General features: G+C 38.9%; 6 protein-coding genes across 7 annotated transcripts; 2 read left to right on the forward strand and 4 right to left on the reverse strand.

Moving 5' to 3' along the window:
- Positions 1 to 10,252: 10,252 nt before the first annotated feature.
- On the forward strand, positions 10,253 to 10,909 carry LOC122724603. Its single transcript, XM_043960128.1, has one exon. The coding sequence runs from the start codon at positions 10,253 to 10,255 to the stop codon at positions 10,907 to 10,909; it is 657 nt and encodes a 218-aa protein (XP_043816063.1).
- A 17,080-nt stretch (positions 10,910 to 27,989) lies between these two features.
- LOC122724704 (flocculation protein FLO11-like) lies at positions 27,990 to 32,037 on the reverse strand. The gene is made up of 2 exons (XM_043960476.1): positions 30,545 to 32,037; positions 27,990 to 30,456 (listed from the first exon to the last, which is right to left on the reverse strand). Exons 1-2 carry the CDS (start codon positions 30,579 to 30,581, stop codon positions 29,756 to 29,758), a joined length of 738 nt encoding a protein of 245 aa, XP_043816411.1. The 5' UTR covers positions 30,582 to 32,037; the 3' UTR covers positions 27,990 to 29,755.
- A 4,090-nt stretch (positions 32,038 to 36,127) lies between these two features.
- LOC110607728 (UDP-glycosyltransferase 73C1) lies at positions 36,128 to 38,746 on the reverse strand. The gene is made up of 2 exons (XM_021746882.2): positions 36,678 to 38,746; positions 36,128 to 36,587 (listed from the first exon to the last, which is right to left on the reverse strand). The coding sequence occupies exon 1, from the start codon at positions 38,298 to 38,300 to the stop codon at positions 36,831 to 36,833; it is 1,470 nt and encodes a 489-aa protein (XP_021602574.1). The 5' UTR covers positions 38,301 to 38,746; the 3' UTR covers positions 36,128 to 36,587; positions 36,678 to 36,830.
- Positions 38,747 to 41,829: 3,083 nt separating this feature from the next.
- On the reverse strand, positions 41,830 to 45,056 carry LOC110607722 (thaumatin-like protein 1). Its single transcript, XM_043960129.1, has 4 exons — positions 45,037 to 45,056; positions 43,814 to 44,934; positions 42,765 to 43,721; positions 41,830 to 42,663 (listed from the first exon to the last, which is right to left on the reverse strand). Exons 1-2 carry the CDS (start codon positions 45,054 to 45,056, stop codon positions 44,319 to 44,321), a joined length of 636 nt encoding a protein of 211 aa, XP_043816064.1. The 3' UTR covers positions 41,830 to 42,663; positions 42,765 to 43,721; positions 43,814 to 44,318.
- A 3,294-nt stretch (positions 45,057 to 48,350) lies between these two features.
- On the reverse strand, positions 48,351 to 51,316 carry LOC122724712 (beta-amylase 1, chloroplastic-like). Of its 2 annotated transcripts, XM_043960505.1 has the most exons (3): positions 50,558 to 51,316; positions 49,234 to 49,388; positions 48,351 to 48,669 (listed from the first exon to the last, which is right to left on the reverse strand). In XM_043960505.1, the coding sequence occupies exons 1-2, from the start codon at positions 50,875 to 50,877 to the stop codon at positions 49,235 to 49,237; spliced, it is 474 nt and encodes a 157-aa protein (XP_043816440.1). In that variant the 5' UTR covers positions 50,878 to 51,316; the 3' UTR covers positions 48,351 to 48,669; position 49,234. The 2 variants fall into 2 exon arrangements, with proteins under 2 accessions (XP_043816440.1, XP_043816441.1); XM_043960506.1 differs by lacking the exon at positions 49,234 to 49,388.
- Positions 51,317 to 63,285: 11,969 nt separating this feature from the next.
- Positions 63,286 to 64,277, forward strand: LOC122724489 (expansin-A16-like). The gene is made up of 3 exons (XM_043959477.1): positions 63,286 to 63,502; positions 63,578 to 63,890; positions 63,968 to 64,277. The coding sequence occupies exons 1-3, from the start codon at positions 63,286 to 63,288 to the stop codon at positions 64,275 to 64,277; spliced, it is 840 nt and encodes a 279-aa protein (XP_043815412.1).
- Positions 64,278 to 71,470: the final 7,193 nt, after the last annotated feature.

The following is a 71,470-nucleotide window of genomic DNA, read 5'->3' on the forward strand; positions in this document are numbered from 1 at the left end:
GCACGTTAGGCCGCCGAAGGAAGGGTCGGTTGGCCACTACAAAAGCCCCTTTTGCCCGAGACTTGAGTGTTAAACACTCTGTTTTTGGGTCAAAGGTAGGTTCAAGTTCCCCTTGGTGTGATTTCTCATGTTTTCCTCAAATCTTGCATGTTTTAACTTGATTTGAGCTTTGTTTTAAAGATTTGAGCAAAAGGAAGCAAAGTTGAGCACTTGGAGAGTTTGAGTGAGTTTTTCCCCATCTCCAAGCTTGGATCATCAATCCTCTAGTTCTGCAAGAGGTAAGCATGGATCCTCACCTCCCCTTATGTTTAAAGCAAGTTTTAGAAGTTTTGGAGAGGTTTATGGCATGTTTTGGGGTATAAGCATGAGTTTGAGCATATGTTAATCATATGAGTTAGTATGAGTTTTGTTGTTGTTTTGGGGTTTGAGCTAGTTTTTAGGCCCCTAGATGCATGAGATTTGTTGTGTGTTAGTTGAGAAGTGTTGGTATGCATGTTATGGGTGTTTGATAGGAGTTTGGAGGCTGAGAGCATGAGTTGTGCTCGGATTCTGCCTTTCTGGAGAATCCAGGTTCGGCCGCCGAAGCAAGGTTCGGCCGCCGAACCCCTTGTGGAGGCAGTTTCGGCTGCCAAACCTTGCCCCCGAAAGCTAGGCTTTTGGGTGAGAAAGAGACTTTCGGCCGCCGAAGGTGCCGCCGAACATGCATGAGTTTCGTCTCTGGAGGGAGGTTTCGGCCGCCGAACCAGCCGCCGAAAGTGCCCAGTCCAGCCTTCTTTTGCCCATTTTTCCATGCATGCTTATGATGTTTTAGAGGGATTTTGGGGAGATAGTAAGAGTTATGTTTAAGTGAGTTTGGTCCTCATTTGAGTCCACCTGTGTAGGTACGGACCCGAGAGACCGAGGAGGCCCACAGAGTTAGAGTTACAGAGACTGCTCAGCAGTTGACAGAGGTGAGTGGAACAGAACTTTATTTTAAAAGTTAAGAACTGTTTTAGCATGATTCATGCATCATTAATGACATGTTTATGTAGGATGCTTTGCATTAGTATTCACCAAGTTGATGCATTGCATTATTATTTGTATATGTGGATTGGACCGAGGCGATCTCAATAGCCCATAAGTCTGTCATTCTTGTATGACCTGTGTGAGCTCCTTTGGGGCCGGGCATTTTACTTGGATAAGTCCTGTGAGAGCCCTTATAGGGTCGGGCACCATGAGTAGTTAGTGAAAGACCTGTGTGAGCTCCTTTGGGGGCCGGGCACTGACAGAGGGAGTTTTGGGATCATGTCCAATCCGAGATGTGAAATGTTTGTGCAGTGATGCATCATATGATAGCATGTTTTAAATGTGATGTTTTTATAGATTCCGCTCACTGGGCTTTAGTAGCTCATCCCTCTCCCTAACCCCATTTTACAGGGCCTCAGAGAAGAGAAAGAGAAAGAGATAGCAAGGGTAAAAGGCATATGTAATAGTCTAGAATAGTGGACATGATAATGATGTACAGTACAGAGTTTATGTAATGTATAGAAATGATGTAATAGTAAGTTATGTACTGAGTTATAGAATGGTGCTTGGCCCTAGTGCTTGTTATTCCTTTATACATGATCCTTTTATGTTATATATGTTTGAGATAATGTTGTTATGAGAGCTAGGCTTGGTGCATGGTAGTATCTCTATCTCTGTAGTTACTGTATGGTACCATAGCAGGTATCACTCTTCGAGTGCATACAGACAGAGCATGCATAGTCCAGGCTTAGTGGAAGTTATACAGGAAGTTATACAGAAAGAAAAGATAGTCAAGCAAAGAAAAAAAAAGAGAGTAAGTAACAATTTTAAGTTTAAGTATGATCATGTATGGGATTTATCAGGTACTCAGAGTTGACAGTAGGCTTACTACGGGTCCCGGCGGCCTTAAGCCGATCTGGATCCTAGTGCCGGTGATGGTCCGGTAAGCGGGCTGTTACAGATTGGTATCAGAGCATAGGGCCTCTAGAGTACGGTGTGCTGAGTTAAGATGCTCAGGGATTAGAGATATCTCACATCGGAAAGAGGTTGTTTTAGAGGGCAAGCACAATAGGAAGATCATGTCCACTAGGATAGGATGTTGAGTCCTGTCTTAATGTGTTATGCCATGATTTTATGCATGTGCATTTAATGATATGTTATGTTATGAGTTGCGGGTTCATGTTGTTACATGGATCCTATGATGCTAAAGTTTATGTTATGTTTTCAGAAGTTAAGATGAGAGGAACCCGTCGATCCGCTAGATTGACTGGAGCTCCGCCCGAGAATGAGGGTATGGAAGGGCGTCCCCCTGCTTTGCCAAGAGCTATGTCCCAAAGGGCAGGCAGAGAAAGATCATCAAGGGACCCTAGAAGGTCGTTTGATGAAGGCAGGAGGGAAACAGAACAGAGACGAAGATCTAGTGATACAAGGGAAGAGATGGATGTGGATCCAAGAAGGGATGGAGGGTTAGGTGTTGGCACTACAGAGGAGGATGTGGGATCATCACAGGGAGGCGGTCAGGCCTCGGGGTATGGTTATCCACCCCACTATCAGCCCTACCCACAGGGCCCAGGATATTCGATGGGAGGTACATCGGATTATCCTAGTTTTCAATCATATCCCACATATATGCCTTATCCACCGTATTACCCCCCATATCCACCATATCCCATGTATCCACCCTCACCTTTTTACCCCAGTCCAGCATACTCTACACCAGAAAGTTCTGCACCTCCCCCACCACCACCAGTGGTACAACCAGAAGCCCCAGTTATCCAAACACCTCAACCTGGCCCATCTGTGAGGAGCAAGGTAAAGATGACTGATTACCTAAAGTTAGATGCTCCTAAGTATCAATCCGGAGATGATCCGTTTGAGTACATTAAAGCAGTCAAGATGGTAGCAGATGAGCTAGGGGCAGATGAGACCAGAGCCATTCAGATGGCAGGGTTCACTTTAAAATGTAAGAAGGCGAAGGAATGGTTTGGCGTCTATGTGGACCCTAGATTGGATGACATGTCTTGGGAGGAGTTTGCTAATGAGTTTGCCGGATGGGCATTCCCAGATAGTTCGAAAGAACTAAAGATGATAGAATTTGAGCAGCTCAAGCAGACAGAGGAGATGAGTATTGATGAGTTTACTGATAGGTTTATAGAGTTGCTGCGGTTTGCAGGACAGGCCTATGATACTGAACAGAAAAAGGCCAGGAGGTATGCTATGAAACTGCATTCCAGGTACTCCTCTTTGATCCATGCAGCCGAGAGGGAGAGTTTCCACACCGTGGTGGATTTAGCACGGAGGATGGAGGCTAGTGCCATTATACAGGGTACAGTGAAACAACAGCCGGCACAGTCTTCTGGTTCTAAGACCCCAGGTAGGGGTAAGTCAGATCCCTCTTTACAGGGTGCAGCAACTTCCAGTGGTAAGAAGTGGAGTGGTTCCACGCAGAAGTCGAAGAAGAATAAGTTCTGGAATAAGATTAAAGCAGGTCTGGGATTGGGCAGTGGCATGAGTTCAGGTTCAGAGGTTCCAGTGTGTAGTAGTTGCGGTAAAGCGCACAGAGGAGTTTGTCGCTTTGGGATTACAGGATGTTACAGGTGTGGCCAGGAGGGACACATGGCTCGTGAGTGCCCTCAGGCATCTTTCACGGCACCATCCCAGCAGACAGCTCCAGCTAGCATGCCACAGCCACCAGTTTCAGGTATGACGCAGGGCAGAGGCAGAGGGAGAGGGTTAGCCTCTTCATCTGCAGGTCCCAGAGGTGGAGGTCCGTCAGCTCCGGCGCGGATTTTCACGATGACACAGCAGGAGGCAAACACTTCTAACACCGTGGTGTCAGGTAATATCCTCATTGGGTGTTCTGAGGTGTATGTTTTGTTAGACCCTGGTGCTTCGCATTCCTTTGTTGCTCCCAGAGCCATAGAGAGAGTGGGTTTGATGACGTCTGGGTTAGAGTGTCCCCTATGGGTCAGTGGCCCTAAGTGTGATCCATCGTTGGCAGAGACAGTCTGTCGACATAGTCCAGTGTTTATAGATGGTAGATGCCTTCCAGCTGACCTTGTGGTTCTAGAGTTGACAGATTTTGACGTCATTCTAGGGATGGATTGGCTATCTGCATATGGTGCTACCTTGGACTGCAGAGACAAGGTAGTTAAGTTCAGAGATGAGGATGGATCTGAGTTTGTCTTCAGAGGAGACAGGAGGGGCACGCCTAGAGGTCTGATATCAGCCCTACAGGCTCGTAGGTTGCTCAGGAGGGGATGTCAGGGGTATCTAGCTCATGTGAGAGAGCTAGACAGTCAGGTTAGGGACCCTAGTTCAGTGCCCGTAGTCAGAGAGTTCCCAGATGTGTTTCCAGATGAGCTTCCAGGACTACCACCTGATAGGGAAATAGAGTTCGAGATCGAGTTAATGCCTGGTACCAGACCGATCTCTATTCTTCCCTACAGGATGGCACCAGCAGAGCTTAAGGAGTTGAAAGAGCAGCTACAGGAGTTGGTAGATAAGGGTTTCATCCGTCCAAGTACCTCACCCTGGGGTGCTCCTGTGTTGTTTGTTAAGAAAAAGGATGGATCCCTTAGACTTTGTATCGACTATAGGCAGTTGAACAAAGTCACTACCAAGAATAAGTATCCTCTACCCAGGATCGATGATCTATTCGACCAGCTAGCAGGAGCAGGTTGTTTTTCTAAGATAGATCTGAGATCGGGCTATCATCAGCTGAGAATCAGGGAAGAGGATGTACCTAAGACAGCTTTCAGGACCAGATATGGGCATTATGAGTTCTTAGTGATGCCGTTCGGGTTGACTAACGCCCCTGCAGCATTCATGGATCTCATGAACCGAGTTTTCAGAGAGTACCTGGATCACTTTGTTATTGTCTTCATAGATGATATATTGGTGTATTCCAGGAATACAGAGGAGCATGCCCATCATCTGAGGATAGTTCTGCAGACCTTGAGAGAGCATGGTTTATATGCCAAGTTCTCCAAGTGTGAGTTCTGGCTAAGGAGCATTTCATTCTTGGGGCATGTAGTGTCAGATCAAGGTATAGCAGTGGACCCCAAGAAGATAGAAGCTGTAGCCAATTGGCCTAGACCCACCACAGTGACAGAGGTCAAGAGTTTCTTGGGTTTGGCAGGCTACTACAGGAGGTTCGTTCAGGACTTCTCTAAGATAGCGGCTCCTATGACCAGATTAACCAGAAAGAACCAGAGATTCACATGGTCTGACCAATGTGAAGAGAGTTTTGAAGAGTTAAAGAGAAGATTAACTTCAGCACCGGTGTTAGCTCTGCCTATTAGTGATGAAGACTTCACAGTGTTCTGTGATGCGTCCCGAGTGGGATTGGGTTGTGTGTTAATGCAGAATGACAGAGTAATAGCTTATGCTTCTAGACAGCTGAAGAAGCACGAGCTGAACTATCCAACACACGATCTTGAGATGGCAGCTGTTATATTTGCACTCAAGATGTGGAGGCATTACCTCTATGGGGTGAAATGTGAGATCTTTACCGATCATAAGAGCCTACAGCACATCCTGAGTCAGAGAGAGTTAAACTTGAGGCAAAGACGGTGGGTAGAATTGCTTAGTGATTATGATTGCAGGATCCAGTATCATCCGGGAAAGGCAAATGTTGTAGCCGATGCCTTAAGCCGGAAATCACTAGGCAGTTTATCTCACATTACAGCAGAAAGGAGGCCGGTGGTGAAGGACTTCTACAGATTAGTTGAGGAAGGGCTACAGTTAGAGTTAACTGGGACAGGTGCTTTGATTGCACAGATGAAAGTTACACCCGTGTTTCTGGAGCAGGTGGCTCAGAAACAACATGAGGATCCAGTGTTGGTCAAGATTGCCAGGACTGTTCAGTCAGGCAAGAGCGAAGAGTTCAGATTCGACGACCAAGGGATTCTCCGATACGGGCATAGACTATGTGTACCAGATGACATCAGTTTGAAAGAAGACATTATGAGGGAAGCTCATAATGCGAGATATAGCATTCACCCTGGAGCCACCAAGATGTATCAAGATCTGAAGAAAGTTTATTGGTGGCCAGCAATGAAGAGAGAAGTGGCACAGTTTGTGTCAGCCTGCGAGATATGTCAAAGGGTGAAGCTAGAGCACCAGAAGCCGGCTGGAATGCTTAACCCACTGCCGATTCCCGAATGGAAATGGGAGAACATAGCGATAGATTTTGTAGTGGGGTTACCGGCGACGTCCAACAGACTAGACTCTATATGGGTGATTGTGGATAGACTGACTAAATCTGCTCACTTCATTCCTGTCAGGAGTGGCTACTCTGTGGACAAGCTAGCGCAGGTATATGTTGAGGAAGTTGTGAGGTTGCATGGGGCTCCTGTTTCTATAGTGTCTGACAGAGGACCCCAGTTTACCTCCAGGTTTTGGCGAAGTCTGCAAGAGGCTATGGGCACAAGATTAGACTTCAGCACTGCTTTCCATCCACAGACTGACGGACAGTCAGAGAGGACCATCCAGACCATAGAAGATATGCTTCGAATGTGTGTGCTAGATTTTGGCGGATCTTGGAGGCAGCATCTACCCTTAGTGGAGTTTGCCTACAACAATAGTCATCATGCTAGCATAGGGATGGCCCCATATGAAGCTCTGTATGGGAGGAAGTGCAGGTCACCAGTTTGTTGGGAAGAGGTTGGAGAAAGGTCCCTAGCAGGGCCTGAGTTAGTGGAGATCACAAACAGAGTGGTGCCCATCATCAGAGAGAGGCTCAAGACTGCTGTTAGTCGGCAGAAGAGCTATGCAGACGTTCGCAGGAAGCATATAGAGTTTGAGGAGGGGGATCTGGTCTTGTTGAAGGTGTCTCCAATGAAAGGGGTGGTTCGTTTTGGGAGGAAAGGTAAACTGGCTCCGCGGTACATTGGACCTTTTGAGATTTTGCAGAAGGTCGGGAATGTGTCGTATAAGCTTGATTTGCCTATGTCTATGGAAAGAATCCATCCAGTCTTCCATGTTTCGATGCTGAGGAAGTTTGTGTCAGATCCGAGTAAGGTTCTCAGCGAACCAGATGTGGAGATCCGAGGTGATCTCACGTATGTAGAGCAGCCAGTACGGATCATTGACACCCAGATCAGAAAGCTAAGGAACAAGGAGATCCCGATGGTAAAAGTCCTCTGGAACCACCATAACATCGAAGAGTGCACCTGGGAGACAAGGGAGTCTATGCTCCGACAGTACCCCCATCTCTTTTGAGGTTAGTTCGAGTTTCTTTTGTTCTTTATGTGCCTTATGTTATGTTTGGAGTATGTTTGAGTTAGAGAGGAACATTCGGGGACGAATGTTCTTAAGGGGGGGAGAATGTAATACCCGGCTAGACCCCGGTATCGGAATTCCTACGTTCCGGCGGATTTTCCGTTGGAAGTCGGGATTCGTGGATGTCGGAGCTTGCCCTAAGGGTATAAGAAAGGTTTTTAAGATGTTTTTAAGTGTTTTATCATGTTTGCATGTTTTGAGTTAAGAAAATTGAGTTTTGAAATGAAAAGGTCAAGGGGACAAAAGCCAGGTTCGGCCGCCGAAGGTGAAGTTCGGCCGCCGAAAGTTGCATGGTTTCGCATGCACGTTAGGCCGCCGAAGGAAGGGTCGGTTGGCCACTACAAAAGCCCCTTTTGCCCGAGACTTGAGTGTTAAACACTCTGTTTTTGGGTCAAAGGTAGGTTCAAGTTCCCCTTGGTGTGATTTCTCATGTTTTCCTCAAATCTTGCATGTTTTAACTTGATTTGAGCTTTGTTTTAAAGATTTGAGCAAAAGGAAGCAAAGTTGAGCACTTGGAGAGTTTGAGTGAGTTTTTCCCCATCTCCAAGCTTGGATCATCAATCCTCTAGTTCTGCAAGAGGTAAGCATGGATCCTCACCTCCCCTTATGTTTAAAGCAAGTTTTAGAAGTTTTGGAGAGGTTTATGGCATGTTTTGGGGTATAAGCATGAGTTTGAGCATATGTTAATCATATGAGTTAGTATGAGTTTTGTTGTTGTTTTGGGGTTTGAGCTAGTTTTTAGGCCCCTAGATGCATGAGATTTGTTGTGTGTTAGTTGAGAAGTGTTGGTATGCATGTTATGGGTGTTTGATAGGAGTTTGGAGGCTGAGAGCATGAGTTGTGCTCGGATTCTGCCTTTCTGGAGAATCCAGGTTCGGCCGCCGAAGCAAGGTTCGGCCGCCGAACCCCTTGTGGAGGCAGTTTCGGCTGCCAAACCTTGCCCCCGAAAGCTAGGCTTTTGGGTGAGAAAGAGACTTTCGGCCGCCGAAAGAGGAAGTTCGGCCGCCGAAAGTGCATGAGTTTCGTCTCTGGACGAAGCTTTCGGCCGCCGAAGGTGCCGCCGAACATGCATGAGTTTCGTCTCTGGAGGGAGGTTTCGGCCGCCGAACCAGCCGCCGAAAGTGCCCAGTCCAGCCTTCTTTTGCCCATTTTTCCATGCATGCTTATGATGTTTTAGAGGGATTTTGGGGAGATAGTAAGAGTTATGTTTAAGTGAGTTTGGTCCTCATTTGAGTCCACCTGTGTAGGTACGGACCCGAGAGACCGAGGAGGCCCACAGAGTTAGAGTTACAGAGACTGCTCAGCAGTTGACAGAGGTGAGTGGAACAGAACTTTATTTTAAAAGTTAAGAACTGTTTTAGCATGATTCATGCATCATTAATGACATGTTTATGTAGGATGCTTTGCATTAGTATTCACCAAGTTGATGCATTGCATTATTATTTGTATATGTGGATTGGACCGAGGCGATCTCAATAGCCCATAAGTCTGTCATTCTTGTATGACCTGTGTGAGCTCCTTTGGGGCCGGGCATTTTACTTGGATAAGTCCTGTGAGAGCCCTTATAGGGTCGGGCACCATGAGTAGTTAGTGAAAGACCTGTGTGAGCTCCTTTGGGGGCCGGGCACTGACAGAGGGAGTTTTGGGATCATGTCCAATCCGAGATGTGAAATGTTTGTGCAGTGATGCATCATATGATAGCATGTTTTAAATGTGATGTTTTTATAGATTCCGCTCACTGGGCTTTAGTAGCTCATCCCTCTCCCTAACCCCATTTTACAGGGCCTCAGAGAAGAGAAAGAGAAAGAGATAGCAAGGGTAAAAGGCATATGTAATAGTCTAGAATAGTGGACATGATAATGATGTACAGTACAGAGTTTATGTAATGTATAGAAATGATGTAATAGTAAGTTATGTACTGAGTTATAGAATGGTGCTTGGCCCTAGTGCTTGTTATTCCTTTATACATGATCCTTTTATGTTATATATGTTTGAGATAATGTTGTTATGAGAGCTAGGCTTGGTGCATGGTAGTATCTCTATCTCTGTAGTTACTGTATGGTACCATAGCAGGTATCACTCTTCGAGTGCATACAGACAGAGCATGCATAGTCCAGGCTTAGTGGAAGTTATACAGGAAGTTATACAGAAAGAAAAGATAGTCAAGCAAAGAAAAAAAAAGAGAGTAAGTAACAATTTTAAGTTTAAGTATGATCATGTATGGGATTTATCAGGTACTCAGAGTTGACAGTAGGCTTACTACGGGTCCCGGCGGCCTTAAGCCGATCTGGATCCTAGTGCCGGTGATGGTCCGGTAAGCGGGCTGTTACAGGCCTTATCCAACCAGGACCTCCAAGCTAGGGCCCTTCAACTACAAAACACCGCCCACTGGCTGGGGCAGATGATGCAACAGAGGGGCCTTAGCACACCAATGAATGTGACGCCCGTAGTAGAAGAACCCCGAACCAATGAACCCCAGCCTACATTCAACCACCCCCAAGCTATCAGCCGAGAAATCAGAGAAAAGGGACGAAGAGCAGGAGGAGAAGAAGAACAGGAGGCTAGAGTTCATGGAAGAAGGGTGAGGGAGCTGATAGAGAACGACGAGGCAGACAGTTATTCTGCTAGAACAACCAGAAGAACGGGAAGTGAAGCTGGGGAAGAAGAATACCGTTTGGAGAAGAGACCCAGACAGGAGGAAGAAAGTGTAGATCAAAAACTGCAGAAACTGAGAGAACAACTCTTAGCTGAACTGGGAGCGAAGGATCCCAACCAAGCCCTCTTGCCCACCTCTTCACCTTTCTCGAAGTGGGTGCAGCAAGAGACCGTCCCCAAGAAGTTTATGATGCCACCCATGGAGGCTTACGACGAAGCGGGAAACCCGAAGGAGCACGTCTTGAACTATAAGTCTTTCATGGAGTTGCAGACTTTATCAGATGCCTTGATGTGCAAGGTATTTCCAATGACGCTCTTAGGACCAGCACGAGTATGGTTTAACAGTCTAGAGGCGGGAAGTATCAGGAGCTTTGGAGATTTAGCCAACGCCTTCGTCAGCCGGTTCATAGCCGGAGTTCCGGCTGACAGGAAGACCAGTTATCTAGAGACGGTCAGGCAGAGAAGGGACGAATCGTTAAGGGAGTATGTGGCCCATTTTAATACGAAAGCTTTACAGATCCCCAAGCTGGATGAGGGGAGAGCGGTGAAGGCCATGCAGAAGGGGACGACCTCCCCCAAATTTTTCGGCTCGTTAAGCAGAAAGCCCCCCACCACGCTGGTAGAGCTGATGAAGAGGGCGGAGAAATACATAAGGCAAGATGACGCCTTGGTGACGAGTAGATTCGCCAAGGGGGTGGAAGACAGAGGAAAAGCCCCCGAGGAAAGGAGATCGAAAAGGCATGAGAAGAAGCAGGGTAAGAAATCTGAGCCCTACAGGCAGCCCTGGGACCGGAGAGACCAGAGACCTTTCCCTCCTCGGGTTCCAGAACAAAAGCCATTCCCTCCGCATATTCCGGAGAACCTGACCCCGCTCAACGCATCCAGAGCCGAGGTGCTCATGGCAGTTCAGGATAAGGAGTTCCTACAATGGCCCAGGCCTATGAGGGCAGAAGCAGACCAGTGAAATCCTAACAAGTATTATCAGTATCATCGCACCCACGGCCATGATACCAACAACTGCTACCAGCTGATTAGTGAGATCGAAAGGCTGATCAATAGGGGACACCTCATGAACTTTGTGAAGAAGCCGGAGGGGCAGAGGCCTCAGCCGAACCCAGCAGCACAAGCACCCAGGAGGACGGGAGCAGGGCCGGTGAATGATGGCTCCAGTGGAACCATCAACATGATCATTGGGGGAACCAGAGGTCGGATGAGCCGAAGGGGAAAGAAGAGAGGCCGAGATGGGGAAAGCAACAACGTAGAAGTCATGCAGGTAGTTAAGCACTCTCCAGTAACTATCACCTTCTCTCCGGAGGATGCCCAGGGGGTTCAGATGCCCCATGACGACGCCCTTGTTATTGAAGCCGTCATCCACAACTAACGGGTTAAGAAGATCTTGGTGGATGACGGGAGTAAGGTGAACTTGCTGCCGTACCGGGTCTTCTAGCAAATGGGAATCCTTGAGGAGCAATTGGTTCGGGACCAAGCCCCAGTCAAAGGGATCGAGAGAGTCCCAGTACCTGTGGAGGGGAAAGTAAAGTTGGCCCTCACTCTAGGAGAAGCGCCAAAGACTCGTACTCATTATGCGGTGTTCTTAGTAGTCAAACTCCCCCTGAGCTACAACGCAATACTGGGACGACCTGCGCTGTTCGACTTTAAGGCTGTAACCAGCATCAGATATCTAGCTATGAAATTCCCAACAAAAGCGAGAGTGGGTGTAGTCAGAGGAAGCCAGGAAGAGGTAAGAGCAGTGTATCTGGCCACGGTATCAGAGCCAAACTCGGCAGGAGAGAAACTTGACTCGGAAGTTCTGGAGGTCCAAGACGAGAAAAAAGAGGCCAGAACAGAGCTGGTTGGAGAGCTGGATACCTTTCCCTTATCAGAAGCAGAGACAGATAAGGTCTTCAGTCTCAACGCCGGCCTCACTGAAGAGCAGAAGATGGAAGTCATGGCCCTGATCCGAGGTCACGCGTCAAGCTTCGCCTGGAAGCCTTCTGACATGCCCGAGATTGACCCCAGAGTGATGACACACAAGCTGAATGTCCTCTCAGAGGTCAGGCCGATAAAGCAGAAGAAGAGGGTAGTAGGAAGGGAGAAGTAGCAAGCCACCAGGGAGGAGGTGCAGAAGTTAGAAGAGGCAGGGTTTATTAGAGAGGTCATGTATCCACAGTGGCTAGCAAATCCTATATTAGTCAAAAAAGCCAATGGCAAATATAGGATGTGTATAGATTTTACAGACCTCAATCAAGCGTGTCCCAAAGATTGTTACCCCCTCCCTGATATTAATAAAATGGTCGATTCTACGGCCAGATTTGATTACATGTCATCTTTGGATGCTATGTCTGGTTATCACCAAATTCCAATGGACAAGGCAGATGAAGAAAAAACCTCGTTCATAACGAAAGATGGGACCTACTGCTATAAAGCCATGCCTTTCGAGCTGAAGAATGCTGGGGCAACACACCAAAGATTGATGAATAAAATCTTCAAGGATCAGATCACAGGAATGTCGAAGTATATGTGGATGATATGGTGGTGAAAAGTCCGACTTTTCAGCAGCACTTAGTGGACCTGAGGGAGGTGTTCGAGGTGTTAGAACAGTACAGAATGAGGGTGAACCCAGCGAAGTGTGCCTTCTTTATCAGGGGAGGAAAATTCTTGGGATACATGGTGAGTGGAAAAGGCATCGAGCCCAATCCGGAGAAAGTGAAAGCTATCCTGAATATGCCTGAGCCGACCTGTGTGAGGGATGTCCAAAGACTTACTGGAAGAGTGGTGGCGCTCAATCGCTTCATGTCGAGTTCGGCAGAAAAATGCTTGCCGTTCTTTAAGAAGTTGAGGAAAGTGCCGAACTTTGAATGGATTGAGGATTGCCGAGAAGCTTTCAGAGAGCTCAAAAGCTATCTTAGCTCACCTCATGTACTTAGCAGTCCACTGGAAGGAGAAGAGCTCCTGATTTACTTGGTAGCCTCTGAGCAAGCAGTCAGCGCAGTGTTGGTAAGAGTAGAAGAGGGAGAACAGAAACCAGTGTTTTACGTCAGCAAAGTGCTTAAAGACACCGAGATCAGATACCTGAACATCTAGAAGATAGCATATGCTCTGTTGCTGGCAGTCAGGATATTCAGAGTCTATCTGGAAAGCCACCAAGGGGTAGTGATGACAGACCAACCACTGAAGAAGATTCTCCACAGGCCGGAAACATCAGGTCGGATGCTTGCCTGGTCCATCGAAATTAGCCCCTACTGTTTAGAGTACTGACCCCGGACCACCATAAAATCTCAAGCCCTTGTTGACTTTATAGCAGAGTGCTCGTTCAATGAAGAAAAGATGGGATGGGGTGAGTCGTCTTTGGAAGAGTTGGGGAATGAGAGAGAAGGGCAGTCCTCTCAAGAATTTAGCTGGAAGCTGTATGTGGACGGGGCCTCAGGCGCTGGGGGCAGTGGTGCTGGAATAATGTTGAAGGGACCTGAAGAATTTAAGGTTTGCTACGCCCTATGCCTAGAGTTCAAGGCCTCTAATAATGTGGCAGAATATGAAGCCCTGATAAATGGAATGCTGGTAGCAATAGAGGTAGGGGTAACCGACCTCGAGGTGAATAGTGACTCCCAGCTGGTGATCAATCAGATAACAGGGGCATATCAGGCCAGAGACCCTACCATGCAGAATTACCTAGCGAAGGTAAAAGCCATAGAAGCCGAACTTAAGAGTCGGGGAATCACAGTCAGATACCAAAGAATACCTCGGGAGGAGAATGAGGAAGCAGACTTGCTCAGTCGGTTGTCCAAGGAAGAGCTAGAACAGCTCCCTGACGAGGTATACATCCAACACATTAGCACACCTGCCTTTAACAAAACGGCCACTGTATTGCAGGTGGAGCAAAGCCAGAGCTGGATGACCCCATACCTGGAGAAGGGAAAGCTCCCTGAAGACAAGGACGAAGCAAAAAAGATAGCAGCTCATGCCGCTAATTACCAAGCAATAAGGGGGACTTTATACAGAAGGGGAAAATCCAGCCCGTGGCTCCGATGTGTGAGCCCGGAGGAGGCAATAAAGGTGATGGAAGAAATACACAGGGGAATGTGTGGAGCTCATGAAGGAGCAGGAACGCTGGCTAATAAAATATTCAGGCAAGGGTACTACTGGCCCACTGTAAAAAAAGAGGCAGAAGAGTTTGTCCGAAGATGTGATGTATGCCAGAGATTTGCTAATGCCGTCAATGTTCCAGCCACTCCTCAGTCCAGCATATCCAGCCCGTAGCTGTTCTCACAGTGGGGAATAGACATCCTGGGACCCTTTCCCAAGACCACGGGGCAGAAGAAATTTGTAGTGGTGGCTGTGGAGTACTTCTCAAAATGGCCAGAAGTGGAGGCAATCCCCACAATCACAGCCCGTAAGATGATAGACTTCGTATGGGGCAACATCATCTGTAGGTTTGGAATACTGAGGGTACTCATCTCAGACAACGACAGACAGTTTAACTACAGTGCCTTCAGAGCGTTCATAGCAAATATGGGCATATGGCACAAGTTCTCTTCGATGGCCTGATAAGCGGTTGTCGAAGCCGTCAAAAATAAACCTATTAAACGATCAACAAATAAATTTGCAGATAGTGGCAATAGGGTCGAACCACAGGGAATTGACACTAAAGACCTTCCTAATAATGACCAAGGTAAAGTAAATAACAAATAAATAAAAGAGGGGGGTTTTTTTGAGTTGATGGATTAACACTAAATAGTAAAAGAAAGCAGTAATTTAAAGATGAATAAATCAATAAGAGAAAGGCTTCTAGTTGAAGTATGAGTCTAATTCAGTTTGTTCAGAATTGGTCATTGATTATTTGAAGACTCCTTTTTGATTTCAATAAATTAGTTTTGGTTGTGGAAGACGCTTCTCACAATCCAAATTCCTCCTTAGTTCTAGTTTGATTAGGAAACGTTCGCTAATCAAACACTAATCAACAAGTTGCCAAGGAACGTCCTTGGGGCATTATAGCATCGAACAACTGTTGATTGCATTAAGACTTAGAGAAACCCAATTCTATCCTTGCCAACCGCGTGGTCAAGTTTAGATTATGCAACCTGATTGAATGTGTATTTGAACAATCCAAGCAATTACGGACCTAAACCATTCAAACAATATTACTCAAGCAATTTAAAAGCAATGGGCCCTTATTGATTCTAAAAGCAAAGTAATACTTGTAGAAAAGATCAGATTGCATAAATATTGAAACAAATAAGAGTTCAACAATGGAGTATTAAACCTCCCAATTCATAACAAATCTGAATATTCTCAACTTCAACTAGAAAATAATGAATTTAGCCACTCATGGTGACTAAAATACACAAAAGAGATGAAAAGAACGAAAAGAAAGAACAGCTGAAGAGTTTCTGGCGAGGGAGAAGGTGCTGAGTTCCTGATCAGAAGATAGTCTCCTTTGCTGGTTTTGAGACTCCCCTTTTATAGCTGAAGAATTGTCTAGGGTTTTAAAATCCCTTTTTGATTTGATGTTGGACTCCTCTTTTGATGTTGAATTTGATTGCAATTGGATTTCCTTGGATGAGAAGTTCTTTCGTGGCTCTTGGATTAGTGTTGGAAGTGATTGGATTGGATTTGGACTTCTGAAAATTCGGATTTCTGTTTGCTGTCCATTTTCCCGCTTTGCTGTAATTTTCTGCTGTCAAAGTGATTTGTCCGGCGATTTGATCAGTTTCTTCAAGTGATTGGGCAAATCGCTTCTCTGTGAGTCAGTCCTCTATGCCTTTGCGAGTGCTTTGGCCAGTGATCTTCGATTGTTTTGGTCAAATCACCTGCCCATATCACTGCTGTCTGTTGCTTCTGGGTATTTGCTTTAGCTTGATCTGGGCAGTGATTGGAGCAGATTTTTGGGCAAATCACTGGGCAAACCATCCTTTTGTAAATTTTCTGCACTTTTTCTTCCATTTTCCAAATTCTTCCTTTTCTGTAAAAACAAGATAAAAACCATAAATTAAACTGAAAAATGTGTAAATAAGCAATAAAGAGGATAATAAAAATGTGGCTAAATTATGCTTGATCAAATACCCCCACACCTAGCTTTTTGCTTGTCCTCAAGCAACAAATAACTTAGCTAATTAAGCCCCCTTTTTCCTTAGAGCCTAAGTACCACTTAATCAGCCCTCCCTAGACTCCTAATCTGAATTATCACAGTATAGAGTACATGCACTAAGGTCATCCTCTCCTTTCCTTGTTTCCTTTCACCTACCATGGTCAAGGGAAAGGTTTTTGATTCAATCATGCTTATTCTTTTATGTTAGGTTTAATGTAACCCCTAGGAGTGACTTGCCACCTTCTCTCTCTCCCCTTTTTATCTAATTTTTATTTTCAGCAGCACTTATTCTTATCCTTGCCTGAAAAAGTCACTAACCTTTTTACGCGATTGTATACATGGGTGATACACCCCCGGTTACTCAGTTAGTCACTTGTTCAAGTGGCTACTAGCTCTGTTCATAGTCTAGACCATCGAAACTTATTTGCTTGAAAAAGTTACTGACCTTTTTACGCGATTGTGTACATGGGTGATACACCCCCGGTTACTCAGTCAGTTACTTCTCCAAGTAGCTATTAGGCTCAGTTCATAGTCTTAGACCATTGGAACAAGTTTGTGATTTGTGCTTTGTGCTGGTTTGTCATGATAGTTTGGGCAAATCAGCTCATAGGGAGTTACACTAGCTTTTTATTTGCATGTATTTTTATTTTTATTTCCCTTGACCACAACAAGTTTAAGGGTTCAATTCAAGTAAAGAACTTCCTAAGTGAAGGTAACATGCTGTGAATGATTCTGTTTAGGCTTAAAGGGGTGGCAAATTAATGGGGTCATGAGATAAGGGCACTCTTTCAACCTTGTTAACTGTGTTGAGTAAAGCAATTAGCTACAAAATTCTGTGTGTGTGTGCTAGGAGTGTGAAAAAATTCTGGTGTGTGCAAAAAGGGGTAAAAATAATGCAAAAGGAAACAAAAAGAAACAAAAAGAAATCAAAAAGGTAAAAATGTGGTGTGATCAGTGAATAAATACTCTCCAGTACCCCCACACCTATCCCACATATTGTCCTCAATGTGTGAATAAACATATAGAAAAATGAAGGAGAAAAGGGAAAAATATTTCCTGGCCTGGGGGTGATTTGACCAGTGACTTGGGCAAGCACTGGGCAAATCACTGGGCAAATCGCTATCTGTCACGGTGCTGGGGCAGAAAATGGTCCACCAGCAGGTCCAACAAGTGCTCCATCCTTTGCATTCGATCTTCAATCCTTCTGAGACGAGCCTCTACTGTCTGGTTGGGGGCTTCGTCTTCAGGTGGCTGAGGAGCATCCTGCTGGTGGGCTGCTGGAGGTGGCTCATTTGCTGGTTCCTGCCCTATTGCTTGTGTTGCCTGATCTGCAGTATCTGCTATAATGGCTGGCTGCTGGGTGGTGGTGCTTATGGTGGCTTTCTTCCTTCTGAAAACACGCTCATGGCGTGGTGTTACTGGACCTGCAGGTGCAATGGAAAAAACATCCCCCACCTTGCAAAGCAACCCCATATCATCCAATGTGCGTAGGTCCAAGGGGGTTGTTTTGGGGGTGGGGGAGAGGTCAGTATGTGCGGGGTGCAATAGTTTGAGATTCACTGCAATGGCAGTGATCAAAGGACCAAAAATCAAGGGCCTATTATATTGTATGATGCTGGATAGTTGGGTGGCAACCCAATATCCAAGATGAATTTTTCTGCCCCTGTGCATGCACCAAAGAATATACAATTCAGTTCTGGTCAGGATGTTGGAAGCATCCTTCCTCCCAAAAAATGTGTAGGCCAGGAATCTGTGAAGGTATTTCAGACTTGGGTTACTGAGGTATAGGTCCTTGGACCTAGTAGGAGAGTAGGAGTCTGGTGGATTGTCACTTAATTCCAAGTACACAGAGCTTGGATCAAACTCAGCAGGGAAGTCCCAGGTGGACTGAGGGCATTCACAGCCCATGGCTATGCCGAATTCCTGCAGGGATAAGCGAAATCGCTTCCCTAATAACCTAAATCCAACTGTGCCAGGTGTGTGTAGGTTATGCATGGCATTTTTATCAAAATAGAATGTGGTGAAGAACTCCTGTGTGAGTTCAAGGAAGGAAGGCATGCGCAGGAGGAAAAAAATGTCCCAGCCAATAGCAGAGATCAGAGAACGTACCTGGGAATGGAGTCTCAGTGCTCCAAGGGTGGCATGGTGGATATACTTACCTGGGTGGTATGGCAGAGATGAAATTTTAAGCAACCTGGTGCGCTCAGAAATTTTGTTGAATGTCAGTGCTTTGACGATGTGATCTGGGTATGCTGGCCTGGGCAAATCGCTGGGCAAATTGCTGGGCATATCGCTTAGTGCGTCACTGGGCACATCGCCAGGCGTATCGCTTGGTAAGTCCGTGGGCGTATCACTGGGCACAACGCTGGTGAAATCAGTAGGCACATCGTTGGGCACAGCGTGTGGCACATTGCTGGGCACAGCACTTGGCAGATCCTTGGTCATATCAGTGGGCATATCAGCGCTTGGCATAGCGCTTGGCATAGTGCTTGGCATAGTGCTTTGCACATTGCTGGGCGCATCAGTAGTCGTGTCCGTGGGCACATCAGTGGTGGAATCGGTGGGCACATCACTTGGCAGATCCGTGGGCGCATCAGTTTCTTTGGCGATGGTAGGTTCCGACTCTGGCTCTGACCTCGGTGGCGACTGAGTTCTTGGCCGTTTCTGGCTGTGGCCGGTGGGAGTGGTGGCTTCGGGTAACTTTTTGCCCTCAGGGTCTGCCGTCGGGGCTATTGTGGATGGTGGCGTTCTTTGCCGTTTCTTTTGCCGGTGATATATCTGGACGGCCGGTGAGTCGGTGCGTCCTGTTGCTGTACTTGTGGCCGGTGGTGTCTCGGTGTTGGTGGTGGTTGTTGGTGGTGTGTCCCACGCTTCATCGTCACTGTCAGAGGGGCTGGGTGGTCTGGGTAACCCTAATTTCTTCCACATGAATGGTCCGCCGGTGGCCCTCATCTTGATTCTTACCATGGTGGTCCTGAGTTTGCCGGTGGGTGAGTGGTGGTCGGAGAGAAGAAAGCTTGAAGAAGAAGAAGAGATAAAAACAGTAGTTTAGCGTAAAAATTAAAAATAAAAGAAAAGACTACTTAAAGTGATTAGGGAATGTGATCTGCCCTGATCATTAAATGCTGGCCCTCTGGATTTATGACAGGGTGATTTGCCCAGTGATTTGGGTAAGCAGTGGGCAAATCACTTGGCCAGACTGCTTCTCCTTTGCAGTTGCTGGGCTGGTACTGTTCACGCCCTTTTCTGATGATGTGCTTGATTTTGCGATTGGACCGGTGATCTTGGTCAAATTATCTGGGCAATTGGGCAAATCACTGCCCCGATCGCTTGTGACTATGGTACATTCAGTCGATTTGCCCGGCGATTTGGGCAAGCAGTGGGCAAATCACTGGGCAAATCACTGCCTCTGGGCTGCCTCCCAGTAGCGCCCTGTTTTCTGTCTTGGGCTGGACTTCAGTGTCTTGCTCAGCAGTCTTGGGAAGGGGGATCCAAGAGAACCTCCTCCACAACATGGACAGTAAAACCTTCATAGAATCTCTTCAAACGATGCCCATTAACTTTGAAAACTTTGCTTGTTTGTGAGCTCCTAATGTCAACAGCTCCATGTGGATAAACATGCTCAACCAAAAATGGCCCAATCCACCTTGACCGAAACTTTCCAGGGAATAATTTGAACCTGGAATCAAAGAGCAAAACCTTATCACCAACCTGGAATTGTTTTCTGGAGATGTGCTTGTCATGGAAGGCTTTGGTCCTTGCTTTATAATCCCATGAAGCTTCATATGCATCACGCCTAATCTCCTCAAGCTCTTGAATCTGTAATTTTCTGTGAACTCCAGCCTCTTTTTCATCAAGATTACAGCTCTTCACAGCCCAATAGGCTTTATGTTCAAGTTCCACCGGTAGATGGCAGGCTTTCCCATAAATCAGCCTATATGGAGACATCCCAATTGGGGTTTTATATGCTGTCCTATATGCCCATAAGGCATCATTGAGGCATGTACTCCAGTCCTTGCGATTTGGGCAGACCGTTTTCTCCAAGATGGACTTGATCTCCCTATTTGACACTTCAGCCAGCCCATTTGTTTGAGGGTGATAGGCAGTAGAGGTTCTATGGATGACATGGTGCTTCTTGAGGAGAGTTTCTACTACCTTGTTGCAAAAATGGGTGCCTCGGTCACTGATTATGGCCTTGGGCAGTCCAAATCTTGAGAAAATGTGGGATTTTACAAAATCACCCACTGTTTTTGCATCATCAGCTCTTGTTGTTTTGGCCTCAATCCACTTGGACACATAATCCACAGCAAGTAGTATGTAGGTGTTGCCAAAGGAAGGTGGGAATGGTCCCATGAAGTCAATGCCCCATATGTCAAAGATTTCACACACCATAATGGGTGCTTGTGGCATTTCACTTCTTTTTCCAAGGTTTCTCGTTTGTTGGCATCTTGCACATGACCTACAAAATAAATAAGCATCTCTAAGCCAAAATAATCCACTTTCAAGGACTTTCAAGGCTGTCTTGCGTGGCCCAAAGTGACCTCCACAGCTGTAAGAGTGGCAGAAAGTTAGGACAGATGTGATCTCATGGTTTGGGATGCATCTCCTTATGACTTGGTCTGCACAATGCTTCCATAGGTAAGGCTCATCCCACACATAATACCTTGCCTCTTTCTTGATCTTGTCTCTTATGTGTTTGGGCAAATCAGTGGGCAAATCACCTATGGCAAGGAAGTTAACAATATCAGCATACCTTGGTTCCTCTTCTTGGACAGCAAAGAGGTGCTCATCAGGGAAGGTCTCATTGATGGGGCATGTCTCCATCTCGGTCAGAATTCTGCTAAGGTGATCAGCCACAAGGTTCTCCTTGCCTTTCTTGTCACGGATCTCCAAGTCAAACTCTTGTAACAGCAATATCCATCTCACCAGCCTAGGTTTGGACTCTTTTTTCTTGATTAAATACCTTAGTGCAGCATGATCTGAGTATATAATCACCTTTGTACCAAGTAGGTAGGGTCTAAACTTCTCCAATGCAAACACAACAGCCAGCAACTCTTTTTCCGTAGTGGAATAATTGCATTGTGCAGCATCTAGGGTGCGTGAGGCATAGTGAATGACATGAGGAGAGTTACCTATGCGCTGTCCCAATACTGCACCTATAGCAAAGTTGCTGGCATCACACATGATCTCAAATGGAAGGGTCCAATCAGGTGGCTGGATGACTGGGGCAGAAATTAGGAGTGATTTGATCAAATCAAAGGCTGATTTGCAGCTGTCATCAAAGTTGAATGGTACATCCTGCTGTAACAATCTGCAAAGAGGCTGAGTTATTTTAGAAAAATCCTTGATAAACCTCCTGTAAAAACCAGCATGTCCAAGGAATGATCGAATCTCCCTAATGCTGGTTGGGTAGGGCAGATTTTTGATGGTGTCGATTTTGGCTTTGTCCACCTCAATCCCTTTTGCTGAAACAATATGGCCTAAGATTAAGCCATGGCTGACCATGAAGTGGCACTTCTCATAGTTGAGAACCAAGTTTGTCTCCAAACACCTTTGAAGTATCTTCTCCAAGTTGGCTAGGCATTCATGGAATGAGTTGCCATACACCGTAAAGTCATCCATGAAGACTTCAATGATCCTCTCCACATAGTCAGAAAAAATGCTCATCATGCACCTTTGGAAAGTGGCTGGTGCATTGCAAAGACCGAAGGGCATCCTCCTAAATGCGAATGTGCCAAATGGGCATGTGAAAGTGGTCTTCTCTTGGTCTTCTGGTGCAACGGGGATTTGATAAAATCCAGAATATCCATCAAGGAGGCAGTAATGGCTTTTTCCAGCAAGTCTCTCAAGCATTTGGTCCATGAAGGGCAAGGGAAAGTGGTCCTTTCTTGTGGCTGTGTTGAGCTTCCTGTAGTCCATGCAAACTCTCCACCCATTTTGTACACGAGTGGGTACTAGCTCTCCTTCAGAATTAGGGACAATGGTAATCCCGGTCTTCTTTGGTACCACATGGATGGGACTCACCCATTTACTGTCAGAAATGGGGTAGATTACCCCAATGTCTAGGAGCTTCATAATCTCCTTCTTTACAACCTCCATCATAGGTGGATTCAGCCTTCTTTGTGCCTCACGAACAGGTTTGCACTCATCCTCCATAAGTATCCGATGCATGCATGTTGAGGGTGAGATACCCTTTATGTCCTCCAATGTCCACCCAATAGCCTTCTTGTGTCTCCTCAACACATCCAGGAGCTTTTCCTCTTCTTCTTGGCTGAGCTGGTTGGAGATGATTACTGGAAGTGTATTTCCAGCTCCCAAGTAGGCATATTTGAGGTGGTTAGGCAAGGGTTTCAGTTCTGGTGCCTTTTCTGTCTGCTGGTTTTCTGTCTGCCTGCTGTCCGATTTGAGCGGTGATTTGAGCAGATTTTCTGGTGTTCTGGGCAAATCACTGGGCAAATCACCCACATCCAGCAAGTTACAACAGTCTGCTGTTTTGTCTTCTTCAGAGATGTTGCTGTCCACTTTTCCTTTCCTGCAAAGACCTTCATAAAGTAAGTTTTCTTGATCAAAATCAAAAACTTCTTGACTTAAATTATCAATAACATCAAGTCCATAAACATGAGAAACATCATTGGGGAATTTCATGGCATCATAAACATTAAATTTGATAACTTCCCCTTCAAACTCCATAGTCAATGTGCCATCATGCACATCAATTTTTGTTCTTGCTGTGCTCAAGAATGGTCTCCCAAGTAGGATATCAGAGGTGGTGTTGCTCTTGTCTTCCTCCATGTCAATAACATAAAAATCTGCTGGAAAGACTAATTGGTCCACTTGCACCAACACATCTTCAAGCACTCCTTTAGGGTAGACAATGGATCGGTCAGCCAATTGGATCACAATACTGGTGCCCTTGAGTGTTCCTACATTCAACAAGTTAAAAATAGACAGAGGCATGACATTTATTGAAGCTCCAAGGTCACACATGGCCTTCTTTATTCCCACATTGCCTATTTTGCATGAAACCGCAAACATTCCTCTATCCTTGCATTTGACTGGTAGTTTTCTTTGGATGACAGCTGAAACACACTCCCCCACACTTACCTTTTCACGTTCAGCAAGTTTCCTTCGGTTTGTGCATAGCTCTTTGAGGAATTTGGCATACCTTGGAATTTGCTTCACAGCATCAAGTAGGGGAATGTTAATTTCCACTTTGCGAAGTGTCTCCAATATCTCTTTTTCCTCTTTCTCCTTTTGGGACTTTGCAAATCTCTTTGGGAAGGGAGGAGGTACCTTGAATTTCTCCATAGGTTGCTGTTTCTGCCTTTGACTTGATTCTGCCTGGTCTGTTGATTTGGGCAAATCACTTTCTGCCTTCTCTGGAGAATTGGGCAAATCACTGCTGGACAGCTTAGTTTGCCCAGCGATCGAGTCAGTTTCTACAAGCAAACTGGGCAAATCACTGCCCTGATCACTTTCTGGCAGAATTTCTTCCATGCCCTGTTTTTGCACTTTTTCAGCCCTATTGTCTTGCAACTCCTTTCCACTCCTCAATGTGATGGCACTAGCATTTTGCCTTGGATTTATCTCAGTTTGGGAAGGTAGCTTTCCTTGTGATTCAATTTTGTTTAAGGATGAAGCCATTTGCCCCATTTGTTTCTCAAGATTCTGCACAGTATTTGCCAAATTTTTCACAATCTCTTCAAGAGATGCATTAGAATTCTGAGGTGCAGCTTGTGCTTGGTTTCTTTGCTGGTGGCTTGGATATTGCTGTCCCCTTGCATAACTGAAATTTGGATGGTCCCTCCAACCTGGATTATAAGTATTTGCATAGGGATCATACCTTCTTTGCCCATTAAAGCCTCCAATAGCATTGACTTGTTGGTCCTCTTCTTGAAGGGAAGGGCATAGATCAGTAGGGTGGTTGTTGGAACATATTCCACATGGCTTGGGCTGCTGAATCTGCTGGACTTGTTGGGTTTGACTCACAACAAGGCTTCAGACAGCATTGGTGAGTTCAGAAAGTTGGGATGATAAAATGGAATTACTCACCTCATTTACATTCCTTGTTGGCAGCTCTTGGTCTCCAAATTGTTGAGAAGCTGCAGCCATGGTGGAAATTAAGTCTCTCATCTCTCGAGCTGATTTTTTCTCAATTGATCCTCCACAGGCTGCGTCAATAAATTTTCTTTCTGAGGGTAGCAAACCTCCATAGAAGTAATGAATGAGAGATTTGTCAGAAATATCATGTTGAGGGCAGCTTGTGCACAGCCTTTTGAACCTTTCCCAGTATTCATACAAGTCTTCAGAGTGCTTTTGCCTTATGCCACTTATTTCTCGACGGATGCCTATGGCTTTTGAGGTTGGGAAGAATTTTCTCAAGAATGCTCTCACCATATCAGTCCATGATGTGATGGATCCGGGTGGCAAGTAAAATAGCCACTCCTTGGCATAGTCGTCAAGGGAAAAAGGGAAGGCTCTAAGTTTGATATCCTCTTCTGGAATACCTTGGGGTCTCAAGGTGGAACACACCACATGGAATGCCTTCAAATGCTTGTGAGGATCTTCATTTTCTAAGCCTCTGAATTTGGGAAGGAGATGGATCAGACCTGTCTTAAGCTCAAAAGGTGCTGTCAATGGGGGATACTCAATGCACAAGGGTGCTTGGTCTCCTTCTGGTTCATCTAGCTCTCCGAGAGTTCTTTCCCGTGGCTGGGGTACTTGTACAAGCAAGTTTCTAGCTTGATTTTCAGCTTCTACAGGTGCAGCAGGTGGTGCTGCCATAGCTGGATTTTCTGCCATATCCAGAAATTCAGTTTCTGGTGCAAACTCAATGGTAGCTGGTGCGGTGATGGAAGTTTCTGCTGGTGCAGAAATTTCTTCAGCTGGGGCAGTAGGTGGTCTGTGAGAGGGTGTTGTTGATGAAGATGCTTTTGAGGCTTGGTTCCTCAAATTTGCTTGCTTCCTTAGGCTCTTGGCAGTTTTTTCAATCTCAGGGTCGTAAAGAAGAGTGTCTTTACGGCCAGACCTGGTCATAAAGGGAAAATACGTTAGTTTAAATCAAATCCCCGGCAACGGCGCCAATTTTTGATAAGCGGTTGTCGAAGCCGTCAAAAATAAACCTATTAAACGATCAACAAATAAATTTGCAGATAGTGGCAATAGGGTCGAACCACAGGGAATTGACACTAAAGACCTTCCTAATAATGACCAAGGTAAAGTAAATAACAAATAAATAAAAGAGGGGGGTTTTTTTGAGTTGATGGATTAACACTAAATAGTAAAAGAAAGCAGTAATTTAAAGATGAATAAATCAATAAGAGAAAGGCTTCTAGTTGAAGTATGAGTCTAATTCAGTTTGTTCAGAATTGGTCATTGATTATTTGAAGACTCCTTTTTGATTTCAATAAATTAGTTTTGGTTGTGGAAGACGCTTCTCACAATCCAAATTCCTCCTTAGTTCTAGTTTGATTAGGAAACGTTCGCTAATCAAACACTAATCAACAAGTTGCCAAGGAACGTCCTTGGGGCATTATAGCATCGAACAACTGTTGATTGCATTAAGACTTAGAGAAACCCAATTCTATCCTTGCCAACCGCGTGGTCAAGTTTAGATTATGCAACCTGATTGAATGTGTATTTGAACAATCCAAGCAATTACGGACCTAAACCACTCAAACAATATTACTCAAGCAATTTAAAAGCAATGGGCCCTTATTGATTCTAAAAGCAAAGTAATACTTGTAGAAAAGATCAGATTGCATAAATATTGAAACAAATAAGAGTTCAACAATGGAGTATTAAACCTCCCAATTCATAACAAATCTGAATATTCTCAACTTCAACTAGAAAATAATGAATTTAGCCACTCATGGTGACTAAAATACACAAAAGAGATGAAAAGAACGAAAAGAAAGAACAGCTGAAGAGTTTCTGGCGAGGGAGAAGGTGCTGAGTTCCTGATCAGAAGATAGTCTCCTTTGCTGGTTTTGAGACTCCCCTTTTATAGCTGAAGAATTGTCTAGGGTTTTAAAATCCCTTTTTGATTTGATGTTGGACTCCTCTTTTGATGTTGAATTTGATTGCAATTGGATTTCCTTGGATGAGAAGTTCTTTCGTGGCTCTTGGATTAGTGTTGGAAGTGATTGGATTGGATTTGGACTTCTGAAAATTCGGATTTCTGTTTGCTGTCCATTTTCCCGCTCTGCTGTAATTTTCTGCTGTCAAAGTGATTTGTCCGGCGATTTGACCAGTTTCTTCAAGTGATTGGGCAAATCACTGGGCAAATCGCTTCTCTGTGAGTCAGTCCTCTATGCCTTTGCGAGTGCTTTGGCCAGTGATCTTCGATTGTTTTGGTCAAATCACCTGCCCATATCACTGCTGTCTGTTGCTTCTGGGTATTTGCTTTAGCTTGATCTGGGCAGTGATTGGAGCAGATTTTTGGGCAAATCACTGGGCAAACCATCCTTTTGTAAATTTTCTGCACTTTTTCTTCCATTTTCCAAATTCTTCCTTTTCTGTAAAAACAAGATAAAAACCATAAATTAAACTGAAAAATGTGTAAATAAGCAATAAAGAGGATAATAAAAATGTGGCTAAATTATGCTTGATCATGGCCCATCCTCAGACCAACGATCAAACAGAGGTCACTAATAGAGCCATCCTTCAGGGATTGAAGAAGCGGCTGGATGGGGTAAAGGCGAATTGAGCAGAAGAGCTCAATAGCATCCTGTGGGCACTCCGAACTACCCCCAGGACGTCCACTAAAGAAACGCCTTTTGCACTCGCGTTTGGCACTGAAGCGGTAGTTCCAATAGAGCTGCAGGTCCCCACCCATCGAGTCCAATTCAATAGCGAGAGCACCAACGACGACAAATTAAGAAGTAACCTGGATGCTCTAGAAGAAGTTAGGGAGGAAGCTCAAGTCCGAACTTCCGCTTATCAGCAAAGAGCGGCCCGTTATTACAATCAAAAGGTCAGAGAAAGAAGCCTGAAAGTAGGAGATCTGGCCCTGAGAAACCTGAAAGCTACTGGAAAGAGAGCGGCAATAGGAAAGTTGGCACCGACCTGGGAGGGTCCCTTTAGAGTAGCAAAGGTGGTCAAACCGGGGGTATATCGAATTGAGGACATGCAAGGAAACCTTGAGTCTCATGCTTGGAATATCTAGCATTTGAAAAGGTACTTCCCCTGAGATGTTATCAAATGTAAAAAGATCGATTGTACTTTAAAGCATGTTAATAAAATGGACATTGTCATCATCCAAATTCTTTATTTGCCATAACTGACGTTGTTTTCATGAAAGAAACAAAAGAGAAAAATAAAACAGGCACCAAGGCCCAAGACCTCAGGGAGGTAGGTAACCGGGATCCCCAAGATCTCCCGGCGCCCTAAAGCCGAACTGAGATAACAAGACCTCAGGAAGGTACAAGACTGGGATCCCCAAGATCTCTCAGCGCTACAAGATCGGGATCCCCAAGATCTCCCGGCACTACAAGACCGGGATCCCCAAGATCTCCCGGCGCCGCATGACCAGGATCCCCAAGATCTCCCGGTGCCGCATGACCAGGATCCCCAAAATCTACTGGCATCATAAAACCGACCGAGACGATGAGTCCGGCAGATAGGCGACTGGGATCCCCAAGATCTCCCGGTACCAAAAAAACCGAGCTGAAAAGACAAAAGTAATGTGAAGACAAAAGTGCCGACCTGAGACACGCAAACATAAGCCCAGAAAGGCCGAACTCAGCAAGCTATAAGCCTCCTATGATCCAGAAGGAAGCCTAAAGCATGAGCAGACAAGGTTCCAGTCTCGATTCCTATCAGAATAGAACTAAGGACAAAAAGGCTAGCCCTGCTCACCACTTTAAAAGGTACATGATCCTTTTTATTTTGGTTATATGAAGGTTATACACCCGAGCTCATATTTATGAAGTAATGAAAGAAAAATGAGGATGTCCAGTCAATTGTTAAAAATCAAACTCATGAAGATTAATTAAACACGTAGCTTAAAGATTTTTATCCCTAAGGCAGATCTAGGTCGGAAAAGGCCTACAGATAAGAATGCCCTGGTGAAATTGGAAAAGTTCATAAATCAGAAGTCAAGTCTCTTGCTAATTTTCTAGCCTTGATTAACTTAAGTGCTTTATTCTTAAGTCTTTAATAAATTGAACCAGTTAGGTTTTTAACAGACTAAGTAGCTTGGTAAAGCAGAAAAAATAAACAAAGATAAAAATAGCTCAAGTATAAGCATGAAGCAGAGGATAAAAGTAAAATTTCACTAAAAGAAAAGTATATTACAAGCCTATTCTAAGCACCTACTCTACTGAAGGAAAAACCGTCCTTAGAGAACTTACATGCCTAGGTGTATCTACGTTGTCTACATCACTATTTCCTATACTAATATTTACAAACGATACAATTTCCCCCCCTTGGGCCCCTGCTTCCTCCTGCTCCTGAGGCCCAGCACCTTCATCTCCCTTCCCCAGCTCGGCGTCTGCCTCAGAAGGCCCAGCTGTAGTGCGAGAAGCTCCTTTAGGCAAGGGCCTGTCATCCTCCCCGTAAAGCACGTCCTCGCCATCGTAGTCTTCCTCAGCAGCTCGGAGTTCAACTAACGGGGTGGAGGGGGCATATCTGGCAGTCTTCAAGCCCCGATTGTATCCAGAGATGAACATGCGGAAGCCCTTATTCAATATGGTCGTCTTCATCTTGCCAGAGGCTTTAAATTCCGCAAGTCGCTCCTCGCAGGCCTCAGCTATCTTGGCTTTCAGCTCCGATGAGTCCTTATAGCTCTGAAGATGAGCCTCACAGGCCTGTTCAATCTCTTTTTTGAGCTCAGCCGACTCCTTGTACACCCTTAAGCGCTCCTCGCACTCCAGCTGGACTCTATCCTCAGCTAGCTTGGCATCTTCGAGCAAGGCTGAGCACCTCTTCTCCAAAGAGTTGACTTGTTGGCAGAGTTATTGATTCTGAAGTTTGGACTCCTCTGCCGCCAAGTTCAAGCCCTTAACACTGTCAGCTTGCTTGCTCAGCTCTTGCTCCAGGACTACAACCCAAGCTAGGGCTTCTTCTCTCTGCGCCAGCACGGCATCAAAATCTGCCTTCAAAAGCTCGTGCTGGTGCCGGGCCTCGTCCTTCTGGCTTAGGGCCTCATCCCTGTCTCGCCGGATCTCCTCCAAGGAGGATAGCTGCCTTAAAGCCTTGTCACGTTGATCTTCTGCCTCAGCTGCCCTCCCATCAGCCCTTTTAAGGGCCTCCAGCGCAGTATGTAGCTCTATCTAGAGGGACCTAGAGTGTTCCCGAGCGGCCGTGAGATTGCCCCGGGCATCGCTGGTTGCTGATAAGTTCTCCTCCAGGTGTGCCTCCTCAATCCGGCAATCTACAGACTCCCGGAGAGAGTGGTCATGAGCATCCACCTCCATAAAGAGGCCCATCACCTAGCACAAAGAAAAAACCATTAAAACAAAGAAACAAAGAAAGCCAAAACGAAAACAAAAGGGACAACTTACCATCAGGAGCATCTCCCTGATTCTATCTCCAAGCTCCCCTCGGGGTCGAGACCGAAAGGCTGCTTGCTCTCGAGTAAAACCAGCCAAAAGGCCAGTCAGAGCAAGCAAATGAGGGTCCGAAGCCTCCATGATCCCACCGAACATCCGCTCCTGCAAGATCTCTGCTACAACGCTCGCCGGAGTTTGATGAGTAATATCCTCCGCGTTCAGAATGTCGTTGTCAGGAGCAGACAATAGGGGCACCACGGGAGTCTCTTTCTTCTTCTCGAGAAGGAGGGAGAGTTGGAGCCGGTCTCCTAGAAGCCCAAGACTTCTTAGGGACGAGAATTGGGGCAGGCACTTCAGCTGAAGCGGGACGCTTGCCCCCGACCTTCTTTGCGACACCTCCACCATCAGTGGGTCCGGGCCCCATTCCCTCGGAAGTAGGGACAACCCCAAGAGGGGCCTCCTGGGCACCTTCGCCCGCCGGGATGACCTCCATTCCTTTTTCCGGAGCCCTCTCCTCAGCGGCGGAGGTCTCAAGCCTCACCTCAGAATCCTCCTCAGAAGGAAGGGCAGGATCCATCCCCGCCAGCTCGGTGCCTTCAACCGGCCTAGAAATGACCACTGGAGCCTCTTCCATCCCTTCATTAGAAGTCCGTCGAGACCGGGGGGCTTGGGAGGACTGAGGAGTCGAGCTCGATCTGCTACGGCTGGATGGCCGAGAAGACCTGCTACTTCGGGAGCTCGGCTTAGGAGCTCGAGAAGGGGCTGGGACAGGGGGCCGGCTCGCCGACCTAGAGGAGATGACTTCGACCACCCTTTGAATAGCCTCTCCCACGGATCGCCCAGCCAGGAGGGCATCCAGAGCCGCGTTCATACTCTCCCGGGAAAATGTAAAATTCTTGGGAGGCTTGATTTGGTCGATCTTCACTTCAGAAGCTGCAAAAATCCAAAACCCAGACAAATTAGAATGACCCTCAGTAAAAATCATAATGAAAAAACAAAACGATGGAACGAAATAAAGTACCTGCGTCCTGGATATCCTGGAGATTAGACGCGAACATAAACTTTTTGATATCATACTTCTTTTCAATAGAAGTCAGTCGAACGAACCCGACCTGTTCGGTGAGGCTCAGCTAGGGCAGGTCATTGCAACCCAGATAGACATCTTCCCAACCGAGGTCTATCCCCCACGACAGACCGGAATCCTTCTTCAACTCCACCACTACAAAACCCTCTACCCAGCCCTTTATGGAGTCCTTATAGCCCGTGAAAATGGACAATCCACCACGGGGGGCGAAATAGTAGAAACATTGAACAGCCCGGACGAGGCGGAAAAAGGTCACAAACAGACGCGCTGTGGGTGTGAACCCCCAGCTCCGGCAGACTGACTCGAAGGAACACATGAATAGAATGGAGTTAGGAGATAGCATCCGGGGGGTTATCCCGAAGTACTGGAAGACCTCGATGAAGAAGGGGGTAAAGGGGAAGGTTAGATCGTAATCTCGCTATTTGACAAAGAAAACTAGACTGAGATCTTTTTGGGGATCTACCAGGCTGGAAGGAGGAGGATCGGGAAGAACAATCCTCTCGTTCCGGTAAGAAGCCCTAATGTGGTAAAGAGGAGTGTCCAAATACCTCCGAGAAAAGAAGTTGGTTAGGGTAGATGGGGTAACGCAAGAATCAAGATTAAAAATCTCAGGGAGTTTTGGGCCTTCCATGGTGAAGGGAGGAGCGTACCTGAAAAACGATTAGCGCAGGTGAACAAATCGAGCAAGACGAACATAAAGCAGGGGAAAGCATAAGTTCAGAGAAGACAGAGAGAATCTGAAAATTTGAAACAGTAGAGAGATAAAAAGATTTTTTGGGGCAGTCTGTATTTAGGCGGCGCGGTCATAATGATTCTCATTATTTACCCCCTCATCATTCGGGCAATAACTGATGAGAAGGTAAAGAGGCAATTGATGACCGCTGGATTTCATTACCTCGGTCTAAGGCCAGGCCCATGATGACAGCCCATGATATGAAGGCTTCTAAGTCACCCGCATGAGTCAGATCCAACCCACTCAGCCATAGGACCAGGCTCCACTTAGATTTCCCAATCAGGTCGGCCCAGCCTTTTCGGCCCAATGATCAGACCTCCTCTAGGCTCAGCCTTAATCTCATCATCCAGCCCATCCGACTGGTGGGTCCATCCGCATGCGTGCCAGAGGAGAATTAAATGGCCGTTACGCATGGAACAGAGACCTGATACTCTCGTACGTCCGTATCAGTATGGCAGAGACAGGTGGCCCAATGGAAGTAAGGCCGAGACACGTCCCTGGCAGACAACGAAAAAGAATAAAAGGGGGAGAAACACTCTCCTTTAGGACCAAGTTTTTTCTAAGCTTACAGAACGCTTTGTAAACCCTATTTCCTAGATCTCAGATCATTAGTTCTGATTCGCGAAAGGACATATCCAATGTCACATGTAGTCTTTTTGTGTGTGGACCATAGCATCGGTGTCCCTTCTGGAAATCAGAGTAGTTGTAACGACCCGAAAACCAAACCGCTACTGGCGCTAAGATCTAGATCGGCATAAGGCCGCCGAGACCCGTAGCAAGCCTGGCATACATCCTGTAAACCTGTTTAATCCCATACATGATCAACATATACATAAAAATTTTAACTTTCTCATTCATTTACCAAACTCAACCTGTGCATGCATAGCTAATGATCATAATCATCAACCACACATTGGAGTCATCATCAATGCTCCAATGGGGTAACATAACATATTTTAAGTTTGGTTTGCATAACATCAAAAAATATTTCATTAAAAGATCATGTAACTAAAAAGGGATTAACAACATACTAGGGTCAAGCACAACTCTAATCCTCAATAACATCATTACATTACATAACTATTTAATACTATTCATTACATTACTGGACTATACATTACATTTCAATATTTATCATGTCCACCACTAGCTATTACATAAACAGGACTTTACTCTAGCTGAGCTCCTGGTCTAACCCATACCTGCATACCTGGGGGATTAGGGAAATGGGGTGAGCTACTAGAACCCAGTGAGCAGAATAATAAAACATTATAATTAAAGTTCATGCTCTCATGAAATGCATCACAACACAAACAAATCACATTAAGGATGAACTTGTCACCAATAGTCCTCTACATATCCAACAGTGCCAGGGACGTAGAATGGGTCTTCCTGGACTTCCTTTTACATATCATATCATAACATTCCAATGTGCCAGGGACGTAGAATGGGTCTTCCTGGACTTTCTCTTACATTGTGCCAGGGACGTAGAATGGGTCTTCCTGGACTTCCATACCATATCATCATCATCATCATACCATATCATACGAGGACTAATGGATCATTCAATATTCATCCACATCAACAATATAATATGCAATGCAACATATTCGTAAATTTCTAATGCAACAACCTAGAATATCACATGGCATTCGTGATGCATGAGTCATGCTAAAACTTTCATTAAGTTAAAATATAAAGGTTTATTCTACTCACCTCTAGCTGACTCTAAAGTGGCTAGCTCACTGCTGAGGTCCTCGGTTCCTCGGGTCCGAACCTACACAGGTGGACTCAAATGAGGGACCAAACACACAAGAACATGACTCTAAAATACTCCCCAAAAACCCCCTAAAACACCTTAAAACAATCATAGAAATCATGCAAAGGAAGGCTGAACAGGGCACTTTCGGCGGCAGGTTCGGCGGTCGAAAGTCCCTCCAGAGACGAAAGTCATGCACCTTCGGCGGCCGAAAGTCCCTTCCAGAGCCGAAAGTCCACTTTTGGGGGCAGGTTTCGGCAGCCAAAGGCTGGCCTCCACAGGCAGGTTCGGCGGCCGAAAGTCCCTTCGGCTGCCGAACCTGAGTTCTTCCAAAGGGCAGAACTCAGCCTCCTCAATGTACATATACCTCCCAAATCATTCAACTCAAACACAACACTTCTACAACATGCATACACACATACATAAGCTCCTAGGGGCTTCAAATTATCCTAAACCCCAACTACAACACATCAAACATACATATACAACTCACATTGCTAAAAAACACAACATAAATCAAAAACTCAACATAAACCTATACATGCATTTCTACCCCAAGAAACTTCATGAAACTCAACTAAAACATGAAAAGAAGTGTGGATCTACTCTTACCTCTTGAAGATCGAGAGGGAAGACGATCCAACTCGGAGATGGGGGAGATCTCGCTCCTTGGGTCTCTAAGTTCCAAACTTGCTCTTTTGCTCAAATATCTTCAAACCAAGATAAAATTTGTTAAAACATGAAAGATTGGAGGAAAAACATAAAAAACGACCATGGGAGAGCATGGACTCACCGCTGGCCGAAAATGGGGAGAAAACTCGCCCGTTTCGGCCATGGAGCCCTTATATAGGGCTGGCCAGACCACCCTTCGGCAGCCTAAAGTGCCTCCAAAACTCATGCAAGTTCGGCGGCCGAACATGGGGTTCGGCGGCCGAACATGGGGTTCAGCGGCCAAACCTGAGCCACTTTCGGAAGCCTAACTTGCCCTCCTAAACTATCCCACGTTCGGCGGCCGAACTTGAGGTTCGGCGGCCGAACCTGGAAATGCCTCCTTGGCCTTTTTCATTTAAAACTTAATTTTCTTCTTGCTTAAAATCATAAAATACATTAAAACATTTTATAAAAACATGATTTGTCCCTTCTAGGGGTCTCCGACATCCGAGATTCCACCGAACGGTAGGAATTCCGATACCGGAGTCTAGCCGGGTATTACAGTAGCCAACAAATACACATCATTTAGCACAAGGATCAAGTTTATTCCACAAATTTTTTGGAATATGGACATATACTGTGCACCCTTGGTTCAAGATTTGGGACATGTGAGAGTGAGAAGAAAGCTTGCATCTTTTGTTGAGGAGTTCAGAAATCAAGTACGCGAGAGGGGACCCGATTAATTAGATAAATAGTAGACTTCACTGCTTCTCCCCAGTAAAACCGAGGCATATTCATGCCAAAGAGAGAAGTACGAACAACTTCCATGATTTGCCTATTTTTCCTTTCTGTCAAGCCATTTTGTTGTGGAGTATAGGTGTTAGAAGTATGATGTCGAATCTCTCTTTCGCTTATGAACTTCCCACAGTTTGTATCCAAGAACTCTAGTGCGTTGTCAGTTTGCCAAACACGAATCTGCCTTTGATATTGAGTGCCCACCATATTGTAGAATTCCTGAAATGCTGTAACAACATCACTTTTTTGTGAAGTAGAGACACCTAAGTCATTCGTGTGCACTCATCAATGAATGTAACAAAATATCATGCTTTAGAAATAGAAAAAATCTTTGCAGGGCCCCAAACATCAGAATGTATAATCATAAATGATTCAGAACATTTATTTAGGCATGGTAAATAAGAAATACGGTGACTTTTAACCAGTTCACAAATATCACAATGAAAGTCTGAAATATTCAAATTTGAAAAAGATGTGGTTGCAATTTCTTAAGATATCCAAATGAAATATGTCCTAATCGCCGATGCCATAACCAAACAGCAGCTTGAGCTTTGTCTCTACTACTTGTTTGACATGCAAGGTTATTTTTATGTTTTCCATTCTCTGTCAGATCCAAGTAATAGAGTTTGCCTCTTTTAACACCATAACTAAAAATCTTCCGGGTCAGAATATCCTGAAAGACACAGAATGAGAGTCAAAAAGTTATAGTACATGCAAGAGAAGAGGTTATTTGGCTAACTGACAAAAGGTTATATTCAAGAGATGGAACAATCAAGACAGTATCTAGAGTAAGGGTACTAGACAAGATGACTGATCATTCTCCAATAATTGGAGAAGTGCCGCCATTAGCTGTAGATATAACAGATTGTGAAAAAGCACGAATGGATTGTAACTGCCCTGAATCTCTAGTCATATGATCAGATGCACCTGTATCAATAATCCAAGTACTATTCTTAGAAGTTGCAGAGAGTACCTTTGCCTTACCAACAATACCTGGGTGGGTAACATTAGCTGTAGGTTGTGATTTGTCCTCCATATTTTGTTGGACTTCTATTGTGGCTAAACAATAATAGTATTGGGGAATACAAAATACGATGTTGCAGATGGTAAGCTATGGTGGTGGTTTCAAGATATGAAATTCGGGAAGCAATTCTTCGAGGATCAGAATTGCTCTGATACCATATTGAACGATGGAATCTGTGAATAATTCAGTTGTTGTGTATTTTTCTCCGGAAAGGAGGTTATATGTAGATACATTTACAACACAAAATCAGGAGAGAAAAAGTAAGCAATTCTATTCTAAGGAAACAAAATAAGCCTGTACAAGAAACAATATATATCAGATCTGTTAATTGTGCAAATCACTATAATTACATAATTTACTTTTAATTAAGCAGTTTATTTCAACACGATAGAAAGAGGAGGTGGGTGTTGAGATATTGGTTCCATGCGCATCGTCCTTTTTTCTCTTACTTTTATCCAAATCTAGAGCTCGAAGACGACAGCTGGTCTCAATTGTGGAAAAATAATCTTTCCTTTTTCAGGCGACTGACTCTTCGACTCCATTGATCCGACTTGCATGTGTTATAAAGAGAAATTTTATTAAATATCCAGGAACAACAAAGGAGACACTCCATAAGTGAAACAACAAAAACAGCTACAAAACGTACAAAGCCAAAACTAAAAGAATCCAATAAAAGGTTAAACCAGCCTACAGGAAACCAGAAACAGCGGCTACAAGAGGGCCATACTAAAGCAACAGAAGCAGGCCAAGTTTTGCCAAACCAGGGGACATGTCAGCAAGAAAAATCAAACACATCCTTTCAAAGGACATAAATTATGTTGCTTAGTGAGATGTGACTAATTTTTTTTATGGATCGGACAAAGTATATATTTCATAAAGAATATACATTGTTGCAAGGCTACTACGGAGGAATTGGCACAAGTCAAAAAGGAGAACTTATAGGCGCTACAAGGCCAAGGTACAGCATTATCCTGAACCAGCGGACCTTGCTGGCTAATCTTAAAGGAAACACAACTTCCTGCAAAAGAAGGTGAAAACTGTAAAAATCAAAGTTGGGCAATATATTGGTTTACCATTTAGAAGGCACAAATACGCATTGGCAACTTACATCAAAGCAAAATTCAGGTTTTTGTTTCTTCTTGCCCTTTCTTCTTTTAAGGAAATTGCATAATGTTCTACTAGACATTGACGCAGTCTATTTATCTGTTCAGAAAAGAAAATAACATTTTGAATGTTATTCATTGAAATTCAAACCCTGCAATTACTCAACATTTGCTTTCTGTTGCATCATGATATCTTGTATTAGTAATTTCATGTTGAGATAAGAAGACCCATCTTCCTCCATTGCAGCCCTTGCCTTGATGCTAAACTCTTTTGCTCTTTTTCTTCTTTCCTCACCTTCCTCTCCTTCTTCCATCAACCTTTCTATCGCCCTTGTAACAGCTTCCCTTTTCACCAAAATCCCAACCTTCTTTTCCATTCCCCATGTCACAGTAGCCTCTGTCCCAACCTTTACACCAATCTTCAGCACATCAACAACTAGTCTCTCATTGAAGAACTGGTCTCCAAAAAGTGGCCATGTAACCATTGGTGCACCAGCACATATCCCTTCTAGCGTTGAGTTCCATCCACAGTGTGTTAAGAACCCACCAATTGCTGGGTGTTGGAGTATTGCTACTTGTGGCGCCCAGCCTCGAATTATGAGACCTCTCCCTTTGGTTCTTCCCTCGAAACCATCTTCTACGATCCAATCTTCTATTTCTTTTGATTTCCCCCCTCCTCTTAGCACCCAAATGAAATTTCTGTTTGATGCTTCTAAGCCTGACCCAAGTTCTATCAACTGAGAAGTTATTAAATTGCAAAGGCTACCAAAGCAGACATATATTACAGACGTTGGTTGCTGTGAATCAAGCCAGCTGAAGCATTCAGATTCTTCAATCGAGGACTTATTCCCTCTCTGAACCTTATCGGAGTTGTTCTTGTTGAATAATGAAACCGGACCAATGAACCAAACCTTATCCCTCTTTACCTTCTTGAATTCTTGAGCATATGCTGCCTCTAACTCTTCAAAGGAATTAATAATAACCCCGTAAGTCACCTCTTCAGCAACTGCTATTTGCTCATGAAACTTGTCAATATCATGAAGCATAGCTCCTGGGAGCTGGTCTTTGGTTAATTCAATAGCATCGGGCAATCCAGGCACAACAAAGTACTCGTTTTCAGATTTTTTGCTCTCAAGTATTCTTGAACTGCGTATACAGTGCATGCATAGCTGAGAAAAACAACACAAGCCATTGAAACCAAGTCTTGGAACACCAAGCTTCCTAGCAACCTGAGATGTGTAGGGTAAACACATATCAGAAATTATACAACTAGGCCGAGGGTTTAGCTCTTCAAGCAATCTTTGGACAGGCTCCAGAAGCCGGTACGTGGACAAGAAGAACTCATTGCCCGAACCCAGTGAAGGAAGCATGTCTATGTTCTCGCAATCTTTTGGTAGTCCTGCTTCTTCTCCTGGAAACTGGAGTTCAATGAACTGGATTACGAGTCCAGATTCCACATCACGAGAAATTATTGGTTTGAAACGCTGGGCGTTAAGCGGTGTAGTGATTACTGTAACAATCATTCCATGATGGGCTAATAATCTGGCTATGTCCATCATTGGAATCATGTGGCCTTGTGCCATGAAAGGAAACAAGATAAAGTGTAGTTGGTGGGAATCGGCAGCCATAGTAATGCCTAATGAAGAACGAGCTCTGTGTGTCTATAGTTTGTGGATATGATCATATGCATATGCTTCCTTCTTGTATCGGCATTTTAGAGGAAGATAGAGAAAGCTAGCTCCTCTAGCTGGTGACGCAAGTGCTGATCTTTGCTAAACTAGGAGCATCTGATGTGTGGACCATGTCTGCGAAGTGTATGGCTGTGGGGTTTGATGAAGGAATTTGTTTGTATATTCTTTTCGGTTGCTTGGATTCGACAGATGCCCAACTTATCCAAGGACAGAGAGCTGATTGATGTCTGCATAATTGCCTCTCTATGTCGGCTAAGGATAAATTTTACCGTTGGATATACAATAATTTTGTTAGAATTATTGATTCTACGTGCATATTTAGAATTTAGCTGATAGTTGATTGGCAATTAAATAACTAAATCCAAATGTTTGACAAACATTTACAAAAATTAAAAAGATTTCTCCTAAGCAGTTAATACAAGACATATTATTTATATTTTAAATTAACTCTGTAATTATAGCAGAACTGTTGGGTTTAAAATAAAATTACTTTAAAGGGTTGACAATAACTGGATTTAAAAAATTTGATTTAAATACATATTTTCTTAATATAATAAATTATACCGACATTAACAATTATATATAATTTAAAAACATCATCCATTATCAATTATCATGTAAATCTACCAAATATATATTACTAAATACTGACATTTAATAAAGCCCTGACGGCTGACTGCTCATGGATAAGACAGAATTATCCAAAAAAAAAAAAAACAATAGATGGAGAAGGTAAAGAGTTCGTTAGCATCTCACTCGCACCTTTACAAATGACTAAAGATTGACAGATTCAACCCAGTAAAATTTGATATAACCCATATGCCACACACTTTAGCCAAAGTAACCGAGATTGTGCTACCAAAAATATGCAATCAAGAGACCCATAACATCCTTTTTGTTTTTTTCTGATAAAGAGAAATTTTATTAAATATTCCAAAAAAAACTTACCATGCCCAAAAGAGACATTCCATCTAAGTGAAGAAACATGGAAACCTCCATACAAGAAAACAAACAGGAACAACAAAAACAACTATAAAACATACAAAGCCAAAACCAAAAGAATCCAAGAAAAGGACTAAACCAGCCCACAGGAAACCAGAAACTGCAGCTACAAGAGGGCTATACTAAAGCAAACAGAAGCAGGCCAACTTTTGCCACACCAGGGGACATATCAGCAAGAAAAATCAAACATCCTTTCAAAGGACAAAAATTATGTTGCTTAGTGACATGTGAATAATTTTTTTTATGAATATAGATTTCGCCAAGAATATACATTGTTGCACTCAAGAGAAAGAAAAATACAGGCTACTAGGAAGTAATTGTTGCACAAGTCAAAAAGGAGAACCTATAGGAGCTACAAGGCCAAGGTACCGCATTATCCGAACCGGCGGACCTTGCTGGCTGATCTTAAAGGAAACACAACTTCCTGCAAAAGAATGTGAAAACTGTAAAAATCAAAAAGTTGGGCAATATATTGGTTTACCATTAGAAGGCACAAATATGTAATGGCAACTTACATCAAAGCAAAATTCAGGTTTTTGTTTCTTCTTACCCTTTCTTCTTTTAAGGAATTGCGTCCTGTTATACTAGACATTGATGCAGTCCATTCATCTGTTCAGGAAAGAAAATAACTTTTTCAATGTTATAGTTTCCCCAAGAAAGTAGCTTTTTAATCTAGTTGAAGAGAAGAGGAGAAAGTTAAAGAGCAAATGAATAATATATACCAGATGATTGATCTTGCTGATAAGACTGTGATCAAGCATAATTTAGCCACATTTTTATTATATTTATTACTGTTTATTTACACATTTTTCTAGCTTAATTTGTGTTTTTGTCATGTTTTTGCAGAAAAGGAAGAAATTGGAAAGATTGAGAAAAAGTGAAGAAAAAGCTGGAAAAGTGATTGGGTCTGAGTGATTTGGCCAAATCACTCGCAGGAACTGGCCAAATCACTCGCAGAGACAGAGACAGAAACTGGACTGAACCCCAGGAAGCGATTGGGGCAAATTGAGCAAGTGATTTGCCCAAATCACTCGCAGAATTTGCCCAAATCACTTTGATAGCAGAAAATACAGCAGAGGCGGGAAAAGAGCAGAAAATCCAAATTCAAAGGAAAGAAGTTCAAACCCACTTCAAACACTACAAGATCAATCCCAAGAGCCACGCCCCTCATCTAGAGAGTTCCATTCTCAATCAAACACAAAATTCAAAGAGGAATCAAAGACTACAAAGAAGACCAAATCAAATTGAGATTACAAAACCCTAATCAAAGTGGACTTGGGACTCTCCAGCTATAAAAGGGCAGCATCAAAGGCATCTCATCTTCAGCAATTCTGCAGAAAAATACAACGGCTTTTCTTCTTCTTTTCTTTCTTCTTCCTTTTGTGATTTTGTCCACCATGAGTGGCTAAATCCATTCTTTTCTAGTTGAAGTTGGTGAATTTCAGATTTGTGATGAATTGGGAGATTTAAATCTCTATTATTAAACTCTTATTTACCTTCAATATTTATGCAACTTGAACTTTCTATAATTATTATTTTGCTTTTAGAATCAATTAAGGCCTGTTGCTCTTAAATTGCTTGAGTAATATATTGTTTGAATAATTTAGGTCCGTAATTGCTTAGATTATTTAAACACAAATATAATCGGTTGCATAATCTAAACTTGACCACGCGGTTGGCAAGGTTAGGGTTGAGTTCCTCTAAGTCCTAATGCAGTTAACAGTTGTTCGATGCTAAAAGCCCCAAGGACGTTCCTTGGCAACTTGTTAACTAGAGTTTGAGTAGCGAACGTTTCCTAATCAAACTAAAACTAAGGAGGAATTTGGATTGTGAGAAGCGTCTTCCACGTCCTAAACTAACTTATTGAAATAGATAAGAGTATCAAAAAGATCAATGATCAATTCTAAACAAGCTGAAATAGATCCATGCTTCAACTAGAATCCTTCTCCCATTGAAATTCTCATCTTTTTAAATTATTGCTTTCTCTTGCTATTTAATATTAACTCATCAAATCAAACCCCCCTCTTTTAATTACTTGTTATTTACTTGTCCAAGTCATTAATAGGAAAATTCGTAGTGTCAAATCCCTGTGGTTCGACCCTATTGCCACTATCTGCAAATTTATTTTGTTGGTTGATAATAGGTTTATTTTTGACGGCTTCGACAACCGCCTATCAGACTGGTCCAATCCATCAGGGCTTCCCAGTGATTCCCTATTTGCACTTAGATATTCCTTTCTTTCTAAAGCCTAAAATTTTAACATTCAACAAGAGAGATTAATCCAAATTATAGTTTGTACAACTTGCGAAAAGTGCAGTACTCCCAAAACAAATAAATTAACAAGTACTTGTGTTAAAGCATCTTGGAATTTGTCCATAGTGTTACTGCTCCTTTCTTCAAAGCACTGAAGAAAAGGTGAAAGCTATGCATGTAATCAGAAAGTTGGCAGTGGAACTCATGAATCAAACTAAAATACCTCAACAAAGTTTTATATCCATTTCTTGTAGTCTTCAAAGTCAAATTCTTATTATAAATTACAACAATTCACAAACTACTCCCAAGAATAACATATGCAAAGGGATTAGCCTCCATCCCCCATATTTCCCTGCCAAAAAAAGAAGCAAGAAAATAAAAAGAACTCAAAGGCTTCAAATTAGTTTGTGGTTGGCACTGACTAAATATAATGATATGAAATGATACTATCTACAGGAACAGTGGAATAGACAATTCTCACGTCCTCAAGCTGTGAAATTTCTCTAGCTGGATCAATCCAAGCACTGAAAAGCAATACTGGATCAACATTTGAGCTCAAACTACAGAATGACAAGAAAAATTTTTGAAGTTTCAAATAACTATTTTGAAGCCTACATTCCATAATAGCCGTAAAACTGTACTAGAACATGGCTGTCAATACCTCTACTTCTTGAATCAGATACGTGTGATGTTTCTCCAATTATCTAAAAAAAGGTTTACCAGATTTTGTTGATCAATTGGATCAACAAAATATAATGAAAAGTATGCTCCATATTGAGGGCCTAAGAACTCATGCATCGACAAAAGTCTTATCAGAACATGTATATAGAATCAGCAGGAGAGAAAATATGCAATAAGAGCTGCAACTAAATTTCACTTTGGATTGCAAGAACAAAGTAAAACATAACCTACTTCAGCAGGCCACCAAATTTGGCAGTCCATTTTTGCCTACACAACATTTTCTGGATTTACACAAACAATAGTGCTTTCTGCAATTTGAGATTTCTCAGGAGTAGATTCCGAAGTCGTGAAACTTGTCTGATTACTGACATTTTTAAAAGAAGAAAGAAATAAACATTTCAGTGATCAGATGGTTCAGATTGACTAGATATAGTAACAAGTAGTACTCATGGGTGCAGGACAAACCTATCATTGCAGTGATCATCAATAACTGTATGTTGGGCAGCTGATTCAAGTCCTGTAACTGAATTGTCATAGAAATCAGATAACAGTTTTGAATTTGACTGCAGAATTTCTGCACCCAACTAGATGGAGCTCAGGCAATTCTTTTTCATCAGCTGGAGTGTAATCCAAACTACTTGTCAAAACACTGAACAAACCATGTCCAAGGGGACCTGTGGATTACATGTTCCAAAAACATATTGTCTCTATATACTAAATCCACACTTCATTGAAATGATAATACATCACAGCCATAAAACTTACAACTGGAAATTCAAAAGGTCATGATTTTAACATAGCTGCAACAAATTCAACCAGTTAAAACAGTATCAACACTGATACAGTAATAGCCAGACCTTAGAAGTCTCCATGATGTATTGGTAGTTGATTAACATATATGACAATGTTAAACATGTTGTAATTAAAGTTCTCCATCTCAGAAAGAAAATAATCATTGAAAAATTCTAAAACAATATATGCATTAAGAATAACAGGATGACCCTAATAATGCTCAGACGTGAAAAAGTACAAGCAATTTCCAAAACCAGAGGAAAAAAAATTATATACCAAAGCCCAAATTTGACAAGGCAACAGGAAAATTGAGATAGCAAGCAAACAAAATCCACAACAAAAACAAAAAATTCTGAGAAACCACAGGCAATTCGTTGGAACAAAGACTACCACAGAAAGAAAACCCTCAATTGAGAAGTGAACAGAGAAATTGAAATGGCATACCTGAATTGGAGATAAAACAAGAAGGAGAAGAAACGAAAGAAGAGAAATCAGAACGGCGTTTAGTTGCAGGGTTCCTAGGCTGCTTTGGGTAATTGGGATTTTATCAAGTAGGTGTAATTTCTTCTTCCTCGTCTTTTTCCAATCTTGTGATCTCTTCTTCGCCATTGCTGTGAATTGGGAGTTGGTCTTCAATTATGAGAAAAGAGAAAGGAATCAGAGATTGAAGTCTAAGAAATTTTAGTGGGTTTGCAATCATGGGCCAGCCCCATCCCTGTTACCTGTTCTTCTCGGTTTCTCTCGAGTACTCTGCTATAGCTGAGTCCATTGGATGCTCTGTATTTTTAACGAAATTAACTGTCGTTCTTGCAATGCTATTGGTTAATCTACTATACTTTCATTATTCTCTTAACATTTTGTTGGAATTTCACTATATGTATACTGCAGTGAATCACATCTAATAATCAAATCCTGTAATTTGAATCTAGTGCATGGTTGGAATTTTCTTTTTTTGGTGATTATATGACGAGCAGAGCAGAGATAACTATGATCATAGTGAATGATTCATCCACGACCACGGACCAACCAAAAAACAAAGCAAAGAGATGAACAGGGTTGCCCGAAAAATAACAAAATATTATTATAAAATTCATGAAGAAAATAAAAAGGCTTAATTACGAATAACAATACTAATTTCTGTCAAGTCTGTCGATAATTTCCTTTTATTTAATCCACTAGTTTTCTTCCTGTTGTCAAAAAGTGGTTCAACTTTAATTAAACTCTGCCTCACGGACAGAAAATGACAGCGTAGTTAGCTCCACCGCTGCAAGAAAATGTGCTGGTTAAATCATCATAAGCGTAGCTATAAGCCTGAGGGCACTGGTCCTTGAAGATCATTGAATAACTTGAGGGTTTACAAGTCACTGGGGTTTGGAAGTTTCCTGTGCAGCAATATTCTGGCTGGTTGAATTCCTCGCATGCACTCTTACAAGAAATTGTAGTGCCCCCATCAGACCCTTTAACTGCTAACTCTGTAGGGCAGACTGAGTTCACATCTGCTGCACAGCTTGAACTAGTGCAGTTATTACCAGACCCGCCTTGTGGAGACACTGATATTGGGACGTTAAACCCATCAACTAGGCTAACGTCGTAGAAATCTTGGCCATGGTTTTCTGCTAAAGTGAATTCTACGAGGCTTATTGGTGGATTTCCACCAGCGCCGTTGCATGATAACTGTCCGGAACCACAATCGCCAGTTGCACAAATGAACTTGCCAGAGGAGGAGTTGGTACAGTGTGTTCGACCCCAAAACCTTCCGGTGAATGGAGCCGGAACGTCGAGGGATTGAGTTTCTTTGGTTGCTAACTGGAAGCCGGTGCTTGATAGCTGAGGCCTACTGCCGCTGCCGCCAGTTAAGGAGCATTTTTTCAAATCATGCAAAAATGGAGAAATATTTTCAAAAACATGCAGGATCCGAAAATATTTTCGGATTCTGTGTGTCAACGCAGCGTGTTTGCCAGTCATACTGGCGAACACGCTTGTTCGACACCCATGGTGTCGAAGAAGGGAGAGTTCGACACCATGGGTGTCGAACTCTGCCTTGCTGAGCTTGTTCGCCACTATGAGTGGCGAACAAGCTCGTCCGGGCCACGGGAGCAGACTGCTCCTGCTCCCGTGGCACGCCAGCTTGGCCGAAAGAATTGTTCGCCACTTAAAGTGGCGAACAATTCTGCTGAGTGGCATGTTCGCCACCCAAAGTGGCGAACATGAACAGAAAACCACAGAAATCACTGAGAAAAAGTGTTCGCCACTTATAGTGGCGAACACTTTTCTCTTTATATCACATGCACTACATGAATTTGTTCGCCAGCGATGCTGGCGAACAAATTCTTGTAAAAATAAAATTTTTAAAGTAAATATATATTTAAAAAATTTAGAAAAATTAATAAAATTTTATGCTAATTAAAATATATTTATTGATATTAATTAAAATATATTAATATTAAATTTATTTTGTATACTTAAAATTATATATTTTTTAATCATCAATCAATTAATAACTTATTTTTAATTTTATTATAAAATTAATTTTTAATAATATTATTGTTATAATATTTAAATTTAAATTATCTAATCTATTATTTAGTAAATTTATATATTTTAAAATTAAAATATTTTATAAATTTAAATAGTGTATGAAAAAATTATTTATTATTAAAATATTATATATATTTTTTTTATTTTTAAAAAATTAAAATTTATTATACTGTTAAAAATAAATTTATAAAATATTATCTCTTAATTTATATTTATTTTAAAAATATTAAATTTTATTTTTAATAGTATAATAAATTTTAATTTTTTAAAAATAAAAAATATATATATAATATTTTAATAATAAATAATTTTTTCATACACTATTTAAATTTATAAAATATTTTAATTTTAAAATATATAAATTTACTAAATAATAGATTAGATAATTTAAATTTAAATATTATAACAATAATATTATTACAAATTAATTTTATAATAAAATTAGAAATAAGTTATTAATTGATTGATGATTAAAAAATATATAATTTTAAGTATACAAAATAAATTTAATATTAATATATTTTAATTAATATCAATAAATATATTTTAATTAGCATAAAATTTTATTAATTTTTCTAAATTTTTTAAATATATATTTACTTTAAAAATTTTATTTTTACAAGAATTTGTTCGCCAGCATCGCTGGCGAACAAATTCATGTAGTATCACATGCATGCAACTGCATGCATGTGATATAAAGAGAAAAGTGTTCGCCACTATAAGTGGCGAACACTTTTCCTCGGTGGTTTCTGTGGTTTTCTGTGCATGTTCGCCACTTTGGGTGGCGAACATGCCACTCAGCAGAATTGTTCGCCACTTTAAGTGGCGAACAATTCTTTCGACCAAGCTAGAGTGCCACGGGAGCAGATTGCACTGCTCCCGTGGCCCGGACGAGCTTGTTCGCCACTCATAGTGGCGAACAAGCTCAGTAAGGCAGAGTTCGACACCATGGGTGTCGAACTCTCCCTTCTTCGACACTATGGGTGTCGAACAAGCGTGTTCGCCAGTATGACTGGCGAACACGCTGGGTTGACACACAGAATCCGAAAATATTTTCGGATCCTGCATGTTTTTGAAAATATTTCTCCATTTTTGCATGATTTGAAAAAATGCTCGCCAGTTAAGGTTGCTGGCCAGACTGTGTATGCACAATTGTTTGTGAAAGTTATCCTCGCGGGATGGGCTTCTGCATGCATGATTAATTTACAGATGAAAATTAATCTTTTCTATATAGAAACTATATATAATATCATTTCATGCAACGTGCATATATGTGCTATCAAATAGAGATTACCATGAAAAAGAAGGGCGAAGGAAAGGCCAAGGAGGAGCACAGAAGTCTTCTTCATGGTTGAATGCTTTCAGTGATGCTGAGCAGATCACTCATGGCGAATGGAGAGAATACACATGTATAGTGATTAATCAGTGATATCCAATGAAGATAATAATCTAACTCTCTGTTTGGAATGAAGAATTTGTAAAAACTCAATGAAACTCTTATTAGATAAATAAATTTAATTTTTAAATTTTAATATCTAATTTATAAATATACTTTTTAATAAATAAGAATAATAATTTTATAAAATAAATAAAAAATATCATAGAAATTTATCAATATTTAAATTTAAAATTATTATAAAATATAAAAGAATAATTCACTTTAAAAAAATTTAAATTATCTTTTATTTTTCCATTAATTAAATATTAATTTTAATATTAACATTTCATTTATAATTATAGATAATATTATATATATAAGATAAATAATATAAACCATAAAAATACATTAAAAATTAATTTATAAAAGATAATTTAAAAACTTAATTTATAAAAGATATTAAAAACTTAAAATTTAGGGTAAACTGTAATTTAGTCCCTCTGATTTAGTGAAATGCAACCTTTTGTCTCTCTATTTTAAAAAATCTTCAATTTAGTCACTGTGATTTTTAAAAACTATGACATTCGTATATTAAAATTTTATATTAAAAACTTAAAATTACTAAAATCAAATATATTTTCTTAATTAATTTATAATATTATATAAATTTTATATTTATATAAAAAATTAGATTTAAGCAAGTTATTATTTTTATTACATATATTAATAGTTGTATTTTCTTAAAAACATGTTAAAATTTTTTAAAAGATTTTCTAATATTAAAATTTTATCTGATTAACTAAAATTAATAGTTTTAATTTAGTGTTTATTAAATTTTAATTTTAATCACTATAAAAAAACAGTGATTTAGCGACCAAAATTTTGGTCGCTAAAAGGGAGAATTTGGTCACTATTATGAAATAGCGACCATTTAGCGACCAAAATGAAATGGTCGGTGTTTGGCCAGTCGCTAAAATTTTAGCGACAATTTGAAAATTAGTCGCTAAAATAACAACAATCAGCGACCATTTTTTTGTCGCTAATTTGGTGTCATGGCAAATTAAGTATTATAAAATAGCGACCAATCAGCGACTATTTTTTGGTCGCTAATTTAGTGTCATGGGAAATTAAGTATTACAAAATAGTAATCAGCGACTATTTTTTTATCGCTAAATTTTGATTGCGAAATTGATCACTATTTTGATCGCTATTTCCTTGTTATTTGATCGCCTCAGAGAAAAGCATTTGGTCATTATTTCGTTACAAATTAATAATAAAATCAAAAAAATATTTGTTATTTAATTTGTTTTTGTGGCTGATTAGTCACTAATATTGACCCAAACTTCCCATTGAAAGTTTGAATAATACTATTGATTCAAAAAGTTTCACAGCTTGACTTTTTTTTTTGTCGAATTCACAGCTTGACTAAATTCTACAACAATAAGATAGTTAATAAAACAATACAAATGGACCTTAATCAGTTCTCTGAGAGGGCCAATAAAAAAAACCCTAACTCTATTGCTTAATGTTGACTAGATCCTAAGGTATCATCATGTGCTGAACCAACCAATCAAATCCCTCAAGCAGCCCCTCCCCTGTGTATGCGCTACAGCCCACGATTTTCCAATGCCTGGTTTTGTCCATATTCTCTAGGTTTAGTACCTGCAGAAGTTTTGCAAACTCCATTTTAGAATTTCAAAAGACGAAAGCAAGGCTATAAATCAGACATAATAACTTTGGAAGAAAAGAAAAGGGAAACCAAAAAATTATATATATATATATATATATATATATATATATATATATATATATATATAGTAGCTTTAACCTGATTATGTTGGAAGTCTAAGGTCAAGATACTAAGGCATGCTTAACCATTTTGAACCATGCTTCTTTCATTGCCCAAATACTGGAGAGTTACAGATATTTAAAAATATATGCATATCAAGTCGACTTCTGTAATCATTAAACTATGAAATGTTCTTTGCCCCGTTCTGATCAAATATAATAGGATTTAAAGTAGAATAGGAAGAAACAGAATACACGTGCCTAACATCATTAATAGCTGCTGAAACAAACACACCTGATGACATAATTGAGAAAGAAAGAAATATTTTGAATAGGAATTTCTTAAGGAACATGAAAGGGCTAAGAGAAAAGAAAGCAATTCTGTGCATACGCCATGGAAAAGAAACAGAGAAAAATAAATAGCAAGACATAGCTGACCTTACAGGCCTTGAACCAACTGGAAGTCCTGTAAACCCGTGAAATTCAAAGACACCCACAAAGATAAGTGTGTCTGCACAAGCCTAAATCTATCACAGTAAGCTAAATCTGGATCTTTGTCAATCTCATTAAGCACCCAATTGGGGAGTGAAATCCTTCAATCACAGAAGAAGTTTCAGAACCACTAACAAATTGGAACAGAAAAAAAAACACACATACAGAGATAGGTATCTAACTGAATTTGCACAAGAAGGCATTTTATTTAAGACAACCTAGAATCGTCAAAAGGAACATGAAAACAACGGAATGTCTTGCATAAATAAACCTAAAGTATAATTTTATGAACCAAATAAAGATTTCTTCACCCATGCTCACTCTGAAAAAGACATATGTACCTTTATACAGAGTACTAAATACTAGTGCTAAATGATTTAAAAGTGCTACAAATAAACATTCTATGATTAGAGTATGCACATATTGCAGTTCAATGTACCTTACTGCCCATTTTTTATCCAAAAAAAAAAATCAAAATGATTTGAATGTTTGAGACCAATAATTCTGTGAAATTAATTGCACTATATGAAGAATATCATTTATCAAACAATTATACGATTATATCACAGGGAACCATATGGTTATCCATGTGAGACCTGCAGTGTCATATCCCAAAATCTTTGCATTTGAAAAAGCTATGTACTATGTAACTGTATATGACAATAAAAGAATTACAAACTCCTCGTTATAAGTACATTTTAGTTGGGTTATAGAAGGGGTAACAAAGTAAAAAGTCCAGGTCTAAGGGGAGGGCTCAGCTGTATTACTTCAAATGGATGAGCTCCAACCACCTAGGCATGCGGATAGAAATAAGGATACATAAAGCCAAAAACTCTCACAGAAATTATGATAATTGCAGAAAGTCCAACTAATTACACATTAAAGCCACATTTTGGAAGCTACACTAGAAACTGTTTCTTGTTTATCAGTAGCAATTTTTTGAATTTTTTTCCGATGGTTTATCGACCCAGCAATTTAACAAACGCATACATATTAAATTTCCAGGCATGTGTGAAAGCTCCCAAAAATAAAGAATGCCAGGTATAACAAATACTTAAGAATAATGTGATATATGACTAATAATAACATCATAGTAATATAGATAAAGGAACCAATGTAAATGGACAACACAGAAATTAACTCGATAATGAGCTCTTTGGAATGAAACAAGCCAGGATCACCAAGTTGAGGAGTCACATTACTGTCGCAATTAACAATTAAAAGAGAAATTGGATAATCAATCAGAGATTTCGATGGAATCAGGACTTACCTGTTGGGATCTCCAGGCCCTCTTCCGCTCTCATGAAAGGCCAGGACAACTCTCACCTTCAAGCCGCTCTTCACCGCCATCTGCACAAGCTCCAAATAAGGTTGCCAGTTGTAAGCCCCAGGCTGGTCTCTCTCTACCAGTCCCCACCACACCTCAATGACCACGCCCTCGACCTCGGCCAGTGCCAGCGCTCTGAGGGAGTGCATCATGATCTTCTTTCTCCGCACTTTCCCTTCCTCGTCCACCGCATCCACCGGCATCAAGACGAACACAGGCGACCCCTTCTTCCTCCTCTGCGCCGCGCCAAATCCTTCAGGCATCTCGTACTAGTTGAACTCGTCGCCTTTGTCAGTAGAAACGGAGCCATCAGCATCTGAGTGTTTTGAGTTGAGACGCGAAGAAATGACCAGTGGTCGACTTAATGGGCGAGTCCGATGAGTAAAAGCGACGGAGGAGAAGCAGCGAGATAGAGTGGAGCATCGGACGGCAAGACTGGAGCTAAGGAAGTGGCGAGGAGCAGCACCGGACGGCAAGACTAGAGCAGAGGAAGTGGCGGAGAAGAGCAAAGAAGCAAGCAGACCACCAGACGCAGAAGCAACGTTGACAGAGTGGAGCAGAGGGACGATCGGCGGGAGGCGCACGGCTGTACCAGAGGAGTGACGGAGAGGCCGAATGGGGGAGGGGAGGGCGGCAGTAGACTTGAGAGTTGAGAGAGATTTAGGGTTGGGATTTAAGGATTCAGGTTTGTTTATTTAGGTTTATTTTTTATCTTTCAATTAAGATTTTATTTTTATAGTTTATATTATTTAAAATGTTTTATATTATATGTTTATTAATTTTGTCTTTCATGGTATAATTTTTTTAAAGATAAATAATATAATTTTATTATATTAAAATATTATACTGTATTAATTTACAATAATAATATTTTAAATTATTTTTTAAAATAAATTATACTAAAAATAAGAATATATGTAAAATTATAAAAAAATATTTTAACCGTATATTTAATCTTAATTTAAAATTTTAAATAAAATAAAATTTAATTAAAAATTAAATTAAAATTTTAAAAATAAAATGGTCGCTGATTGGTTGCTATTTAGCGACTAAACTAATTAGTCACTAAATATGATCGCAAATTATAACATTATATTCCCGTTCAAAAAATAGTCGCAATTTCGTCCTAAATATGATCGCAAATATCTCGCGCCACTAATTCCTGCTAAATTTAGCGACGATTTAATATTTGGTAGCTAAATAGCGACCAAATAACGACAAATTTTTTGTCGTTGAGCTTTTTATTAAATAAAAATATTATTTTATTCATGTAGTAGCAGAATAGTCGCTGATTGGTTGCTATATAATAACCAAAAATTTTGATCGCTAATTTTGGTCGCAATTTCATAATTTTTTTTAGTGAATTTTTAAAAATTTTAAATAATATTATATTTATTTTATAAATTTTATAAAATTATTCTATTCATATATAACAATATAAATTAACATAAACTATTTATAAATTAAATTATTAAAATATAATATTAAAATTGTTTATTCAATGGTTTAAATGGCTATTAATAATTTAAAGAACCAAATAGATTATTTTATTTGATGGAATCTTAAATAATTTTTAACAAAATTTTTTAAAATCCGATCATTTATCAATAATATATTTTCTTAATTTTAAATTTTATCCTTAATTTTTTTATTTGTTGATGCTTCAAATTTAATAATTCTGAAATATTAAAAAATAAAATATATATCATGAATAGACATGCACGTAGATGCCTAAATATTAATAATATGAATCCAAAAATAGCCGGTACACTGATCAATAACATTTGTAAGTTTTTCCCTCTTTCTTTTTATTTTGAAATTAAGCAATTTAATAAAAAATGAAAAATTTCATATTTTTTAAGATTTTAAATAATTCATAATAACTAGAATTCAAATATTAAATATTAAGATAATTAATGCCTGAAAGAAATTAATTGATAATTCTAAAACTTTTAAATATGAAATTAATGATTAAAGAAATCCACGTGGAATGTCCACAGTTGAGGAAGTTTTGAGAAGGTTTTTGGAGTCGTCTAGTCAGCTGATATAACCTCGTAGAGAAGAAGCAACCCACGAAATAACAATTTTGTGTAAGAATTTGTAGTAGCCGTAGAGAGAGAGAATTGTGAAGAAGCATTAATGGCGGATGGCTGAAAATTGAAATCTTTCTTAAAATAATCTTAATTTTTGCTTGCCCATTTTTCAGCGTTCTTCTTTTCACATCTTTTCATGCAATTTAATCGTTTGTCTACTTTTATTTGTTGGTCATATTCCCCTCCTAATTTTATTCGTATTTCCATGTTTTTTTTTTATTATTATTTTAATTTAAAATCAAATCGAATTGAATAAATTAAAAATTAAAATTTTAATATTTATAAAAATTAAATTAAATTGATTTTAATTAGAAATCAAATCCAACTAAATCAATTTAATTTAATTTAATTCGATTCGATTTGATCAATTTAAATTTTTAATAAATTTTTATTTTTATATTTTATTTTTAATATTTTAAAATTTAATTGAAATATTTTAATCTTAATTTAATCTCATTTTTCTAAATTATTAAAAATAATATATTATTATTAATTTTTTTAATTTTTTTATTAAAACCGAACCGAACTAAAATAATCAGAATTGTTGAAATTAAAAATTCAACTGAACTGAAATAAATAAAAAAATAAACTAAAATTTTAAATTAATTTTTAATTTTTTAAAAAATAAACTGAATTTTTAAATTAATTTTTAATTTTTTTGATTTAAATCGAATACTGTTAAATTGTGTACTATGATAAAAAATATATCATTAAAAAGCTATTATAGAATAAAGATACAAATCATTAAAAAGCTATTACAGAATAAATATCGACAAAGTATTCAGATGTTTTGTGTCTTCACAATTTTTCTAATGATCCATAATTAGAATAATTAAACTTATTTATAAATATAATAATTTTTTTAAATAATAATAAAAAGTATTTGGGTGAGTCCTGGCAAAATAAGTTGGTGAATAATCTTATTAATTATTAACTATGATCATATAATTTCAAATTGATTAAAAATTCCCACTAACACGAATCTTTTGTTCGTAAAAATCTTTCAAGCATTTTAAAATCTTAAATTTACGGGAAGAATTAAACCTTGAGAAAAAAAAGCAAGCAATTTATAAAAAATATAGAAAAAAATTTATTTTTTTTATTAATCTTTTATCATAAATATGCTAAGGATAGCATCATCTAAAATTCTAATCTCTAATGGAATAATCAACATGATTATTTTTTATAAATAATTAAAAAATTAAAATAAAATTCTAATAATGATAGATAATTAAAATAACTAAAAATATTGAATAATAGTGCTTATTTATGAGCACAATAGTTTTTCAAAACAATATTGAAAAATGACTGGGTAAGTCCAGCAAAATAAGTTTCTGAACAATCTTCACTCACTCGATCAATTAGGCTGCAACATTTTGAATCAACTGTGACCTTGTGATGCCAAATCGATAATAAAATTTCACCAACACAAATTTTTTCTTCATAGAAATCTTTCAAGCATTTTGGAATCTTAGATTCATGAGAAATAGGTGGAAGTGCAAAACCTTGAATTCTTTCCTCATCAACAACTTCTAACCATGGCCGAGCTAGACCTTGATGGAAAAAGGCCTCCAGGATTAGTAATTTTCTGAAATTGGTTCTCGCACTGCTAGTAATATTTTTCATGAAAATTAAAAAAAAAATGATAATTTTTCGTTAAAATTTCCAAATCTTTTAAAATCTTATGTAACTCATGAAAAGAAAAAAAATTCAAATACACAAATCAAATCCCAACATTTAACCTGTAGCGAAGAAGCAACCCACAAACTAACAATTTTGTGTAATAAGTTGTTGTGCTTGTAAAGAGAATGGTGAAGGAGCAATTTATGATGGAGCATTAATGGCGGACGGCTGAAAATTGAAAGCTCTTTTAAAATCGTCTTAATGTTTGTTTGCCTCTAAATTGCTATTTTCATATTTCTTTTTTCATATCTTCATTCAATTTACTCGCTCCCTTCTAATGTATTTTCTTTTCAGTATTAAGAGAATAAATGAATATGAACAATATCACAATAAATTATAACTTTTTATTCTTTGTTAGTATTTGATGAGGAAGTAAAGGGGCATTTGATGACCGCTGAATTTCTCCATTCCATTACGAGGCCGGACCGATAGTAGCAGCTCACAATCAGGAAGCTCCTAAGCCCCCGAATAAGTCAGGCCCAACCCGTTCATCCTCCTGATCGGACTCCTATTTAAGTCACTCAATCAGACCGGTCCGACCCATTTCAGCCTTAAAGCCAGCCCTTTTCTAGAATCCAGTCCTTTTCCCTCAAACCCGATCACAAGAAGAAAAGACTGCGGGTCTAATCATTTCGCAGCCCTGTCCACTTACGCGCCGAAGGGAATTAAATGCTTACCTGACACAGAGAGGATCATGGAGTTATCCGTACGTACGGACCTGTACCAAGGGATAGGTGGTCCTATAGCGGAGAGGTTATCTCGGGTGAGGGAGAAGAAAGAGGATAAAAGGGAGGAAATACTCTGCTCTAGGACTAAACTTCTTCTAAAGTTCACAAAACCCCTATAAAACCCTATTTTCTGGATCTCAGATCATCAATATTATTGATAATATATGAAATATAAGTTTTTTTATAATCTTGCGAGGTGTATCATCACTCAATCGATCTAGTAAAAGCTAATTTCAACCATTATCGATGGTGAGTAGAATGCTCAACGATCTGCTCGAAAATATTAAGTTAGAATATGAATATAAAGTGATAATCATAATCTTTAATTTTATATCATATTTTAGAAATTAAGCAAATTCACAAAAGAATAATAAAAGTGAACAATTTTTCATAATTATATATATACACATACAAATAAAAGTTGATACTAAAAAAAAAAGCTTTAATAATATTTATTACAAATATGCCAAATCAAAATGCTAATATCCGATCAATTGTCCTTTATGGATGAGGTTTAATTATTGAATATTGAAAAGAAAATATGATTAAGATTTATTTTTATTACAATTCTATATTTTCATAATTTTTAGTATTAATTATTTTTTTATAGAGGGATTAATGAACTTGTCATGAGCTCTAGACATATCTGTTCAAATAATAGAATAATTTAAAATAATTTTTTTTGTTATATTTGTAATAATAACATGATTAAAATATTATTTATTATTTTCAGTTTTTTAAATTTAAAATGATTACATATTTTTTTAAAAAAATAATTAATAAAACTTTAGATATGGATGGAATCGAAATTAGCTGGATATTAAGATTTGAGCCTAACTAAGTCAAAAAATTTTAATTGTGATTTAAATTTCGTAGACTAATTAATAAGCAAAGCATACAGAATTATTAATTCTGAAATATTAAAAAAATAAAATCTATATATATATAGACATATGCAATTTTTAATTGTTTTAATTAAACTCGTAAATAAATGTCAAAATAATTAATAATATGAATCTAAGATCAATAAAATTTATATGTTTTTATTTATTTTATTTAAAAATTAACATATTTAATAAAACATAAATAGGCAGTATATTAAAAATTCTAATTTCTAATGGCCAGTGAAATAATTAAAAAAATTATTTTTATAAATAACTAAAATATAAAATAAAATCTTAACAATAAATAATCAAAATAACTAAATATTAGAAAATAGTGATTAGTTATTAATTTTATAAATAATTAAAATATAAAATAAAATCTTAATAATGATAGATAATCAAAATAATTAAATATTAAAAAGTAGTGCTTATTTATAAACATAATAATTTTTCAAAATAACATTGAGAAAAGATTTTGAGTAAATTTTCCATAATAAATTTATGAATAATCTTCAAATAAACTGCAACATTTTACATAAACTATAATATTGTAATTTTGAAAGATAATAAAATCTTATCAACACAAATTTTTAATTTATGAAAATTTAACCATTTTAAAATTTTTAATTTGGAATTCTAAATTGATGTGATAATGGATCTGGAATGGGTCCCACACTACTAGCAGAAATTGTGATTTATTTTTCATGAAAATAATTAAAAAAACAAGAAATTAATGTTTTTGCATTAATATTTCTTAATCTTTTAAGATCTTAATTTTTTTTATTAAAAGTAATATTCATTACTGAAAAAAAATCCACTAACTATAAACATGTACAAAAGTTAAAGGCTAAAGGCCCAATAATATCAGGCAACAAACCTATAGAGATTCCAAGTATATTGGACTCTAAAACCATATATAACTTAAAAGGAAAATGGATTCCTAAAATCCAGAGTTTGACCTATGGATCGGAGAGAATAAAAAAAGATGCCTCATTTATGCGAGTTATTGAAAGTTGCACAGCTACCAATGATCACTGCCATCATAAGTTAGAAAAAATATAAACAAGCACAAGACACTGTAGAGTAGCAACATAGAAAAATAAATCAGAAGGAAATCAAATCAGTCAACCTCGATCTTTGATGCCGAATAGCAAGAATAGATAACAACTAACAAGCCGAAATAGTATGTTTCATGATGTTTCATTTGTCAAAATCATGCCTCATGGACTATAAAAAATCGCTTACTATGCAAGAGAAAGAGAGTAACCTTAAAAAATCATATATTTCTCCTTCTTCCCCTGCAAAAAAAACCCAAAACGAGAAAAGCAAAAGGAGAAAAATAAGGCAAAAGAACTCAAATTCACAATCAAAAAACACCAGCAAAATAAACTCCTCTCTTGAAGCATAGAGCCCGTGAAAACAAGCAAAAATTATCTACAACCTCATCTTTGGATGGGGAGGAGAAAGTCTCCTAGGGAAAAATTGAAGAATCAAGAGAAGTCTCTCTACAAAAGGTATAGTATCATAGTTAATATTTTCAGAGATTATGTATTTTGGAAAATGAGTAAGGAACACTAATACTTTTTCGGTGCATTAATGTATGCATTGGTTGCACGCAAATCAAATAACCCATAAAGAAAAATTAGAATTCAAATACTCAAATCAAATCCCAACTGATAGAGATGGAGCAACCCATGAACTAATAAATTTGTGCAATAATTTGTTGTGCTTGTAAAGATAATTGTGGAGCAATTTATAATAGAGCATTAACGGCAGAAGACAAAAAAATTGAAAGCTTTTCTAATATCCTCTTCATGTTTGCTTGCCTATAAATTGCTATTTTCAGCTTTTTCTTTCGCATCCTCATTTAATTTACTCATTTTCCCGTAAAGTATTTGTCCTCTTAGTATTAGGAGATCAAATGAATATCAATGATATTTTAACCTTTGACCAAAATAAAATAAATAAATTATAATAAATTATATTTTAATTATTTTCTAATATCACATTTTTTACCACGTGTATTCACTCAATCGACCTAATAAGAGCTAATCTTGACCATTATTGATGGCAAAGCATGGTGCTCAATGACATGCCAAGAAGCACCAGACTTAAATATGAGTATGAAGAAATAACTTTGATTCTTAATTTCATGTCAGACAGTGTGACATCTTAAACATGCATGGTTTGACCACCTAAATTAATGTATGTAAGGAAAAATGTATAATATTAGATGAGTCAATTACTTATTGAGAGAAATTTTTATCAAAAATATAAATTATTTTACCTGAAGACATGTATTATTATGCTCGGTATGAATAACGTATAAAAACTCCTACCTTTGCAGCTAAGACAACTTATTGGTTGTCTTCTTCAATATCTTAATTCCTCCGTAGCTCTCTAACCTTAAAACCTCAAAATATTTAAATCCCAGTATAGTTACTTCATTTATTAAACTTATGCAATCCATTCATCTTTACTATAGTATATGACCCCTCATCCATAGGAAATAAGTGTCTCAATATCTTGTTAGAATGTATATCTACTATTTATCAATCATTAAATTATAAAAATAAAAAATAAAAAACATAAATTTATCAGCCAAATTTATTTTAATAAAAATGGAAATACAGAAAAGAATAAGTTATTAACTAAGAGCTTTTTCATGGGTAATTAACAAAACTTGTAGAAAATTTTTAAAACCATAATAATTAGCACAATTAATGCAAATTCCAGTCCATGAAAATAACAATTTTTTATAACCTATTGTAACGTAAATTAAGAAAAAAAAACTTACAACCTAATTTCATGTATTTAAGAAAAAATATCTGAATTTATCATTTATATGAAAAATTTTGTAATATAAGCAATTTGAATTTTAGTATTGTACGTGAATAATTTTTTTTTATAAAACATACAAAATATATAATAATTATTTCTAAGAAAAATTTCTGCAATCAAATTAAATATTAAAATAAAATATAAATGTGAATATATGATCAATTCTCTTTATTTAATTTATTTAGTATAATAATTATGTAGCTGAAGAATAAAAAATAACGGATAATTATCATCATATTATTTTTTTTAAAGGCATAAATTTATAGGAGTTTTTTTTGTATGAATAAAAAATTTATTCATTGATATTCAGATGGATGGAAAATACGTTCTTCATTAAGCAAATTGATCAAAGAATAATAAAAATAAAAAATTTTATGATTATATATATAAATTTTTATTAGTGTTTATTTTTATTTTTGAAATAGGGGATTGGGGGAGTCGAACCTTAGACCTTTCAAGGTTACAGGATGCACTTTCCACCAGAATAAACCTTGGAGTGCCATTAGTGTTTATTATAAATTTATCAAACAAAAATATCACCCTAGCCAAATCTGAAAATGCTAATTTTCTTAGTTTAATTATTTAAAATTATAATGTATCTCATTAAATAAAAACGAAGTTTAATTATTTAAAATTATAATGTATCTCATTAAATAAAAACGAACTGTTAATAAACTATTGCTTTTATCGGAAAATATTGCTTAAGTAATTTTTTCTTTTTATATTTTTTTTATTATTTAATTTTTTTTTTAACGATTTATAATCATTATTCTGTGTCATATGTTCTTATCACTCAGGTCCGTATACTTTTTTATCAAGTAGTCGTACCCTTCTCTGTCAGGCCCCCTTTATCTCTTTTTTTCTCGCTCAGTCTCGTATATACGGACGTTTCAACATATTCTTTTCTTTCAGGCTGCCATATCATTTTCTGTCAAGCGGTCATTTAATTTTTCTAATACCCATACTGATAAGACTGGAAGATAGGCGATATTGAGCTGATCGGCCTGTTCAGTGGAGTCTAATGGATTTTAGTTTAATATTTATCTCCAGAGTCCGCCAGAAATCGACGGCCATCAATTATAATTTTATATTTTCTTAATTTTTAATTTTAATTTTTCTCCTCTTTAGGATGCTTATCATCATTCATATACAGTTCAATTAACGGACTAGTCATGCAGTCAGCTCCTATACATGTGCTCAAATAATCAAATAATTTAAAGAAAAAAATTTATATATTTTTTTGAATATTTGCAATAACGACATGGTTAAAATGTTATTTATTATTTTTCAATTTTTTTAAATTTAAAATGATTACATATTTTTTTAAAAAAAAATTAATAAAATTTTAGATATGGATAGGATCGTTGATTCAAAAAAAAAAAAAAGATATGGATAGGATCGAAATTAGCTGGTTGTGGCTTGTATGTTAAGGTTTGAGACTAACGGAGCTAGTTCCACTCTAATTAATGTTATTTTTAATATACCGTCAAAAATTTTTAATCTTTAATTGTAATTATTTTGTAAACTTATTAATTAGCAAAGCATATAAAATTATTAATTCTGAAATATATTTTTAATTGTTTTGATTAAACTTGATAATCTGAAATTCAGAAAATAGAGTTTTACTAGGGGTTTGTAAGCTTGGTCTGAGAGGAAGGTGCTCCTCTCATTTTATTTTTTTTCTTGGTCTGTCAGTGCCGTATAACAACTTTCTCGTCAATGGGCCACCTGTCCCTGCTATGCTGATCCGTATGTACGGAAGAATCAGGCCTCTGCGCCATGCTAAACGGCCATTTAATTCTCCCTTTTAGCACGCGTGTGAATCGAGCAGTTCGGGGCTGGGCCAGTGATCTTTATTTTGATAAGCCTCCGGGTCGGACTCGGGAAGAGAAGGCTGGGTCTTGAGCAAAGCCCGACCTCAAGAATGAATGGGCTGGACCTTCTCACTTGTGGGACTCCGCGGGTCCTCGGCCGGCTCTGTCATTGTGGGCTCGGCCTCTTACCAGGGTAGTGAAACATAGCGGTCATCAATTGCCCCTTTACCTTATCATCAGTTATTTCATGAATGATGGGAGGGTAAACGCCGAGGATCCATTATGACCGCGCGACCCGAGAACTTTCCCCCTTAAAACATTTCTCTTTCTTTGTACTGTTTCAAAATTCGAAATTTCTCTACTTTTCTAGAACCCTTGTGCTTCCCTGTTCTCTGTGCGCTTTGCTTGCTCTGTCCTTCTGCTCTAACCACTTTCAAGGTACGCTTCTTATTTCACCATGGATAGCCCTAAACTTCCCGATGTCTTTGATCTTGAGTTTAGCATCACCCCCTTCTTCTTTAAAAAATTTCATTTCTCGGGAGTATTTAGACACTCCCTTTATCATATTCGAGCTCCTTACCGGAACGAGAGGATCGTTCTTCCTGATCCTTCTCCTCCCGGCTTAATAGATCCCCAGAAAAATCTCAGTCTGGTCTTTTTCGTTAAACGAGATTACGGTCTAACTTTCCCATTTACTCCTTTCTTCATCCAAGTCTTCCGGTACTTATTATTTTGTAAACTTATTAATTAGCAAAGCATATAAAATTATTAATTTTGAAATATATTTTTAATTGTTTTAATTAAACTTGTAAATAAATATCAAAATAATTGATAACATGAATTTAAAACAAACACTGATTAATAAGATTTGTAAATTTTTATTTATTTTATTTAGAAATTAACATATTTAATAAAAAAAATAAAAAAATTCAGCTAGTGGTTCTTGTTTTACTATTATCATATATGTACATGCAAATATATATATATACTTTTCTTTATTAATCTTTATCATAAATATGCTAATAAATATCAACATCTAAAAATTTTAATCTCTAATGGCCAATGAAATAATCAACAAGATTATTTTTACAAATAATTAAAAAATAAAATAAAATCCTAATAATAGATAGATAATTAAAATAATCAAACATTAGGCTGAAACTCAAAAATTTTATATCATTCTCTAAGTTGTCGTATTTTTTTTCTTCACTAACAAACATTTGATTTCTATATCTTTTTGGTAGATAACCGCACAATTTTACTGTTTTATGTACTTAAATTAATTCATTAAAGGAAATCTCAAGTTACCTTTATATATGCCAACAATAAGTAGGCTAGCTACATAGAGAAATAAAATAATACTTGCAATATTGAAGAGATAAAAAAAACATCAATTATTCATATTTATAATACTTTTGGCAGAGAAATGACAGCACGTATGGCTATACATGCATGGAAGTTATGGCATGCCAGGAATAAAAGATTGTGGGTCAATAAAGTTTTGTCACCTAGTGAGATTCATCATGCTGCTAGTTCCTATTTTAATGATTATGTGGCTTCACTTGTGACTCGGCCAAGAACGTTATCCCACCCATCTGTTCCCCGTGTGTGCTCCTATTGGTTGAGGCTACCACTCTTGAAGTTGATTGGATTGTATTAATTGATTGTGCAGTCTTTGCTAGTGCTGATTTGTTCGGTTTTGCAGCAGTATTTGAGGACTTGGAAGGCTTCTTTTCCATTGCAATTTCGGGTTTCTATGAGGGGGGTGGGCAACCTGTTATTGCTGAAATTTTGGCCTTGCGTCAATGTTTATCTTATACTAGAGATTGTTTTCTTCAGGCTGGTTATATTTTTACGGATAACCAATCCTTAGCCTTGGCTATTCGCTCTTCTCTGGATGACTTTTCGGAGTTTGGATTAGTTGTTTCTGATTGCAAGAATGCTATGCGGTCTCATGGTAACATTCATGTTCGTTGGGTACGGCGTTCAGAAAATAGAGCCGCCCATTTATTAGTTAGAGAGTCTATTCATCATGGTATATTCAATATTTAGATTGACATTTCTGATTATCTATTGGATTATTATTCTACAAGATAAATAAAGTATTTCTTGATTAAAAAAAACATTAATTATTAATTTCTTAAATATTAAAATATTGGCAAGTGAGACTTCTTAATTAAATAATGAAATTTTTATTTTTTTTAAAAAAATGGTACGAATGATTTTTATATAAGATTCTTAATAAAAAAAAAGTGATTTTAGCATAACAAATTAAAAGTGATGGCTAATCTACTGTATATGCAAACAGAACTGGGTGAAAATGGAATAGTTGGTTATGAGATTTCTCCTGAATTCCCTCCATGCCATGCAACGTGTGGAGATTGAAAGAAAGTTTAATGTTAGCTTTTCCTATGTAAAAGGACTAAAATCACTAATTTCCTCTAAAAAACCTGCCTTAAAATAGAAACCCATAACAATTTAACAAACACAAGTAAAATCCAGCACTATAAATATCCAAAGCCGCTGCAAAGCTGAGCAGGAAACAAGAAAAATCTTAAGCTCTAACAAAGTGGAGAAAGAAGAAGCGCCAAAGGCGAAGTGCCAAAAGTTGTCCTTCTGCCCAGCAACATGGCGTCGCCTTTGGGAGCTCTTTCTGCCATGTTATTGCTTTTAGTTGTTGCACTGGCTAAAAATTGCGAAGCAACGGCTATGCACTCTGCTATTCATGCTGTTCGACGACATGGCCACAAACTTAAACCTATCAAACGAAACAAGCCTAAGTTCAAGCCTGGGCTATGGAGAAAAGCTCATGCCACCTTTTATGAAGGTGGCACTGGATCATTTGGTAAATTTTTGTTTCTAATGAATCCATTATATATATTTACAGAAATGAGAAATAAATAAGCATAAAAATTTGTAGGAGGAGCTTGTAACTATAAAGATGTTGTACAACAAGGCTACAACTTGAACACAGTAGCTCTAAGCGACATTTTATTCAAGAAAGGAAAGACTTGTGGTGCATGTTATGAAATACAGTGTGTCAATAGCCCTAAATGGTGCAAGAAAGGATCTCTCTTTGTTACAGCAACAAATCAATGCCCATCAAATCCATCTCTACCTAGTGACAATGGAGGCTGGTGCAATTCACCTCGTGAGCATTTCGATATAGCCAAGCCCGTCTTCAACAAAATTGCTGACTACACTGCTGGGATTGTTCCTATCCAATACAGAAGGTTAGATGATAATGCCCATTTCCTTGTCGTCTTGACATGTGCAGGTCTTACATTTAAAGGAGTTGTGTTCTTTGTAGGGTTCCATGCCAGAAGAAAGGAGGGATTCGGTTCACAATAATGGGGAACCCATGGTTCAACCAGGTGATAGTATGGAATGTTGGTGGAGCTGGAGATGTTGTGTCTGTTCAAGTGAAGGGCAATGACAACGTTAAGTGGACCAAATTGCAAAGAGACTGGGGTGCCACCTGGAAAACTAGTACCCATTTGGTTGGAGAATCACTGACCTTCAGGGTTACGACGAGTGATGGCAGAGAATCAACTTCATGGCATGTTGCCCCTAAGAACTGGCAATTTGGTCAGACTTACGAGGGCAAGAACTTCAAGTAGAACACCACAACAAAGCTGGGCAATGATTTATATATTAATTCTTGTTTCCTCATTGCTGATGATAGGCATGGCTGCCGTTGAAGGGCTTCCATGTTTTTCATTGTATCCATCAGAATTATTTTTATACAACTTCAATATTGTATACCCCAGACTTGATCACTTTAGTTATCTTGAAGGGCCCTCCCAAGTTGATACCAATTTTTCAGTGTTGCTCTCTTTCCAGTCGCTTCTAATATTCTTAGAGCCAGATCTCCACCTTTCAAGCTCCTTTCCCTAACCTTCTGGTTGTAGTACCGGGCTCCCTTCTGCTCTTAATGCTCCCTACTTTAGACTGTTAAACCACGCCCGAACTGGCCTTGTAAGGGCAGTGGGGAAGACTTTGCACATCAAGGAGTCTGAGAGAGTTTGGAGCTCTATGAACGTCTTGTAGTTCAGGATGTGCTCCCGGGGGAGCACTGTCATAGGCCGCCATCGGTGGTATCATAAACTTTTTCGGTATGGTCTCCTGTTGGATCCACCTTGAAAAATGTGAGGATATGGGTAGGAGGGCCTGGCTGTTATTCTGTGTCGCCAGTTTAGTCAGGAGCTTTTCTTTTATCCCTTCCAACTTTCGGTCCACATTTGTCTCCTCCTGCCTTGGCCTTTTTTCCAGGCGATATCCCCTCTCTCACTCTTCGCTTTCTATCCTCCTTGTTGGCTTAGTAGAATAGCTCTTTGCCTCATCATTCTCGATGAGCTCTCTCATCCTCTGGCCTCTAGCTCCGACCGCAGGCTCATTCTCCCTATTGGCCTCACCACTTCTTTCATCCACTCTCCGGCTACTCTGTTGGGGGACCTAGTAGTTGAAGGTAGGTTGGGGTTCAGTGGCGTTAAAGCCTTCAGTTACAAGGGGCACGCTCAACGATGTGTTGAGGCCCCTCTATTGCAGCATTTGCCTCAGTGACTAGGTAGTGTTCTGTAGTTGAAGAGCCATAGTTTGTAGCTCTTGGTCAGATAAGGTTGTTCTGGATTGATTCCTGCCGAACTCGACAAGGGATTAAATAATACATGTGGTTGGTTTGATGGGGTTGTGAAACTGAAAAATGAGAACTGCTGACCTTCATGAGTATAATTGAGGTCGTTTGGGGTATGGGTGGTATAGTTTTCGTTATGGTTGGTTTGCCATGTGGATCTTAGTGGGTGTTGCGAAAATGAAAACTCCGGTAACGGAAAGATCTCCTTTGTTTTTGACAGACGCCAATTGATATTTTGGGGTCCAGAGGAAGTAGGGTTACAAAGTGTGTGTGTAAGCTTACTTTGCGGAGTCACGTATTTCTCTTTTATTTTCTTTTTCCTTATCCTATAATGACGCATAACTGCCAGTACCCTACTACAGCGTCACATATCCCTGTCATGCAGAGTCGTACATATAGGTGTACTAGCCTGCCCACTCTCGTCAAGCGGCCATTTAATTCTCTTTTAGCGCACATGGTGGTAGTGCCGCGGCATAGCTGAGCCTGTTCCCCTATTCCCCATCATATCATGCGAGATAGGCTCCCTTCCAGCAGGTTTGGGCCTTCGAGCAGCCCGACTTGTCTCAAGTGCGGGTTGGACATAATATTAGCGGATTGACCTGCTTAAAGGGCTCTAGTGAGTTTTGGATCTGTCTCTTTCTCCAGAACTTGACCCTAGTTCGAACACTAGAGATCCAGCGGTCATCAAGATTTAATTATTGAATATTAAAAAGAAAATATGATTAAGATTTATTTTTATTACAATTCTATTTTTCCTTAATTTTTAGTTATAATTTTTTTTATAAAGAGATTAATGGACTTATCATGTGACTCTAGACACATGTGTTCAAATAATAAAAAAATTTAAAATTTACAGAAAATTTTTTTATTATATTTGCAATAGCGATATGATTAAAATATTATTTATTATTTTCAGTTTTTTAAATTTAAAATAATTAAATATTTTTTTAAAAATAATTAATAAAACTTTAGATATGGATGGGATCGAAATTAGCTGGATATTAATGTTTGAGCCTAACTAAGGTAGTTAATATACCGTCAAAAATTTTTAATTGTTTTAATTAAACTCGTAAATAAATATCAAAATAATTGATAATATGAATAAAAAAATCACTAATAAATAACACATCTAAAAATTATAATTTCGCAAATGGCCAATGGAATAATCAAATAGATTATTTTTATAAATAACTAAAAAATAAAATAAAATCCTAATAATGATAGGATTAGAAAATAGTGATTATTTATAAGCACAATAACTTTTTAAAATAATGCTGAAAAAGATTGATAAGTTCAACATAATAAATTTCTGAACAATTTTCATTCATTTTATCCTCTAAGCTGTAACATCTTAAATCAACGATGATCTTGTGATTTCGAAAGAATAATAAAATCTCACCGACACAAATTTTTATTTTATAGAAATCTTTTAAGTATTTTAGATTTTTAGGTTTATGATAAATAGGTGGAAAGGCAAAACCTTACATTCCTTCTTCATCAAAACCTTCTAACCATGGCCAAGCTAGATATGGAAGAGTTTAAGCAGAGAAGAATAAAAAATAAAATCATAAATTATATCTTTATCATCACTATAAAAAATATTATAATAAAAAATAGAAAGAAATTATAAAAAAAAGTGAAGAATTGAATTTTTTATAAAGACTGAGTTCTATTCCATTTGATGTACATTTTGATATTGGTCATTAGTCGATATTATTATCATCAAGAGTTTCAAATACCTTTTTAGTATAAATCATCTGCATGGATAAAGCATTTTAATTTTAATTTGTTTATTTTCTAGTATAAATCTTTTGTTTTGAATAAGAATACGTTACTCTAACAAATAATAAGCTTCAAGCAAAGACAATTTCATAATATAAGTTTGTTAATTCAAAGTCCTCCAGGACTAACAGTTTTCTTGGAATTCTGAATTGTTGTGGTAATAGACTGGGAATTGGTTCCCCCACTGCCAGCAGAAATTGCAATTTGTTTTTCATAAAAATAATAAAAAAAAAGAGAATTTGATAATTTTGCGTTAACATTTCTTAATCTTTTAAGATCTTAATTTAAAAAAAATTTTTTTTTTTTTATAAAAGGTAATAGTTATTACTGAAAAAACCCAATAATTATAGCATGTACAAAGGGTAAAGGCCTAACAGTATCAAGCAACAAGCCTATAGAGACCCAAAATCATACTGAACTTTTAAGACTATATCCAGAACTCAAGGAAAATAGATTTCTAAATTCTAGAGCTTGAACCGACAATCTGAGAGAAGAAAAAAAGAAGATGCCTCATCTATGCCAATTGTTGAAAGTTGTACAGCTACCACCGTCCAGTGCCATCATAAGTTGGAAAAAACATAAATAAGTACAAACACCGAGGAGTAGCAACATAGAAAAATAAATCAAAAGGAAATCAAACCAATCAACCTCGATTTTTGGTGCTGAGTAGCTTCGAGAGAAGACCTAAGGAAGAATAGATAACAACCAACAAGCCAAAACAGTGGGCTTCATGATGTTTCATTTGTCAAAACCGTGCCTCATGGGCTACCAGAAACCACTTGCCATGCAAGAGAAAGAGAATAACCTTAGAGAATCATATGTTTCTCCTTCTTCACCTGCAAAAACTCAGAACGAGAAAAGCAAAAATAGAAAAACAAGGCGAAAGAATCCAAATTCACAACCAAGAAACATCAGCAAAATAAACACCTCTCTTGAAGCATAGAGCTCGTGAAGACAAGCCAAAAATATCTACAATCCCGTCTTTGGATGGGGAGGAGAATCCACTTCTAGGAGCCAAAAATATCTACAACCCTAAATTCATAATCATATATTTCTCCTTCTTCACTTGCAAAAACCCAGAACGAGAAAAGAACAAAGAGAAAAACAAGGCAAAAAAACCCAAATTCACAACCAAGAAATACTAGCAAAATAAACATCTCTCTTGAAGTATAGAGCCCGTGAAAATAAGCCAAAAATATCTACAACCCCATCTTTGGATGGGAAGGAGAATCCACTTCCAGGGCAAGGAGTCGGGTAGGGGACAACTAAAAGTAGCCGCTAGTAAAGAGGAGAAAGTCTCCTAAGCCGCCAGTAAAGAGGAGAAAGTCTCCTAGAGAAAAGCTGAAGAATCAAAAGAGAAGTCTCTCTACAAAGGGTATAGTATCAGAGTTAACATTTTCAGAGATTGTGTCATAGAAAAGGAGTAGGGAACATGAGGACTTTTTCGGACGTCACTCATTTTTAGTACGGCTTTCATCTAAACACATTTAGATGAGATTCGGCGCATTAAGGTATGCATTGGTTGCACCAAATCAAATAACCCATAAGGAAAAATTAGAATTCAAATACTCAAATCAAATCCCAACGTGTAATCAATAGAGATGAAGCAACCCATAAACTAATAAATTTATGCAATAATTTGTTGTGCTCCTAAAGAAAATTGTTGAGCAATTTATACTAGAGCATTGATGGCAAACGACAAAAATTGAAAGCTTTCCTAATATCCTCTTCATGTTTGCTTGCCTATAAATTGCCATTTTCAGCTTTTTCTTTCACATCTTCATTTAATTTAGTCGCTTTCTTCTAACTAATATCATTGATAACATATAAAATACAAATCCCTTTATATTTTTTGCCGCGTGTGTATTTACTTAATCGACTTAATAAGAGTCAATCTTGACCATTATTATTTGGCAAGGTATGGTGCTCAATGACATGCCTAAAAGCACCAGACCTAAATATGAGTATGAAGTAATAACTCTAATTCTTGATTCCATGTCAACAATACGACACTTTAAATATGCATGGTTTAGCTATCTAAATTAGCGTGTGTGAGGAGATGTATAACATTAAATGAATCAATTACTCATTATTAATAAGCTGAGAGAAGTTTTTGTCAAAAATATAAATTATCTGACTTGAAGATATCTATTATTATACTCGGTATGAACAAGATATGAAAACTCCTACCTTCATGGAAAACACAACGTATTGGTTGTGTTGTCCAATATCTTAATTTTTCCGTGACTCTCTAACCTTAAAACCTCAAAATATTTAAATCCCATGACAATTACTTTATTTATTAAACTTATTGAATCCCTTCATCTTTACTATAGTATATGACCCCTCATCTATAGTTAATAAGTGTCTCAATATCTTGTTAGAGTGTATATCTACTGTTTATCAATCTACTATTTATCAATCATTAAATTAAAAAAATAAATAAATAAAAAGCATAAATTTATCAGCCAAATTTATTTTGATAAAGGTGGGAATACAGAAAAGGATTAGTTATTAACTAAGAGCTTTTTCATAGTTAATTAATAAAACTAGTAGAAAATTTTTAAAATCATAATAATTAGCACAATTAATGCAAATTCCAGTCCATGAAAATAACAATTTTTTATAACCTATTGTAACGTAAATTAAGAAAAAAAAAACTTACAACCTAATTTCATGTATTTAAGAAAAAATATCTGAATTTATCATTTATATGAAAAATTTTGTAATATAAGCAATTTGAATTTTAGTATTGTACGTGAATATTTTTTTTTAAAACATACAAAATATATAATAATTATTTCTAAGAAAAATTTCTGCAATCAAATTAAATATTAAAATAAAATATAAATGTGAATATATGATCAATTCTCTTTATTTAATTTATTTAGTATAATAATTACGTAGCTGAAGGATAAAAAAAAACGGATAATTATCATCATATTATTTTTTTTAAAGGTATAAATTTATAGGAGTTTTTTTTGTATGAATAAAAAATTTATTCATTTATATTCAGATGGATGGAAAATACGGTCTTCATTTTTTTTAGAATTTAAGCAAATTGATCAAAGAATAATAAAAATAATTTTTTTTTTATGATTATATATACAAATTTTCATTAGTATTTATTATTAATTTATCAAACAAAAATAGACCCTAACCAAATCTGAAAATGCTAATTTTCTTAGTTTAATTATTTAAAATTATAATGTATCTCATTAAACAAAAACGAACCGTTAATAAACTATTGCTTTTATCGAAAAATATTGCTTAAGTAATTTTTCCTTTCATTCTTTTTTTTATTATTTAATTTTTTTTAGTGACATATAACCGTCATTCTGTTACATATGTCTCTATCAATTAGGTCCGTACACTTCTCTATCAGGCGATCGTACCGTTCTCTGCCAGACCCTCTTTATCTCTTTTTTTCTCGCTCAGTCTCGTACGTACGGTTTTGATGAAATTGGCTATAAATGGGAATGAGAGAAATTGAAATTGAATGAATATTTTATTGATTGAAGATCTGCCTATATATACACATTTTGGAGAAACTGAAATTTAACTAACAGAGTTCTCTCTGGGTTGTTCTGGAACCTTCTGGTATCTCTTGGAGTCTATTTACAAGAAACGGCGTCGTTTTGCTTCTGGAATTTGGACCCATTATTTGCTCTCTTGTATTGCGATGTCGTTTGGTGACTGTGGTATGTAATATCTCTTCAGCCCCCCGCAAGATGGAGATGCCCTAATTTTTGGGTAAACCCATCTTGGACAGGAGAGTGTGAAACTGCGCCGCTCCCAGGGATTTGGTGAACAGATCTGCGATATGTTGTCGAAAAGGCACATGCACTGTTGAGATAAAGCCTCTGGAGAGTTATTCGCGGATGATATGGCAATCGATGTCCAGATGCTTCGTTCGTTCGTGGAAGACCGGGTTGGCCGCGATGTGTTGGGCTGCTTGGTTGTCACAGTGAAGAGGAATGGGGAGTTGTGGTTCTGCATGGAACTCTTTCATCAGATAAGTTATCCACTTAAGCTTGCACACTGTGAGAGCCATGCTTCTGTACTCAGCTTCTGCTGAGGATCTACTAACTGTGTTCTGTTTTTCTATTTTCCAGGAGATCAGGGATGGACTAAGGAAGATGCAGTAGCCAGTAAGTGATTTTCGAGTCATCGGACAGGAGGCCTAGTCAGCATCGGAGAAAGCTCGGATCTTGAGGTCATTCTGAGCTGGGAAGAACCACCCTCGTGTGGGACAGCTTTTCAAGTAGCGAAGCACATGAAGTGCTGCATTCCAGTGTGGCTGAAACGGCTGTTGCATGAACTGGCTGAGATACTGCGTCGCGTAGGAAATATCTGGTCTTGTGACTCCAAGGTAAAGCAATTTTCCTATTAGCATCC

Source organism: Manihot esculenta, chromosome 9, assembly GCF_001659605.2.
Source record: "Manihot esculenta cultivar AM560-2 chromosome 9, M.esculenta_v8, whole genome shotgun sequence".
In the NCBI taxonomy this organism is placed as follows: domain Eukaryota; kingdom Viridiplantae; phylum Streptophyta; class Magnoliopsida; order Malpighiales; family Euphorbiaceae; genus Manihot; species Manihot esculenta.

Coding starts and splice junctions, on each gene's coding strand:
- LOC122724603 (XM_043960128.1), top strand. CDS start 10,253: ATGACGCTCTTAGGACCAGCACGAGTATGGTTTAACAGTCTAGAGGCG.
- LOC122724704 (XM_043960476.1), bottom strand. CDS start 30,581: ATGTTCGCGTCTAATCTCCAGGATATCCAGGACGCAG. Junction 30,457..30,544: donor CCAGGATATCCAGGACGCAG/GTACTTTATTTC, acceptor GGATTTTTGCAG/CTTCTGAAGTGAAGATCGAC.
- LOC110607728 (XM_021746882.2), bottom strand. CDS start 38,300: ATGGCTGCCGATTCCCACCAACTACACTTTATCTTGTTTCCTTTCATG.
- LOC110607722 (XM_043960129.1), bottom strand. CDS start 45,056: ATGACTGGCAAACACGCTGC. Junction 44,935..45,036: donor ATGACTGGCAAACACGCTGC/GTTGACACACAG, acceptor AACTGGCGGCAG/CGGCAGTAGGCCTCAGCTAT.
- LOC122724712 (XM_043960505.1), bottom strand. CDS start 50,877: ATGCCTGAAGGATTTGGCGCGGCGCAGAGGAGGAAGAAGGGGTCGCCT. Junction 49,389..50,557: donor GGGCCTGGAGATCCCAACAG/GTAAGTCCTGAT, acceptor CTGTGATTGAAG/GATTTCACTCCCCAATTGGG.
- LOC122724489 (XM_043959477.1), top strand. CDS start 63,286: ATGGCGTCGCCTTTGGGAGCTCTTTCTGCCATGTTATTGCTTTTAGTT. Junction 63,503..63,577: donor AGGTGGCACTGGATCATTTG/GTAAATTTTTGT, acceptor AAAAATTTGTAG/GAGGAGCTTGTAACTATAAA. Junction 63,891..63,967: donor GTTCCTATCCAATACAGAAG/GTTAGATGATAA, acceptor TGTTCTTTGTAG/GGTTCCATGCCAGAAGAAAG.